The following is a 72089-nucleotide window of genomic DNA, read 5'->3' on the forward strand; positions in this document are numbered from 1 at the left end:
AATGAATGCATCTGCAAGCTGATGAATTCATCAGACACAATGATAACACTGTGTCCAGCATCATACCACATTGCTCACGGCAGCAACTTCCAAGGAATGTGCTTCTCTGACATCTGCATCAGTTCTATTTCTCTACAGGGCACAAGGCACTGAAAACTGCAAGCCACTAAGAACACCTTCTGAAAGGGGCTGTGTGAACAGTGAGTATGCTTGTGTTTCTTCCTTCATACCTTTTTTTAATAAGAGAAACCTACATTAGAAACAGCACTTAAAACTCAAGTTTGGAGATATTCCTGGACTACAATGAGTAGCCTTTCTTCCTAATCTTTTCTTCTTTATCAGAATGTGTTCGGGCTAAGAGAAAACTAAATTCTCACACTCATGTTCTCAGGGGAAAAGATTACATTAAGGGACTCAACAGACAACTTACTTGACTAGATTTTACAGCACATTTTATAAGTATGATGTACTAGCTCCATTACATCTTGACATATATTATCCAAAATACATGTTTTACTCCACAGAACTATTGTTGCCTTCATAATTTTCTTGATTATCAATTAGTTCTATTTGTACTTTAATAATTTTGTAGCTTATACACTATTTATGCTGTATATATGTATATAAATTGACAATCTTATGTCAAAACTAACACTAATGAAGCCAACTAAAATATCTCACCGAATTTCATTGTAATTAATTTTCACAGCTGAGCCAGGTGAGTCAGATTAGCAACATGATAGGAATGCACCATTATTTGCCATCATCCCTCTTTAATTTTGGAACAATTCACATTGGTTTTCCACAAATTCCTAAGCTTCAAATCCTGAATTTATATCCTGGGCCCCACAGGTAAACTTTTGAGGACATCTGTATTTTCTATAATAAGCTCAGTAGCATCTTCAACACATATCTTCCCCCATCTAAATGAATTTTCAAAAGAATAAATAACATATTGAAAATTAAACAAAGTACACAAGAATGAGTTGGCATTGCTTTGATAAAATTCCACCAGGAGTCTGCAAAATGGGCTTGACCAAGTTACCATGCTATTCTGATAAGGCCATGGAAATGTGTGATTTTTGTACAAATTTTAAACATTTCAAAGGGATTAGTGATTTCTAATCAGTGTACAATCATTTGTGCTATGTCTTCAGTCGTTCATTCCTCATTGACACTAGGAAAATGATCCCAGAGCATGCAAGCAAACTGAAAACTGTTTACAGTTCTCCCACTATTCAAAATGTCATGAAAACAGGCCATTGTAACAGCAGGTTGAACTATTGCCTGTTGTGCTGGCATAAGCTACAGGCACCTGTTGGAATTATGCTTGTCCCATTTCTGGTTCAGCTCCCTGAAAATGCATGTGGGAAGGCAGTGGAAGATGGCCCAGGTGTTTGGGCCCCAGAACCCATGTGGGAGCACCAACAGAATTACCTACTCCTCTTTTCAACATTGGCCATTGCATCCATTTGGGGGGATTAACCAGCACAGTCAGTGGAAGCTCATTCTCTCTTTCTATCCCATGTCCTATGACTCTTCCTTTCAAATGAACAATTTTTTTTTAAGAAGTGTTATTATCACTGATCTACCCAAGAAAGCCAAGAGAGGTTATCTTTCTGTGATATGGTATAAGGCAAAGGAAACTTGTAGCAAATATCCATGTAACAGAGTTTGGTCCCTTTTCTGGGAAGCATGTGTCTCCTTTCCTGTTGATGGGTATAGTTTTTATGATTTAGTAAATCGTTTTTGCAATCTTTAGTTGTCTGAATACAGATCACTTCTCAAAAGTTTTCCCAATTTTCTGGAGGTGAAATGGCTGACATAAGCAATAAAAAGAGCATAACAAATGTAGGTAAACAATAATCTTTTCTGAATTAATCTCAGTTAAGATTTTTTTTCTTTCAAGTTTAGTTCAAAATAGATCTCATTTGTGAATTTCACCAACTCCACGAGAGTGTATAATTCTAAGTATATGAAGGCAAAGCCACCTTACAAAAATGTGATTTATCTCTGCTAAATTACCAGTGTGACATGGAATTACTTTGTCTAAATTAAGAAATTATGACATAACAGTTTGGAGAATGTTATAATGAAAAAGTCATCACTCTTGCTATTTGGTAAATATAGGAACATTTTTTAAATGAGGGCAAAACATAACGTTCTAAATTCGTCAAGAATCACAATTAGAAAAACAATGAGTAATTTGAAAAGTAGTTTACGGAAGTAAATGTGATTGGACAGTTCAACTGAAAGAAATCACACATTCAGTATTTTTCTGATAAGTAATTTATCAATAGTTACCGAGGTGATTGCTGTTTGGCTTACTGGTTGCAATGCACACACCCCCTCTCTGGCTGGCTGTCCTCCGGAGTCTCTCTGCTAATATAGGAGACATTGAACAAGGCCCGGGTTCACCTTCCTGCCACCCACACAGGTCATCATTGAGCTCCTCAGTTCCTAGATTCCTCCAACCGGACCTTATGCAAGCATTCAGGCATCAAACTAGTGAATGACACCCACCCCAATCTACTGGTTCTTTAAAAAAAAATAAAATTGACTTTTATTTTGTACTGCATTTATGAAATTTCTATTAAAATAATCAGGTTTTCTGTATGTACTGGTTTGAGGAATTACGTAAGTTCTATTTGAGATACAGAACTTACTTTTTGTTTAAAGTATCATTTTAAACAATAACAACAAAAAATACTTAAAGATCAAGTGATGCGATGAGGGAAAAGCAGAGAAATTCCTCTGTAACATTTTTCTGATTCATGAACTGAATATGGAAGAAAGTACTATTACGTTTATATTATGAAATATTATATTCTGCTGAACACTTGAATTGTTTTAAATGAGTTAATGTACAATATTCAAGGTAAAATGTATATGTCTTGCTTTAATGATTAAACATTCATACTGTTATGAAAATAAAGTTAAATGTTTAAAAGTAAACCCTTGGGACCAGCGCGGTAGCTTAGTAGCTAAAACCCTCATCTTATACGTTCCAGGATCCCATATGGGTACCTTTGGCTAAATTCTGAAGGTGGGTGCAGTGCAGGTTGTGAGGAGGGGGTGATGGAGATTACAAAATACAGAATCCAACAGTCTCCTCTTTACGGAAGTTTCATTTCCCAAGGTTTCTTACCCAAGGACAACTGAGGTCTAAAATATTAAATGAAAAATTTTAGAAATAATTCATGCTGAAGTAATATTTATTGTAGTATATTTCTATAATTGTCCTAGTTTTAGTTATTGCTATTAGTCTTTTATCAAACCTGCCCTATAAATTAGATGTAGTTATGTATGCATGTGTTTGTGTATTGTAAGGGATGAGCACCAGGTGTACAGGGTTTGATACTATTTACAGCTTTAGGCATCCGCTGAAAGGGAGACTCAATATATCCAAGGCAGACTGGGCAGACTAACATTTTACCACTAAATACGCACTGTGTCACAAGGTAAGTTCAAACTACAGGTACACTGAAACAAGACAGCATGTGCAAGAATACTGGGACCATCCAATTATTTCCCCCCAAGGCAAGAAAGAAAACTTCATATGGAAAAGAACTAATCCTAGCAGGAAGTGACATTCCTATCATCAAGGTCAGGAAACTGAGCTCCAGAGACTTCCAGACAATCAGACCTTATAAACATTACTTGCTGATGCCTTCCATCTCCCCACATAACTCACTCTCTTTCAGTGACCTGCCTGTGTTCTGCCTGGGCTAACCGCATTTCTTTCTTGCCACTTTAGAATGATCCCATGTTACACAGCATTAATATTCAATACATTTGCACACTTTTCTACTGGTAATCCATCATAGGTCAGCTTAATTCTCAGCCCCAGTGAACCCCAGAAACAATAAAACTGTACTTCATCTAGATGTCTGCACTTCCCATATGCTCATTTTCCACAAATTGCTTTAAATTTTTCTTAAACTCTTTCATTGTGCTTTTAACATTCATTACTCTTTCTCACCTAATTGTAATTTTTTAAATTATGGTAAAGATAACACTTTATGATGTCTAGACCTTGTTTCAAATATTATTTAATTTTATCCTTTAATTTTATTTTATGTAGCCTTTTTTTTAAAGATTTATTTCCTATGGAAATTTAGATATATAGAGAGAAGGAGAGACAAAGAGGAAAATTTTCTGTCTGTTGGTGCATTCCCCAAATAGACGCAAAGGCCGATGCTGAGCCAATCCAAAGCCAGGCGCCAGGAGCTTCTTCCAGGTATCCCAAGCGGGTACAAAGTCCCAAGGCTTTGGGCCATCCTGGACTGCTTTCCCAGGCCACAAGCAGGGAGCTGGTTGGGAACCGGGGCCTGGATTAGAATCGGCACCCATATAGGATCCTGGCTTGTGCAATGCAAGAACTTGAGCCACTGGACTACTGCACTGGACCCTTTATGTGACAAAAGTCTTTGTGTGATAAGTAGAAAACAGAAGGACCTGGGATATGGCTGAAAGCGGTGAGTTTAACAGAGCTTCTCAGTGCCTGGATGACGAGGGACCAGGTGTTTCCATCAATCCAGATTCATATTTCCGTGAAATGCAAGAAATCTACATTTCTGATGAATCAAATGAAAAACAGGACTTACAAAATGCAAGCCTAAACTTTGTTATATTTGTCAGAACATTCCTCAACAGATAGAATGCGATTGTTCATATTGCTTTGTTTTTCAGTGCTTGATTTCGGTTTCCTTATATAGCTTGCCTCAGACTTGAGCTGACATATTGCAAACCAGCTCCAGGTCCTTAGTTCAGTCCATGATTACAGCACAGGAGCCCACTCTTTTGTTTCCAACAAGCCTTCTTTCGCTGCTAAATGTTATTTTATTAAATGTTTTCTATGAAATGTTCCTACGGCCCTCTGTTCTTCACACCAGAAAATCATTCCACTGTGAATATGGAACCTTTCTTTTGTGTCTATCTGAGGTAGAGGACACAAGGTAATTGATGTGCCTCATGCAGACACAGGCAAAGTCAGAAGCGAATCGGAGATCAGCTCCCAACCTCCTGTGCCTGTATTTGCCCCGGTGAGTGGAGACATTGCCAGGTGCCAGGGGAGGAGGGCTGCAAGTTGCAATCAGGAAGCATAACTGTACATACAGTTTTGGTAAATTTCTTAAGGCTACCTAAGAGGAAAAAGATACAGGACCCAGAGAATGTGATGTGATTGGGTTTTTGTTGTTGTTGTTGTTTAGAATCACGTTAGTCTCTTACTTAATGTTCCATTCCTATTTACTGAAAATGAATCTCTGAACTAGATCAAGTTCAAGCCCCATAAACTCTAGCTCTTCCTTGTACTGAAGGCTTTATCCTGAGCAACCAGCACAGTGTATGGAGCAGGCAATCTGTAAGAAAGTACTGAGCCACTAAAGCCCGGCGCGGTGGCGCAGTGGTTAAGGTCCTCGCCTTGCACTCCCAGGATCCCATATGAGCGCTGGTTCTAATCCCGGCAGCCCCCTCTTCCCATCCAGCTCCCTGCCTGTGGCCCGGGAAAGCAGTCAGGACAGCCCAAAGCTTTGGGACCCTGCACCCGCGTGGGAGACCCAGAAGAGGCTCCTGGCTTCGGATCAGCATAGCATGGGCCCGTTGCACTCACTTGGGGAGTGAATCATCGGATGGAAGATCTTCCTCTCTGTCTCTCCTCTCTGTATATCCGCCTTTCCAATAAAAATAAATCTTTACAAAAAAAAAAGTACTGAGCCACAAATCAGTTATCCACTCATCAGGAGAGGGCACATCTGTACGATTCCTGTGAGCATACTCCACAAGGTCCTTACCTGGTCACGTTCAAACTACTTCACACCAGTCTCCACTTGGCGAAAGTATCCCTAGCTGGTTTCACAATCTGCCCCATGTTTGGGGAGGATTTTTGATTGTGACCTCCTGATATTTGTAATGTCAGTGTAGTTGAGAAAGGACACTAGAGTTATTCCAACTTTCATAGTAGAAATCCACAAGAAGGGCCTTGAGGTATTGCAAGAACCTCTTGTACCCTGTTTACATCATCTCAAAACAACTAAACCAGTTTGCCATTGCGGCAAGTGAAAATACAGAATGTGTTAATTCTCTCCTTAAAAGTCTGTTGCCTGTGATGTCAACTTACAATACGTAAGCCCACCAAATCTGTACAGTGATGACTTCTGAACCTATGTCTCCTCCCTTGGCACTCTCCTGGTTTCCAAACCTACCACCCACATCTCTGGATGTTGACGTGACTACCAAGTCCTGTTTCTACTCTTCTTCTTGCCATATAGATCAATGGTTTTGCTAGGAACCCAACACCTAAAGCTAAAAGCATGGGAGCTATTCCAACACCCTCTATCACCTACAGTCAGTAACAAAGATTGCCTCTTAGAGCCCAATAATATTTCCCCACTTCCTCCCTTTCTCTCCACCCCCATAGTTGTTTCTGCTTGATTTCCCTAAATAATATCCCATACTGACTCTCATGCCTGCCCAGTCTGTTCCCATGACTCCACATTCAACTTTCTAAAATACAAAATTGATCAACTTACACCCCTGCCTGAAACCCTTCAAGCAATTGAGGGGATTGCTTCAAAAGGAACCAACTCCAGCAGTAGGTATGTAAAACTACAAGGAACTTATCTGGCCCACAACATTTAATAATCCAAAAATAAAGTAAAAAAAAAAAAACCCTGAACAAGTGCTTTTTCCATTATAGTGCAATGTGGTGCAAACATACAACATACAGGCTCAGTATAATCTGTCACCAAGAATAAATTCTCCCACGACCTAAGTTACCCTTAAATAGAGCTTCTTAATACAGGCAGGAACCATGGGAGTGAAAATAGTGGGAACATCAGAATTTCTAACTGGATATTTCAAGTGTCAGCAGTTTAACATTTTCCCTAAGTTTTGTTAGTTTCTATCAAATCTGGTGGGAATAAAGAAACACTAGCCAAGGATTGGTGAAATTCACTGAATGCCAATGATCCTATTTTTTCTGAAAAGTAAACTTAAAAACGTTTCAATAAAAATTTCACCAGTTTTTACTTTAAGTTTTGATCTTTTCTGAGCCAAGATGGGAAAAAATCATCTGTTCATTAAGGTTTGTTGGATGTCAATTATATACTCAGCATGGCACAAGTACTGGAAATTTTTAAATGAATGTAACAACCTCAGCCTTGAGGAAACTAAAATTACAGTGCTAAAAGTAAGTAAAACTATAATGAGCATAGAAAATACTTCCATAGCCCTTACTAGGCGCTGGGTACGGACCTAGGAGCTTAATAAATATTAGTTCATTTCTTCTTCATCACAGGCCTACGAAATACATCCCACATTATCTGTATTTTGCTGATACGGCAAACAAGACACAGGGAGATTATTACACAGAGTCACAGGGCAATGACATAGCGGAACTGAACTACAAACCCATTCACCTTCATGCCCCAACACATTGCTGCTTATAAATAAGTGGAAAAATACAAACATGCTCTTATTTGGTCAAACATGGCTTGTAACACATCCCAGAATGTAGATATATCTAATTTAGATTCATTAGAGAAAAGTATGCCAAATTCTTGTAACGGAAACAATAGTTAATATTTATTATCTACTATGTATTAATTATACCTTCTTATACTTTGTGTTTATGTGTCCGGGGCCCATAGAGAAAGTCAATTATTCCCAGCAAAGGATGTGTTGAAGCACATGGCCTGAGATGAAACAGACAGAACTGACCATCGAAGGACCATTCCACCAGAGCTATGTTTGACCTCTGAACAGTGCAAGATCTAATAAGGACCAGCAGGTAATAGACTGACAGGCCAGTCTTTAAGCATAGATTACATTCATATCTGGCCTGTTTACCTTTAGGTATCAACACCCATGATTGTGGATTGATTCAAGAGAACAAAGATGGGGACTATACAAGTTTTCTATGAAGTATATATGTAATATTTTATTTTTACTGGAAAATTAGATTTACAGAGAAAATGATAGATCTTCCATCCACAGATTCACTCCCCAAGTGACTGCAATGGCACTTGAGACCCTGAACCCAGCAGCTTCTTCCAGGTCTCCCACATGGGTGCAGGGTTCCAAGGCTTTGGGCCGTCCTTGACTGCTTTTCCAGGCCACAAGTAGAGAGCTGAATGGGAAGTGAACTGGCAACCATATGGGATCCCAGCACATGCAAGGTGAGAACTTTATCCTCTAGGCTACTACTCTGGGCCCAGAAGCTTAATTCTGTTTCTTGTTGGAAAGTAAGAAGTTGTAGAATGAGTTCTCGCTTTGCCCCCATATGAGGCAGGTGGTTTGGATTTTTGGGTAAACAACCTAATTCCATATCTTATGTACTAATTGTAGCCTAATAGTAGGAACATAATACATTATGTTCCTGCTAAGATGCTTTATGACAACTACTAGCTAAAATGCAACTTACAAATAATGTAAAGAAAAAATGGGATCATAACAGCTTTAACTTGGATTTCCAAATAGAGTCTGAGAGGTCAAGCAGAGTTGTGCTGTAGAATTAGGACCCTTACTTATTAAGCAATGGGTAATAAAGTGAGAGTAGATTTGCAAAGACCCCAAGGAGCATCCCCTGTGGCAATGTCAAGCAGAAGCATGCACCCAGAACAATGCCCAGTGGAGCTGCAGAAGTGAGTGTCCTATCTATGAAGATAGAATCATGGCCTGGGACCAATAAAACATGCCCAAGATAGAACAGATTTGGAACTCCATGATTCAATGTTTGTCCTGTAGGGGTTTGGTCTCAGACCAATCACTTTTTTCTGCTTCCTTGCCGTTCTCCCCGCTCCCCCTTTTTTTAATGGAAATGTCTACTTTGTACCCACTTTGACATTCTATTTTGGAAGTATATAATTGCTTTTGCAACTAAGAGATTGCTTTGATTCTCAGGTAGTGATTTGAACCATGGCTGAATGAATGCTGGGTCAGATTATGACTGTGGGACTTCCTAGAGAATGATTGTATGTTGTGTCTGGGAAGAATATGGATTTGAGGAAGCCAGAACAAGTTAAGAGGAGGTGTGTCAGGGTGGAGATGTGACGTAATGATGGCATCTGAGAGTCAGGTATATCTCATTAGACACTTCTCCTGAGGTGGTGATTTGGTTAAGCTGCATTAGGCCCAGATTCCTTCCTTCACAGTAATAGTTCCTCCACCATGGCTCCATCATGGCAGTACTGGTCCAGCATAATATTGCTCATGGATGAATGGGGTCACCTGTTCCTGAACTGTGAACCTCCAAACTGTACGCCAGTGTAAACCTTTCCTTTGCCTGAGAACTTCTCAGGTAATAGAAAAGAAGGAAACTGACTAGTACACTAGATTCTATTCAGGACCCTGCTTGGCACGCCTAAACCTGTCATGGCCACACGCTGGCTTGACCAACTTCAGATATTTCATGTGGATGCCTGGCAGCCTTGGCAAGGAGGGAGGGAAAGAGGGGAAGAGGGCACAGGGCCACCTTCATCTAGAAAAGTAAGAATTTCTCAGCAAAGTCACCCTGTATGTATTTGATTCCAAATCACTGCTGAAAATTGGTCTAAAAAGAGTCAAAAGTAGCTACATTAACGTGGAATATATGTTGGCTACAATAAATCCTGCATTCTATTGGTAAAGAAAAGAATGGACAATGAATATGCAATGAAGTGTTTTTCCAGGCCCTGCACGATGATTCAATGGCTACATCTTCACCTTGCATGCACCAGGATCCCACAAGGGCACCAGTCCATGTCCCGGTTGCTCTGCTTCATTTTCAGCTCCCTGCTTGTGGCCTGGGAAAGCAGCAGATGACTGCCCAAAGCCTTGGGACCTTGCACCTGCGTGGGAGACCTGGAAGAAGTTCCTGGCTCTTGGTTTCGGATCAGCTTAGCTCTGACTATTGTGGCCATTGACGGTGAACCAGCAGATGGAAAATATTTCTGTCCTTCTCTCTGTAAATCTGCCTTTCAATAAAATAGTCCTTTTTTTTTTAAAAAAGTGTGTTCTGCCAAGGGAAGCAATGGTATTGGAGAAGAATGGACAAGTAAGAATACAGGTAGCTGCATCATAAGAGCTTGTGAACAAACAAGACAGGAAAGTGTCAGACGCTTCAAAAGCAAACTCAAGTTCCAACAAGAAGTTGACAAGGACAGCTCTATTATATTTGCCAACATCATTGGTGGTCTCTGTATGTAAATGGAGCCATACTGCTACAGAGAGAATTACAATCACTCAGGGCACTCAGTACAATTGCTTTGACAGTAAAATAAATGCCATTCGTACACCTGGTACGAAGATGTACAGTTAGGGAGATCATTTATTTCCCTTAAGGGACTGGGTGAAAACAGCCATGTGATGCCTCCAAAGGCAGCCGGAAGTCACGCTTCCTGGTTTCCTCAGCTAGTTTCATGCAACTGGTCCCCACATGAAAAATACGACAAAGAAAAAAAAGGGGCCTTTTTTCCCTTCATAATGTTCGAACACTTAAGTAACATTCCCTCTTACTCCAGTGACAGAGGGCCACTCTCCTTCAATTACATATTCTGTCATGTTGTCCCTTCCTTTTTGCCTGTAGATTTAACAGATCATATTAATGGCCATAAATGTAAGGTAAGTGATCAACATTTTCAATAGGATGATTTTACGAAGTGCAGATTCGGTTTTTGCAAGCTCTCATCATTTTCATCCTAAATAATTATTTCTATATTTTATTACATTCTATAGCAAAAGGCACTGACATATCCTTTTTAATTCCTGAGAGCATATTTGAAGAACAACAACAACAAAAAAAACCTGTTTTGAGTATTTAAATGTCTCTTTTGGGAGAAGATGAGCAAACTTTGAACAAGGATGAAATCTGCACAAACATCTTACCGATTTTCTTAAAGTGCACAAAGTGTCCTAACCTGCTTGAATATCTGCTGTATTAACAATTATTCAAATTTGTCACCTATATTTTGAAGCTAGAAATAATTTGATATGCTAGACATAAAAATAAACAGGCTTTTGAAGGGTTTTCATTTGTTTGTATTCTTCTTAGTGTAGAAACTCAACTAGCTCTCCCCAGTTCAAGTCTTAAAATGTATTAAGTGTGCAGCACTGACATCTGTTAGTTAACCTTACTGGATCAATAAAAAGCATTCTTCACAAACTAGCTGCTTTCTGAGATGGCTACAATGTGTATAGCCTGTTTTTAAAAAGGTTCTTAAAGTACCCTGATATCTAGAGTGCATTTTTCCCCTTTTTTTAGAAATGGATAGTTTTATGTTTAGAAGTATTTTGAAATTAGTACAATTACCACTTGTCCCTCAAGTAAAATTAAAGGCAGGTATGAGAAGCAAAAATTCATTTAAAAAAAAACTGTCAGAGTAAAAATCTAAAGTAATTTCATACTGCATTCTAACCTTGTACCTGCTCAGCAACACAGGTTGCTCTGAAACAATCAAGATACCCCATTAAACAAGAAATACATGAAGACAAGATGAACATAGCTGATGTTATTCAGACCCTCAGAGGCAGCAGGGTCTTTAAATGCTTCAATAGACAAAGCCATGAAAACAACAAAATAGGAAACAGAGTTAAATTTCAGTACACTGTAGGAAGAATTTGCCTTCATCAGCAGTATCCAATTTTAACATTAATTAAATAACAAATTCCTTTTCATTCGATGGTTTCATACCTTTGAAAATTAACAAGAATTTCTATAATTCAAATGTTAGTAACAGAAGTTACTTATTGAACAATCCCAAAATCCAGCCATGGCATGTTACTGATTCAGCTTTATAAAATAGTTCAAGAGCTTACAACTTCATTGAACAAGAAAATGAGCTTTTCTTGATGAGGTCATGTGAACTACAGAAATGTAAAATATGGAGTAACAATGAAAGCCAATATTAAAAAGTTATGCTACTTGATGAATGACCAGACACAGTATAAAATAAGTTAGATGGACTGCTTCAATTTCACAATCATGTGATCACAGGTTTGGTGGGGCTCTAGCAGAGAGGCTATTTGGCCCAGAGAGCCAGGTTTGGTAGAGTCAAGAATAATTACCTAACAAATGACCACACAAAGCCATTAAAGGTTAGCTTTATCAACCTGATAAGACTACAATCTGACTGAAAATCCTGAATCGTTCACACACTTCCAACTGTAGTTCACATGAGTGCTGAGTTTTCAGATAATTCAAACATACTTACTGAATTGAATTCATAATGTTTTGCATCATGCACTGATTTCTGTCAACATGCATCTAGCCAGATTCTCATCGAGTAAATCGTACCGTTGGCATGACAAAGGCCCTGGAAACATGCATTAAATTTTGCCAGCCACTAGGATACTATTCAAAAAATTACAGCTTCCGGGGATGAAATGAGTTAATTTCTTGCCAAATAGAAATAAATGTGTTCTCTCCATGTTGCCAACAGATTAACTTAAATGCTTGTGGCAAAGACCACTGAGCCCATTCAAGCAGTATTATACTTGACCAGTGCTGCAATTTCATCAAAAGGTATTATAAACAAGAGCAAAAGATTCCTTTGAGACATTAGCGAAATGTTGAAAAATTAAACCTACAACAGAAAACATTACAGAATCTAAAACTTGAGCATAGTACTTCAAATTTTAACCATAAAATTATCTGCACAGTAAATGTTTATTAGACAAAATACTCAGATTTTCAAATTTGTGTTTTAATAGGGATCAAGAAGTATCTATGAGATCTCACGCAGTTATCTAGTTCATGAATTAATCTTTTAAATAATCAAAGCTCCACTTTAGAGAGGAAAAAGAATCCCATAAATATATAGATGTGTACATTTCCAAATTATGGAAGTATTAGGAAAAAATTACTTGCCCACTGTCAAATTGGTGAGGTCCAAAGGAGTCAATACACAATTTCTATCCTAGCCTGAGAGGATCCAAAAACAACATATAACCTTTTCACTTCAGTGTAATTTAGCACAAAACTTTGGGCTGAAATCTGAAGAGTAAAGCAGGAATAAACAGGCAAATTCAAATGCCCAGAATGAATGCAGTTAAAGAAGTGTCCAGGCTGGGCCTGGCAGTGTGGCCCAGCGGCTAAAGGTGGCCTAGCGGCTAAAGTTCTTGCCTTGAATGCCCCAGGATCCCTTATGGGTGCCGGTTCTAATCCTGGCAGCTCCACTTCCCTTCCAGCTCCTTGCTTGTGGCCTGGGAAAGCAGTCAAGGATGGCCCAAGGCTTTGGGACCCTGCACCTGTGTCACTTGGGGGGTGAATCAGATGAAAGATCTGTCTCTCCGCCTCTCTGTATATACCTACTGTATAATGTCCACTTGCCCAAATCATTTTTCAAAACATATACTATCCATAATCCTGTATAACAGGTCTGACTTACTGCTGGCATTATTTTCTGCCCTATAAGAATATAATACAAGATTGAAAAATATATATGATGCAAATTATTTTGAATCTTGGCTAGCAAGATGATGAGTTTGCAATTTCACAAAGTACAACCATGAGAAAATCCCCTGAAATGTTTGATCAGCAAGCATAAGGTACATGGCGAGTGTAAGTCGGTCAGACCATTAAACATTAACTCAATGTTCCATCATTCAAGAAATATTTATCAAGTGTTCCTACATACTAGACAAGATTTTAAAGGGCGAATCATGAGCCAAATGCCTGAAGTACTACTATTTTAAATCATGAAAGCTAAGCCAATATTCCACATTTTTTTTAACCAGAAAGAAACACTGTTGTTATTTCTTAGGTACATTGTATATGGATACAGAGGACAGCAGAAGAGAAATCAGCATGAAACACTCAAAGTATGCATTGGTGACAAGGAGCAAACAAGACTCAAGGACAATAAAAATATGTTTGGGAAGGAAAACCTCACTGAAAACACTTAGCGATTATGTGTGTTCAGTGTGTGTACACCCACACACATGTTTCTTGTGATCTAATGTAGAATTTTTCTCATGCATTTCCCTGCTGGTTAGCCAATGCCAAGTGCTAGATGTGCAATTAATAGTGTTTACCAGGAGTCATGGCTTCTGTAGCCTACATTCTAGCAGCTAACAGGTAAAGAACTGTTGTTGAAAAGACCCATAAAGTGGTACTATCAACTCCTAGAAAAGGATAAATCTTATATCCACCAGAGCAAAATGGTATAGAGCAATGATATATAATACTATAACCACCAAGTGCGTGATGCTTGGCCTCCCTGCCAGAGGCAATCCCAGAGTTTGGTCCATAAAGCCGGAGAGTCAAGGGAGAATTCGTCTCTCAGGTGTAAACAATCTCCTGAAATGTAACTGAGATAAAATGAGATGCAAAAGGGACTTAAAATAGTTACACTTAGAAATCTACAATATTTTTAAAGTGTATGGGATACAGAGGAAGAAATTTACTTGGGACCCTGAAAAGCTCACATATAAACTATTCTCCTGTGGGTGAGACATTCCGCTCCAAGTGTGAACACAGACACACACAGGACTGAGACTATCACCATTACGTGTCACAGTGAAAATGTTAATGGTTTCAAAGTATTCCATGAATATTTCTGAAGGATTGAACCGCTTGTCACAGTGTTGACATGAAGTCATTCAAATGTTCATCTGTAGTAATGAATACTGGCACGAGTTAAGTACAAAACAATGAACTGACAGCACAGATCCTTTTTTTCTGCACAATTTCTGCTCATCATCATTCGCCCGTTACACTTTCCTTTCTTGTTAAGTCACCCACCCTGCTCCAAATATTCAAGCATATCTGAAGACACTGACAGTGAGTGACATGCCCTGATACGTTTAAGGCACAGAAACAAATGATTAACCACTTCATTCCTCTCTTGCTGATCCTGAAAGCCACATGGGCGCGTAGGAATTTCCTGAATGCAAGCAAACACATGTATTATCATTTGGTTTCAGGCAAGATGTGGAGCTTCCAAGTCTATGGTCTTGATTATTGATGTGTTTTTTAAAATATCAGATGCAACAAGTGACCTCCAAGGATTTCAGGTACAGGGAGTGAACTCCAGGTAATCCCCAGAGAGAAAAGTAACTCCAGAACAGCCTGTGCAGAATGCCATGACCTCAGACTAGGATTCCTGTTAACAATTTAAGTAATGTAGGCATGACACCGTTGGATGTCAATCAACAAACCAAAGAGGAAAGGGAACTTACTGAAGATGCATCCAGGTCAAAAAAAGACCACAACGTTATCATAAACATAAAAATGTGCTAACAGTTCGATAGCATTCTATGAAATGTTTGATGTTTGCAATTTTCCACATCAAATATGCATCATTCTTTGAAATGATTCTTTATGTGATACTATTGTAAAAAAGTTCATGATAACGGAATTAAAGGATCAATAGATTTTGATGCCCAAAATTGAAATTCATGTATGTTTATCCTAAAACACATTTTCTACAGTATATTTGAAGACCGCTCATATCCATGGATAGACATCAACATAAATTTAGCTTTTTCAAGAAAAATTTTTAAATTATTTGAGAGGCAGATATGGGACGTAGGGATACACAAGAGAGTGAATACAAGACAGATAATCTGTCTACTTGGTCACTGCCCTAATGCCCACAGTGGTTACAACTGGGCCAGCAAAATGACCATAGTAATTGACGTGTCCGGACCAAAGGCAACAGTCAAGGACTCTACCCAGCTGCACTGCATAGATGGCAGGTGTACTTGGGTTATTCTCTACCACTTCTAGAGCAACATTAGTAGGTAGATAGATAACATTTGGAGTGGCCTAAAGAAAAATTTAAATTAAATAAAATATGTACTTTAATATGGAATGCCAATTGTTTCTCAACTCACTGAGCTAAAATGCTTAACATTAGTCTTGCCGTTTGGCTACTAAGTAGAAGCTGGAATTGGAGGAGCTGGACCTCAAATCCAGGCACTTTTATTTGGCACATGAGCATCCAAGTAGGGAATTGATTACTGAAATAAATGCCTGCACCTACAACTTAGTTGTTTGAAATTCTTTGCCAAAAAGGACACCAATCTTCAGGACTGAAGGACTGTACAGAATTGTATTCAAGATACTCCTGAATTTTGTGGAATGAAAAATGATTGCTTCACACAATGGACAGAGTTAAGAGGTATTAGGGATCATTTTATTTATGTCTTTTTTCTGTACATATTGCCTCCTGGGAGTGATGGCAGAAAGAAGGTATAATAGAAATATAATTTATTAATAATATTCTGTTTCAGAAAAGTTTACAGTGAAAAGGGAAAAGGAAGCCATCTGTGAAAAGCCATAAAAATTCGTGACAAGCTGGCTTGCTCATGGTGTTAAGTATTTACAACCAGGATAAAAGGACAGCTCTTGCAATTGTTTTTGTGACCAAAAAAAAAAAAAAAACCAGAAAAGCCCCACATTCTCACAGCCAGTGTTGACAGCGTCTTCAAAGCAGATTAAATAATTTTCCATGGTAGGAGCTCACTGGACAGAGTTTGTCTCACCTTAACCACAACAGCAGATTACACAGCCCTTCAACTCCAAAGCACCTCCCTTTACCCTTACTCATAGGGCTTCTTTTGAATTAAAGGCCATATGATACAAAGATGATTTAGAATTAGTCATTTGAACTTGAGCAACTCATTTATTTGCACAAGCCATACTAAGGCCAGAGAATATTTGTTTTGCATGCATTAGGAGTAACTCAGATCCTGGGAGGTGCTGAATGGCAAAAATGTGGAAAAGTATTTCCTGTGAGAAAATCTGACACTCTTGCGCATGCAGCTCAGAGAAGAAGGCATTAAGAATCTGCCGAGTCCAAGTACAGAAGGCATTTTGCATCTCAACGGGGATGGGGATTGCCGAGTAATTTCTCCCAACAATTCAGTATTCAACTAGAGGCCTGGTCCGCAACCCTGGCTGCATATCAGATTGCCTAATCTGATGCCTTTGAAAAGCATCAGCACCTAAAAATCAGTCTGGGGTATTGGTGGACATCCAGGCAACCATGCTTCAAATGTTCCCAGCTTATAACCAGGGTAAAGAAGATACGAATTAGAGGACATTCGCACATTTGAAAGAGCCTAAGAATTTTCCTTTTCACAAATCAAGGTGCTGACTCACAGCAGCAGTACCTGGACAGCTACTGTGAAACACACGAAACAGATCTATTCTCCTCACAACCCTCAAATCCAAACTCAACAACATTGACACAGACTCTACCTGACCAAATCTTCGTCAAGCTTCTCTTACTACTTGGTGTTCATCACAGGTGGGGCTACCACAGTCATAGCAAGAAACCTACAAAGCCAACTGGAAAGAAAGCTCACACCTTCTGATAATCTGATCATTAGCCCCATCCCCGATATTGTATCATGAAGTCAGCTCCTGGTAACATACTATTTGGTCAGCTTAGAAAGATTCCCCCTGTCTTTTTAAAAATAATGTATGTGTCTGGGCCTGGCGTGATAGCCTATCTGCTAACAAGCAGGGATCCCATATGTGCACCAGTTCGAATCCCGGCAGCCCTGCTTCCTTTCTAGCTCCCTGCTTGTGACCTAGAAAAGCAGTAGAGGATGAGCCAAAGCCCTGAGACCCTATACCCACATGGGAGACTCAGAGGAGGCTCCTGACTCTTGGCTTCAGATCAACTCAATTCAAGCTATTGAGACTGCTTAGGGAGTGAATCGACAGATAGAAGTTCTTCCTCTCTGTCACTTCTTTGTGTATCTGACTTTGCAATAAATAAATCTTAAATAATTGATATGTCATAAATGTATGTATATATGTGAAGGACAGAAGGACAAATAGGAATACACACAGTGAGACAGTGAGGGTTTCATTTGGTTCACTGCCCAAACACAGGTGAGGCTGTTCTAGCTAGGAGCCAGGAGCAAAGCCATCAATCCAGGTCTCTCATTGTGAGTGATAGGTAATACTGAAATATTCGTGGATAAAATCTTACTTATCTTCATTAAGTGTCAATAATTGTTTCTTTAGCAATGCCCTTCTAAAACTTGCTATTGGCAGTCTTCATTCTACTATACCCACACTGAGAACCAATGTATATGTCCTGTATATGATACAGTTTATAGTGCATTACCAGTCAATAAGAGGTTGGATGTCATTCGGGTCTCAAAGGAAGAACAATAGAACACTGTGAAACTGTTCTTTTTTTCCTTAAAATCTGTGTCCCAGTTTCAGAGAGTAGAGGAGTAAAACCCCTTTATCCCTTTAGGATAAAACAAATATATACAGGCTGTAAAAACACATAAATAATTTGGTGATTTTGTTAGTAAAAAGGTGTGTATTCAAAAGAAAAAGAAAAGCAGCAAAATAAGAAAAACATAAGCCAGCACTTTTAAGAGATGATAGCTTTGGAAAACGTAAAGAATGTTCAACTCCAGTTTCAGACCTGGAGTGGGTTCAAGGAGAGGTTAGGAAATGACAGATTCCTGAATCTGAACCGTCAAGTGCTAGCAACTCTAATGAAGGTGGACCACTTTAAACATGTTTTACCAACTGGCCCTGGATTTTAAGAAGCAAACATACAGCAGACAGTTACACGCACCTCATCCTTCCACATGACACACACTTACAATCCAGCAAAGTCACTTTGCAATGTTTTTCACATAGACTTCTACCATAGCGATTTCCAAGCACATTAAGCATTCAACATTATAAAACAAAAGAAGCAATTTTCTATTCTTAGACTATTAATGTGCCTGAAAGTAAAGGAGTTAACCAAGTAAACTTGCAAGCTTTCTTCCATTTCTGAACTTCACTTTCTTGAGTTCACCAGTGAGCTTATGGAGAATCTATTTTTGGACTTATTTTATAGATGAAAAAAATAGAGGAAGTAATAGTAAATGGACTTCCCAAGGTGTTAGAGAGGATGTCTATCGGAGTTAGAATTATAATTTATGGCCCCTTAATTGCCCAACTAATTACTCAGCCTGCTGCTAAAAGCATTAAGTTATACTTTATGAATAAGAAGTTTGATGCACATTTCCTCTGACATCAAGAGAATTACAGCAAATAAAAAGCATGCTTTACTTTTTATAGGTATTTAGAATTGCATGCCGCATCAATTATGTGTGATTTCGAGAGATGTGCTGCCCACAATATGGAAGATAACTTGCATGTATAGGATTAATGGACATAGCTGTGAATTACTTCAGTTTTGACCTTGCTGGTCCTTTCGGATTCTCTTCAGGATGCCTTAAATCTGCAAGAGATACCTATTTCACTGAAAATCAGTTGGGACAATCAGGCATGCTGATGACTTGCTTGACACAGAAAAAGTGGACAGAGCTGTGTTTTACAGACTACATTTTGCCCTTCAAGTGTCAAAGCACGCAAGCAGATGGACATTCTTCGAGATACAAGCGTTTCCCCTGCTGAAGTTACAGAATGGAAATGTCCAGGAAATCAGTGTGACCTGAGAAGTGACCCAATCTGATCTGTTTAGCAGGTAGCACCCTCCTAGCTGCCTTCTGAATAAACTGCAGGGGGTGTGATGGGTGTGGTACCGAAATTCCTAGTACTTCACAATATACCTTAGAGGTAGGGTCTTTGAAAAAGTCAATAAAGTGAGACTACTAGGGTGAGCCCTAATATAATGTGAGTGACTTCCTTATCAGAGCAGGAGGTTAGGGCAACGACACACGTGGAGGAAAGGGCGTGTAAGGAAACAGGGAGACAGAGACCATCTAAGTGCCAAGGAGAGAGTTCTCAGATGTCTTCAGAATTGCGTGAAATCTCAAGTGTTTAAGACATTCCAGACTATGACAGTCGGTATGTCAGCCCTAACAAATTGATAAAGGACCAAGCTTACAGAACCACAGGGAAAGTGCTACCGCCCTGGTATATTTTAATTGTTCTAAAACAGCCAGAGGGAAGGATGAACTCAGAAAAAGGGCTTTCTTTCCATTTTTTTCTTTAGTTAACATTCTCTAAATGAAACATGATCATCACCCTACGGATGCAGCATATGGCCATAACATTTAAAAGAATAGCTAAGGACTTTATGATTATTCGCTTCCTTTTGAAGCCCAGTTACACGTAGTATTAAAGTCTTGTCGAAAATAAATATTGCATATATCTTCTAAAAAATTTTTTCAACTAGAAGAAAACAATGACTGGAAACAAAAGTCCTAAGAGAATTACAGAGAATTTCATAGACAAAGTCTAGAAATAAGTGATTTCTGATCAAGTCTTCAGCTTGCATCCTAAAACACAATTGATACACTCATAGCTGGCAGAGTTAGATTTTCCTTCCTCTTATTTTACCACTTCTGATCTACCCTATTTCAGGGCCATGGAGATTTTCATTGAAGCGATCAACGGCACAGAGAATAACTGTCCTAGTAGTTGCTACAGCTCACCATTTTCTCTCTCTCCTCTTGATTTGGCTTTACTTTTACTCATGATCTTTTGAGTTAGGAACTTGAGAATTAGAGATATGAAGGGCAGGATTGGATCCCACACGGTTATTTCCTTGAAGCACCAAAAACCCAATTTTAGTGTCTCCCTTCTGAGTGTTCCCATCATACTCAAATCAACCAGCTAACTAGGAAAAGGGAGAGTAGGGGAAGACATCTCCCCCACAGCTGGTTAAATATTGATAAATAAATCAAAATTCTTTACATGCCAGTTTGTGACCACTGGGGATCATCTCAGACAAACATTAACCAGCTCTGTCTTTATTAAAACAAGACAATGAATAACAAGGGAGGACTTTGGCTTTAATCTGAAGCCATAAAACAAACTGGATGAGGCATGATAATTCAACAGGAAGGAGATGACTGACCCCTCACAGCCTGGCAGCTCTTTAAATGAAGAGGATTCCTAAGAGAAAAAGGTAAGGTTCTCAGAGGCCCAAGAGCAGGCTGCCTCGTTAATATGAAAGCTAAGTATTAGTCCACCAAGTTTCAGGACAATGAAGTAAATATAAACTAGGAAGAACAGAATTCTCAGAATGGTGCAGCAGAGCAGCACAGAACCAGACCTGTCTACAGCCCACTCTTAAACTATGTTGGACTATGGGGAATCCGCACTTTGAGGCCTCAGCTCTCCTTATATAAACGGAATAATAATATGCATCTCCCAAAGAAAATTGGTGAAGATAAAGCTACATGAACAGCACGTACTGGGTTGCCCATTACATAGAAGATGAATACTGTCTTCTTCCATCTTCCTTTCTGCCTTCAACGTGAGTTTATTTATAGCACTGCCTGAACCCTCAACTGATATTTATCAAAATGTGAGAGCCAGACACTCTTAGGTTTGCTGAAGTGCTCTCTAGACTTTGTTTCGAGGTCAGGGTGACCTAAGATTTTAATACACAGTTCACCTTCCCTGTCATTTCTACCCTTCCTGTGGACTCGACTATAGTTTTCTGGAGTAGCAGACTGGATCATCCAAATGGCTCCAGAAGAACACATTTTAAAAAATCAGAAGTAGTAATGGAAATACATTGGTATTAATTTTACAAGAAATAGGTTGTATCATCAACTAAACATCAAAATGAAAAATAAATGGGATGAAAATTATTTGTTCTTTTTTCTTAGCTCAGGCTGACACAAGAAAATGCCATTGCCTGAGCAGCCTAGGCAGCAGAAGTTCTTCACAATCCTAGAGACTGGGAAGCAGAAGATCCAGGTGAGTCGTTTCTGCTAGGTCTGTTCTTGGTTTGCAGACATCCACTTATCCCTGCACCTCCACCTGATCTCTTGGTGTGCACATGGATCAAAGTGGGGGAAGCCCAACAAGTACTTACTCCTCCTCACATTGGCTCTGATTCCGCCATGAGTTCCAACTACCCTCATTATCTAAACTAACCTGTAACTAAGGGGTACACATTAGGTTTTAGAGCTTTAATATAAAAAATTGGGGGAGGAGTGATGATACTATGCTCTGCAAACAGATACATTTTTTTTTAAACAAATGGAATCCACTTTGCTGAAACACTGAGAATTTCACATGTAATTAACATCCTTCAGTACGAGTCTATACAAAATAGATACTTCAAATGAAACCTGAATGAAAATCAACAGGTATAAACTACATTAAAAGGATGGAAGATATGCCAAATTCCATAGACAGCTCTGAACATAAAAAGCTCAAAGAACAAATAATGACATACTAAAAAAATGTCATTTCCAAAATAGAAAATGGCTTGGGAAAGAATAAATATGAGTAAGAGTGTAAAATTCCATCTAATTTTAGATCTTATAAGAGTGCCAAAAAAAGACAATGCAGATATGAAGAACAAACTAATGAAATTCAGAGAAAGAAGTACAAGCAAAGAGAACCAACAACCAGAAGGTAAAAATGCACGAAAATAAAAGTATCAAAAGAAATGAGTTAAATAGGAAAAACAAAACCCATGAGGTGAAACATGATTGAGAACAGAAAGGAGGAAATAAGCTCAGAAAATGGTTACCACTGTGCCAAAGTTACCAGCATGAAAATCAACAAGAATTTTTGCTACTCCATCATCAGTTGGCAGCCCTAATGATGAGTCAACAGAGGCAGCAGGATAGTGGCCAAGATGCCTTAGCTATTGTTTCCAGTGAAGCTGCCTCCTGGTGGATGGCTGTCTCATCTGCAGGGCCTAATGCTAACAGAAAATGGAGCTGTTTCTAGAAGTTGGAAAGTCCACCTTTTCTTCCCACAACCCTTTGACTCCACAACCAACCCAGCAGAAAGGTGGCCCAGAAGATTGTTACTACCCTTCCTGGGATGCATTTGATCCTGGATACATTGGACAGAATGCAACACGGCCCTACCAACCTGGAAACAGATGAGCCTGGATGAAGACATTTTCCACCAACATGGCCTGGAACACAGCAACCTTGTGATCTACCAGCACTCCTAGTTCCCAGCACATGCTGTGTTCCCCTGGCCTTCAATAAAAGGCTGACTCAGAGATTAAGTCATTAAGAACCTCAAGCTGCAAACATGTAACAGTGAATCCCTAACACAAGAATCTTCTCAACATGGACTCTGAGTAACAGCACTGGCCACAGACCCTGAAGCTATATTTACCTGTAATATTTCCCATTTACAAGAGCTGGATCCTCATCACAACCTATTTTGTCCATAAATCCTCTCATCACAGAGCAATTGTCTCAGTCTCCAGCTCTTTCGTGCCATCATCCATTCCCAGCCCCTGAAAAAGCCTCCTCCCAACCATTCACCTTGATCTCTTTCAACTGGTTAAGAAAAAAATCCTAAGCACATTTAAAACTTTACCAAGACAAAACTGTTAAAATTGCTCTTATGAGATTTTAGTCTCTACATCAGTAATATAGGTTTTTTTCCTTCTAAAACCAACTGTTCTATCATTTTTCTCATTATAAAGTGAGACAACACAGTGAAATAAATATGAAGCAATACGGTGGATAGAATAAAAGTTTCTCAAACTTCTATATGTAGTCACCTCCAAGAGGGACCACTAGCAGAATTAGTTCTAGGTACTAATTAGTTCTACTAGTAAGATTAGTGGTACCTGCAGAAGGTAGGTGATGTAGAGATAAATAGTTAGACCCTGATTTCCTACTTTTTAAGCAAGAACAAAGAAAATGAACACTTTCAAAATCCTCCATTACCTTCCTAATCTCACCTTTCTACTTTATCATATTTGTCATGTAACTTTTTCATATAAGCATTCTGTGTGATGCTCTCGATTAAATGTGTTCAAAACTTAAGTTTTCGAATCATACATGAGAGTTTGCAACACCATCAAGAATTACACATTGTCATTTCTGTTGGAATTTTGAAGTCACGTCCCCACTGCCTCTTAGCATCCTGTTACTAACAGTACTGCTGTTTCCTGTCATGAGCAAAGCATGCAGATGTCCTCAGAAACTTTCAAGAATTTTCTCTTTAGAATTTTGAAATTCAGACAGGCTGTTCCTAAACTTCCATTTTTTTCATGAATTCTTAGTATGCACTTTACCTTTAAGTACACCTGAGACCCATGCTTCCTACAATTGGGGAGGAAAGTTCCCCCAGACTTTTAGAAATACTCCTTCTTACAGAACTTAGACATTGGAAAATTTTACTTCTACAGTTTCCATCTGTAGATTTTACTCTGTTTTCTGGGAGATTTGTCAACTTTATCTTCCACATAACCAATTTTGTTTTCAGCCAAGCTCATTCTATCATTTCAGCCTAGCCATTCAATTTTGTGTAATTAAATGTTTGAATTATTGAGTGTTTTCCATTTTTTTTTGGTCCATTTTGTGGAAGTGTTATCTTCTGAAATCCCAGCTACTGAATTCAGCACTATCTGTGTCCCTTCTGTGATCATTTATTGCAGATTTTTATCTTAATACTTCCCTGCGTGCCATTTGTTTTCCTTAAAAAAACAAAAGTTACCTGATGCTCCCTATGTCTGTGAACTGATAAATGAGGCTATGGTTGATTAAGTTAAGTAACTGGCCTGGTTTCTCCTGTGATTGTGCAAGTATTCCCCTGCAAAAGACAACGTAGCTAAAATAAGGACTGACCATGTGTGTCTTCAAAGCAGAGAAAGGAGAGGCAAGCTGGCAGGTGCAGAATTTCCACAACTCCGGATGCACCAGCTTTAGTTCCAGCACTAGCTCCATTTTAGTATCCTGGTTTTATGTGTGTGTGTGTGTGTGTGTGTGTGTGTCTGTGGTGTGACCGCATGCTAGCTATGTTTTCATGGTGTCATTTAGGAAGGCTCCAAAGTTCCCTGAAGCTCCATCAAGCTTCTTTCTCTAGCCCCAGCTCCAAGAGTTCATCTCAAGCAGTTTGGAAGCTGCCACATCCTTGGGAAAGCAGCCTGCAGGGTTGTTGCAAAGCCAGGAGTCGGATGCCTCTGAACAAGCAGGAAGAAAGGTGCTTCTAAAGCAGTTGCAAATAAATCTCCCTGATAACTGCTTTTGGCCAGGATTATTTGTCAATGCTGTTTCTTCTTACTAGGGAGCTCTTAGGGTTTCTGATGCTTCTAGGAGAAATGATGTTTGCCCTTGGTCCCTTTGATTTTCTCACTTGACATTTCCACCACTCTAACTCCATATTCTTCCTATTTTTCATGGAATCATCCAAAAGGGAGTCTTGTTTTCCAATGCAATTTTCATTTCATTTTTTTAAAAATAATTTCTTTCGTTACAATGAGATCTTCCACAGAAAGAGCCACTTCTACTTCAGCTGCTTCATTAATTTTAATGTTAATTAACATAACACCTGACATAATTATTAGTACCCACTGGGGTAACTTGTACAAAATTTTTAGCAGAAATGTCTCCATTTGAGTCAGCAAGGAAATCTATTCATGTCTGTGATTTAAATATTTGCTTTAATTTATCATGCTGAAAGAAAAAGTTTGAAAATGAGAATAGACAGATTTAAAACACAATTGAGATGTCTCCAGTTTGGAAACAGGCAGAGATTAAATGTGGCCAAATAAAAGACAGTGACCTAAATTAAACTGACTTGGGGGAGAAGATAAGCTATGTCTCCCTAAGGGTAAAAGCATTAGAATGAAGTAGTTACTGCAAGAGGTGAAAGATAGCATGGCTTCCAAGTATAGAGCAAGGTAGACAGAGCAGATGAAAAGCAAGTCATAAAGAGACAGTGGTTAACTCTCTGTACATGGGAGCGATATTAATATCTGATTGCTCTTCAAAACACCAACATCGACTCAAAGAAGCTACAGTTAGACATAGCCTTATTAATTAACAGCTTACATTTTCAAGGTGCCTCATTACTATAATTACTCACAACAGATCAGGGGGAAAAAAATTCTCACACATGACTGTGAATCAGCATTAAAAACAGATTTTAATCTTTAAGGCTGTATTTAGTACCTTGAACTTTTATCCAAAAGGACATACGTCTTTAGATAGAAGACTCGATCCATTTTGAACACTGTCCACATAATTCAATTCACCAGTATGGTTTCTAATGAATACACTGATACGATATGTCATGTGAAATAACTAATTATTTGATAACAGGCTTACAAATCAACAGTTTTTAGAAGCCTATCAAGTGTTGAACCATAAGTTGAGGTATTTTAAATCAACGAAATGATAGATATCAAGCTATTAATGCAAGTTTCTGTTGCATTATCATGGAAACTGGATCAGTTAGTGTGTGGAGATTCAATTTGTTTTGCTCTTTATTTTTAAATTTAGAAAAGTTTGAAGTGCACCTAAAAAAAAATGTATAAAGAAATAAAGCAAATAAAGCACCAAAGCAGATGTCTCAAGAATTTGGGCCTGCCACCCATGTGGGACACCTGGACAGAGTTCTGCGCTCTTGACTTCCATCTGCCCATCCAGGCTATTCAGGGCATTTGGGGAGTGAACTAGCAGGTGGAAGACTTTCTTTCTGAATCTCTCCCTTTACCAAAGAAAATAAAAATTAAAGTTTCTAAAAATAGACATTTGTTGTTGAAAGCCATAGAATTCTGGTTTTAAAGGCAATTTTTAAGCGTGAATATTCCTTGGTAATGAATATGAACTATGGTCAATTTGATTTTTTTCTAACAAGAGATAACATGACAGACATGAAAAGTACTTCCAAGTATCTTCTACTAGGGAAAAGGGTTTGCTCTTATTCTTTTGTTTGAATTGCAAAGCCACACTTTCATCTTCCGTTGGTCATGTTCCCAGAAACTTCTGATGAATTTAAAGCAAATAAATAATTTGTATCTGTTATGTCAGAGCAGTGAAGACAATAAAAATGAGTCTTTTTCCTGGGTCAGCATGCACTCTGTGGAAATAGGATGAAATGCAGATGACCCAACAAAACTGGACACTAGCCTGAGTAAAGGGAAGCAGGTCTGCTCACTGATGTATCCGAGTACCCCTGAACAGCGGGAAGAAATGAAAAAGTAACTCAACCTGCTTTGTCAGTATCTTGCTTTATGAGGAAAATCATAATAAAAACCTGAAAAAGAGAAGTCTAAGAAATTCAAAACAGGCAGAAAACTAATCCTAACCTAGTACAGAAATGCTTGGTTTCTTACACATCAGCATAAGTTTTAATTATGCTCACCTCTAAGAAAAAAATTCCATTTTATAAAATTATATACTAAATATAAACTTGCACTGCTCTAAACTTCACATGATACTATAAATTTTTCGCCTGATTTTTTTCCAGTTTTTCCCATATCATGTGTATTGCTAACGTGGTTATTACCATGACAATGCCCATTTCCCTTAACATATTAAAACACAAATGATGCCGTCACAAATGGAAGTCAAATTATTTTCAAGAGTTCTGGTTCAATATTCAGAATTATCTTTGTTCTAACAAGGACTACAATTACTTTCATGTGCAGAAGAGGTGGTGAAAATTCAATGATAGCAGACAGTCCAAGTAATCTACTTAGGTCTGCCATTAAGAACGAGTATTTGTAATACTTCAGACGTTAACCTCTTTATTTTACAAAGAGGAAAACTGAAGATGTGGGGAATCAGAGTATACAGCTTACTGTCAAACAGATGTTGAGCAGAGACTAAAACTCAGACCTCTGACTTTTAGGGTGATGAGACTTTCCACAGTATTATACTGCAGCTTCTTAATTTATAAAGATTAAAGGAAAATATTAAGTGAGATGGGAAGAAATTCAAAGTAATGGAGTATTTCTAAGAAAGCCTTAGCTGCAGATTAGCCTTGAAAAGAGGGATTTTTTTAACCACTGCATTTCTTAGGAAGTCAAGGTTTAGATTTAAGTTGGATAATTATGTATGACAGTATTGTTACGTGTAGGACATACAGAATGATAAATCCTGAAACTCCCGTTTCTTTGTTTTTGTTCATTTAATAGCTGTTCACATTCTACTTTTTTTTTTTACTGTGTAACCTACTTTCCAAGCCAATGTTACTACCATAAATAGATCAATGAACCCATCGTAATAAATCATTACTAGGTTTTTAAAAACTAAATCTCAAAAAGGCTATAAATAGAATATAATTGTTAAAGAACTAGATGTATGAAACCAGCAGGTGAAAGACAATACCTTCCTCAGAAATATTGACATGGCATTACAAATGACATAGTTGATGTGGACAAAACATCTTTAAGGTAACTTTTATCAGGAGTTCTGATGGAATATATGATGTTAGCAGTTCAAATAAGCCATTTGATTAGTTAGAGAATCCACTAGGATTCTGAGCAAAGAAAGTTTCCTGGATAAACAGTTATGGAAAGAGGGTACCCAGTGCAAGGGGAATGACGATTGGATTGTTGCAAAGCTCACCTGGGACCTCTGCTCACCTCTCTGTAACCCATCTGAAATTTCACATTTGAGCAATCTCAGTTATTTACTCTCTGTCACAGGTTTTAGGAGAAAGAGCATCTAATAGGTAGATAAATAATGCATTGACGGTTGCAGAGACAAAGATCAGAGTGGAGAACAGGAAGCCATGGATTCAGTGAAGGAAACTCTAAGAGGGTCTGTGACCCTTTCCAATGTAGAAAATCTATTAGCTCCACTCCAAAAGCCAAGTGGAGAGTTTATGAAAGCTAGCAAAATGTAAGCCATGAAGGAAAGGGAATGAAGGCAAAACAGCACTTTATCTTGTTTCCCTTATTGAACAAGCCACAAGTAAAGGTGCTATAGAAATATGATGGATTTAACACAGTAAGGTTGTATATAAAATATGGCAAATATAATGGAGGATCAAGTCTCAAGTTGTTTTCATGTTCCAATGCTCCAATAAAGGAAATATAATTTTCAGTCACTAATTTTTTTTTGGTTTTTTTAAGCTACTGATGCATGATAGATAAGAAGCACTGAAGGAATTCGAGTAGTGTCTTTGGCCTCAGGTTTTATTTGAATGGAGAACTATGACTTTAATCTCACCAAATGTCTTTAAGATATGAGTCAATAAAACTAAAAATCTCAATTTCTCAATTTCTTTTAATAACTGAAGCAGGAGTCCCACACACAAGACTTAGCCAAAATGTAAATTAAGTCAACTTAAATCACCATTCTTTGAAATATCTCTTGTATGAGTCATAGTGAACACATGGAAAATAGAAGTTTAGAAGCACAAGGAAAACTGAAGTTTCAAAAGCATTCAGGGAAGGGGTGGGCATTTAGGCTCATGGTCTTAAGACACCGCTTAAGATTATGCTATCCCACATTTGAGTGCTGGGTGTAAGCCACGGCTCCAGCTCATGACACCAGTTTCCTAACTATCCAGGAGGAAGCAGGGATAATCAACTAATTAGATCTCTGTCACCCTTCTGACAGACTGCATGAGGTCCCCTGCTCCCAGTTTGGCACAACACAGTCTTGGTCATCATGGACGTTCGGATAGGGTACCAGCAGATAAGATTTCTGTGTGTCTTAAATGTTTTATAAATATACACAAGAATAAAGTAACTTTAAAAAGGTCACTTTTCCTGCAATAAGCTTATCTCACATTATCAAAGTAAAGCGTGTACATAGCTTAAATTAGATTAAAAATACTTTTTGGTTCAGGAATATAAAAATAAAAATAATCACAAAAAATATTTTGTACAAACAAAAATAAGAGTACAAAAGATATTAAGCCAACACTGAAAAAATAAAGCAAAAATTCAGGTGTAAACTAAATAAAAAGAATATTCCGGACACAGAGAGGAACAAAAAATAAGGATGCAATATAAAAAACAGCATGGTTCTTGGGAGAAGTTTAAAGAGGAAATACTTCAGTGGCAAGCATTACGGCACATGAGGTTAAGACATGGCTTGGGACACCCTCATCCTTTAACAGGGATGGCTCAAGCCCAGCCCTTCTGCTTCTTATCCAGCTTCCTGCTAATGTTCCTGGGAGACAGAACAATGGCCAATATACTTGGGTCCCTGTCACCTACTTGGAAAAGGCAGTTGGAGTTTCTGGTTCCTGACGTCAGGTTGGCCTAGACCTGATATTGCAGGGCCTCCAAGAATGAACCAGAACCAGTAGGCATTCTTTTTCTCTCCAGCCCTTTCCCTCTTGCCTTCTGTCATACTCTTTCATAAATAAGCACATCTTAGAAGAAAACAAACTTTTCAGACATGAGACAGAGCAATAATCCAAACTGGAAAGAATTAAAGAACCCAAAGTTTTGCCTAGGTAAACTTATAAACAAAAGTCAATAACAAGAAATCTCCATAAAATTTGAATTTGAAGGATAAATGAATAATTCAGAAAGCATCCTACAAGGAAAATTAAAATAATGATAACCTCAGTCTTCTCTGCAGAAAAAATTCTAAAATCTAATTATAGGTATGTAAGCTGCAATTTCAAAAAACAGTATTTCCCTAATTAATCTTATGCTTGCTAAACCATCTTTAATATTGAAAAGGCAACTGGAAGAGATTCTAAGATCTGAGAGATTGAAAATATTTGCCATTTTTTCTGTAGAAATCATAATTTTGGCATACACTTTTACTCAATTAAATTCGTTTTTGCCTGAAATTTAAATTTAACTAAGTGTCTTGTATTTAATCTGGCAAGCCCACGTATAAGTACATTGCATTGGGGAAGAGGACCCAGATAAATAATGTTGAAGGAGTTGAAAAAAAAAATCTATTTTTCCCATGCAGCACTACTGAAGAATTTTTAAAATGGATGAATTGATCTAATGCAATGAAACTACTATAGAAGCCACCACACTGTTATAAGGTAATAATTGTCATTCAAGTAACTTCAAGTCTAAATCCCTACCTAGGGTTCAACTCAAGTTTTCCTGCACCTCAAGCTACCGATTAAAACATAGTGAGGAGCCTTACTCTGCACCACAGTCAGCAATTCAGAATCTTGATTCTAATTTGTTCTTGTGACAACAAGAACCTACACCCTCTTCAAGTCAAAAATTCCTGAGATTGCAGCCCATGGTCTGCACTGCTTGGTTGAAACTTGCCCGCTTCCTTCTCAATATCATCTCAGGAAGTTAACTGAGGATCTTGGTATCTTTCTTTGATTTTTGATAGCTCTGCTTGAACTTTGGTTCCTAGCATGCACTGCTATACACTTTCCTGACCATGCCCAAGAAGAGAAAAAGAAAGCCAGCGACTATTAATGGCAGCAGAATTCCTGTAGTGGGAAAATAGCAACAATCATAATGGTATCTATGTTGTGCATGAAACCAACATAGAAAAACTAAATTCCTGAAATATCAATTAAATACTGTAAAAAAAAAAAAAAACAGCTTTGGAATGCATGCTTTATGGCATGAAAGAAGAAATAAATCTGATAATACTTAAGATTTGTACCTTTTGTTCTAATATTGAATTAAAGTCATGGCTTGCTGCTTTTTAACTCTCAAAGTATGACAAGATTAAAAACTCTCAAGAAATTCAAATGCTTTCCATGATATTGTAGACTGCTAATTGATTAGATGATGATGACTCAAAACCTCTTTAAAATGTTGAAGTGCTTTTTGAGTCTTAATTGACCCAGCATATACTGCTCACCTGCTTTGCTCACAAGACTTATGCTAAGATCTTCTGAGATATCAAATATGTGACTCTGCAATAAATTTTTGCTCAAATTATAATCCAATAAGGACAAAATAATGATATGCATAAAAATATCAAAACATAAAGTATCCTCTGTGACTGCAATGGTTTCTAAATATTTCAAGTAATTCCAGTTCTTAACATCTGAGAGGTGTGTTTAGAAGGGAAGGTGATGGATTGTATGATTAGATGCTATAATAGTTAAGATTGCAGCGATGCAGCTGCTTTTGGTCCAGTCTGATGAGACGGAGCCTCACGATCCTGCATGAGCATCTCTTCAGACCCCTTTGGCACAACCAGCTTTGCTCAAGTTGTAATTACTCCACCGTTTGCTACACAGCTGCGACATCTTTTTGTGCCATTTTTCACATCTCTCACCTTTTTATGGCTGATGAGTTTGTCTTCAAATATCCACATTCTCAATTCTGTTCTGTCAGGTTCCATTAACTGCTCCTGGTAACAATATTGGATCCCATGACCTACTTGTTTCCCCATCTCCTTAGTGACTGCCAAATGGAACAAATGCACACAGTCGGAAAGCAAAGACGGAAGAAACTTTCTGAACGGAAAGTTAAGCAACGATTCCTCTACTCCCAAACAGGACGAGGAAAGCATCCTTCTGGTATGAGTGCTCTCAACCTCTTCTGCCACCCATGTGTCCTCCACGTGCCAAAAAGGACCTCCAACAATTTAGTGCTTGGTAAGAACCATCTGATAAACTTGGCTATTCTTTTGCTTCCATCATATTGCCTTCTACCATCCTCTGCCCACTTAAACACCTATAGGAAAGGTTTGAATAGAATAACCTTCAAGAGAAAAGGAAGTGCATAATTTAATTCTTTGAGTTTTAGAGTTGCTCATTTTAAGGACAAACAGAAAAGTACATGTCAGCTTTCATAGTGTGATGAAGGACATTTGTCCACGACCTTCAAAAACAGATGCAAAGGCCAAAATGAACATTTTTGCTAAACAGGGCATTTTTATTATGTGATCTGTGATCCAGTCACACACTGACTGTCCTTGTGTAATTATTCAGTTAGAAATCAACAGGATCATATTAATGCCCGAGTCAATTAAATTATGAGTAAATCTAAGGCTAAACCTTAATATTGAGCATAAAAATATAATAATTTAATGCAATAAAACTTCACATTTAGCCGTAAAATTGCAAAATTTTAAAGTGCTGCTGTTTAACCAAAGTAAATAACCAGATATATTTCATTCAAAAGTATGATTTTATCTAAATTATAGTATAACTAACTGCTTCACAACAGACTGCTGCCAGCTGGGCTTAGAAAGCCAGTTTTACATAGAAATTTCTAAACTCCATTGGCCATATTTCAAAGCAAAGTAAACAAAGTCATCTTTGAAAAGAACAGTTTCTTTGATTTTTTCACTGAATTGTAAAAGAATCATTTGATTAATAGACATGACAGCATAAAGAGATTCACAAGTTTGATTTAAAATACAAACAGGTGGAAATAAGTAGTCTATATTTGAAAATTGTTGTGAAAGCACTTAGATTTGTAGACAGAGTCTAATATAAAGCACCTTTTTGTAAGGTTTTCTTTATAAAGCATGAATAAATGTTAAATTCCTGCAAGCCTCCTATATTCATTATAGCAATACTTAAGGGTTTTAAAAGGAGCAAATGCAGGATTCTCCATTAATTAGCTATTTCTGCTTTATAAACCTGACTCTCATCCTCTCACACGTTGGAGCATTGGATAGTTCATAGAAGTAAACAATCTGATGGCCTGAAACTCTCTGAATAGTCTCCCCAGGAACAAGGTGTACAGGCACCTGCCAATTCCAGTCAGAGCCACCATCCTACTGAGACACTAATACACGGGAGGAGACCAGCACAAAAAGCCACAGGAATCACAGGGAGAGGCCAATACCTATTTTATTCATGGACTGTCTCTCCAAGTGGCCTCCACCTGAGGCAGGAGTCTTTGTTGTACTCAATCCACAGGGAATTAAAACAAGTCTTTAGAATTTTGCTCTTCTCTAAGAGGTCAGACAAGAACCAGGACAGGAGCAAATCCTCCTCCATTCACTGAGTTATTAGAAGATGACCGAGTTCCAAGTCTTCCGATGCTTTTGCTCTGCCTTTCAACTAAGTTGCTTTGCCACTAGGTTTTCAAATATCTACCAGAAGTATTGATGCAACTGTTTTCCAGAAACAGCAGGTAGATTAAAGGTATAATAGACTAACTGGACTGTCAAGGCACCGGAAGGGTCAATAAGCCACAGGGTAGCAGGAGGTGGCTATGAAACTGCTGTAACATTCACTTGGCTTTTCGTTTCTCCTGTAGGAGTAAGCATGTCAGAGAAGACATCACTGGCAATTAGCCAAGTGTGAAATTCTGCATGCAATTATCCTAAGTGGTCACAAAGTTTTCTGATTATTGAGTGTACTGTATGGCTCTCAGAATACAGAGCAGAAAAACAAGAGACAGGATCTGCAATCGCTGAATCCAGGAATGTATGGAGTTGTAAAAGTTCTTGTAGAAAAGCTTGGCATGTGTGCCACTTCCCCAAATGAATCAAGTGAGAAGCATGGGAAGTGTCAGGAGGTAGGAACCTTTTACAAATGACCCAAGCCTATTATTTAGATCTCGTTGGTTTACTTAATTGGTGTGGAATACACGAAATGAGTGCCCATAATGCAGAACAGTTCAAAGCCTGACAATGTGGGATCATGCAGGTTATGATCTGATGCTACCTAATAGTAGCTCAGTCTTAGCTGGAGGTTCTAGAAAGATGTTAGATAAAATAGGCATGTGTCCCTGACCTTCATACCACTAATTTCTAGGACACTCTTTCAGTCTCTGCTTATGATTTGCTTAAAAATTTTCCTATATCCCAGTGTGTAACAAAATACAGATTTTTTTTTCTTTAATGATAGAGAAAGGTTGAGCCAGTGAGATGTAATCTTCTGCAGATAATAAGCGGAAAGAAGTGCTAAATATGCCATAACCCTCTGCCACAATTCTACTTTGACTGGACTCGGGGATTTATAATTGGTTCAAATCACTAGCCTCTAAAGTAGAAGTTGGGGGAGGGGAGAGAGTTAGTGAAAAGATGCCACAAAAGTGACATTCCCTTGCAAAGTTTCTTACTGCACAACAGTTGCAAGGAAAGCGCACCCAGGCAAGACAGACATGGAGCACATTTGAGAACAGAAATATCTTGAAAAACCATATCACCTAACCCAATTCTCATAAGCAGAAAAGGATCCTAAAACATCCTGATTTTATAGCACTCAAGGATTGGGTAGAGAAAAGCCCTTTTCACTTTGAGTCCAAATCATCCCTGGACAACTGTGACTCTGAGTAAAGGCTTCCTTCCAACCAGTATCTGCCTCCTTGGAGCTTGCGTTGTGGAGCAGTGAATCAAGATGCCACCTGTGATGCCATCATCCCATATGGGCACTAGTTCAAGTCTCCACTGCTCTACTTCCAACCCAGCTCCCTGCAAATAGGTGTAAGAAAGCAGCAGAGGACAGCCAAATTATTTGGGGTCCCTGAAAACCCACATAGTGGACCCTGATGAAGCGCCTGCATAGTGGCTTTGGTCTAGCCAGTGCTACATATTGCAGTCATTTGGGGAGTGAACCACAGTTATAAGATCTCTCCCCCAAACCCTCTGCATCTCCCACCCTCCCTCCCTCTATCCTCCCTGTTCCTTACCTCCCTCTTTCCCTCTGTCACTGTGCCTTTCAAATCATTAAATAAATACTTTCTTTAAAAATCTGTCTTTCATGGCTTCTCTCCATTGGTTTATTCCTTAGAATTTCATCCATATTGTAGATGTGACAAAACAGGGTCAGAGAACTCACCAAGGCAGGCATCAATGACCTCATTGACACACATTGCTTCATCACCTACAGTTCCCTGTGAGAAAGGGGTTTCCTGGAAGCTGTGGATGGTATCTGTACTGCAGGGCTACCACCAAGCAACATACCAAGCTCAGGAGGAGGATTTGGCAAGACTGAGGCAATTTCACTTTGGCTGTGAGTTATTAGCACTTTCTCTTTTAAGTACCAGCAGACCATCTTTCCTACAATTTGGCTGCAGAGAACGGAAGGCTGCCAAAACTTATTTCATACATTTCTCAATATAGTTCACAGCTAATCCAAGGCCTACTAAGAAAATAAAGCGTAAGAAGATCAAATCTCAGCATTCTTACGTTGTAATTATGCCATGAATCCAACATTTGAGAGGACAAATTGATCTTGCCACGCAGCATGCCCACAGGGTGAGTCTCTTATGAAGACATTTTACACTTTCAGCAATGTCTTAGCACAACTTAAGACATGAACAGTAACAACAAAATCCTTCAGTGTATAGGAAGATCAGTATTCGAATTCAGATTATTCCTACCAATCATTGTTTTTATCTTAAATTCCTCTACCACTTTCAGCATCTTTACTCTCCCTTACCTCCAAACTTTCCTGATTTCTCTTCATTAGTCCCTTTAATTATGTTCTCTTCCTCCAACTATCTGCTATAACTGGTGTTACCCTTATTTTCTCGCAACCTTTTTGACTCAAGAACATGTTCCCAAGGTGAACATTGTGGTGTAGCCAATTAAGCTGCTGCTTGCATGCCCACATTTCATAGTGCAGCGCTGATTCATGCACCAGATCCTGCAGTTCTGACCCACTGTTCTGCTAATACTTCCCAGGAGGCAACAGATGACGGTTCAAGTACTTGTGTTTTAGTACCCATGTGGGAGTCCCAGGTGGAGCTCTGGCTTCTGGCTTCAGCCTAGCTCAGTCCCAGATGTTCTGAGCAGTGAAACAATGGATGGAAGATTCTCACTCTCACTTTCTCTTACTGTGTGTGTGTGTGTGTGTGTGTGTGTGTGTGTGTGTGTGTGTGTGTGTTTCTCTAACTCTGCATTTAGCATGGATGAACATAACATAATGTAAAGAGAGAACCAATGCTCCACGACTTCAGCCACTACAAAAAAAAAGTCAATGACTGCCCAAGTCCTTTCTCCAGCACTGACCACTCCCATGAGACCAGGATTCATAACCTTGAAAATCCACTCAGTCACTCCCATCTCCAGTCACAGAGGTCTCTTTACAAGAAGTCTTTTCTCACTTTCCCTACAAGTAAAATTTAACTCATTCTTCATGGTAAAACAAATTCTTAGCCACATTTTCAACTGGCTAGTGGGTAGGTAGTTCACAAGTCCATGGAAAATGAAACAAGACAGCATTTTGAAGAGGTCAAAAACATCTTGGTAATTGAGGCTATGAGTGATCTTTAAAATGTTCATAAAATACACTTATTATGGAAAAGTTTGCATGGATTTCAAAAATTTTTGCATCAAAATAAACTCATCTTAATTATATTTCCCCTGAACCTTGTGAAATAGCCTCATACATCTCATGGGGGCAATCACTGTTTTGGGGTACTTATACAAATCCGTAAGCTTCTTGAAGGCAAGAATTGAGGCATATTAATTTTTATATTTCTAGAACTTAGAGCAATACATGAATTATTTTAGGGTGTAAGTAAAATGTCAGTTGAATAAGATGCAATAGAAATGAGAAATTCCATTTCTGATGAAATTGTCCAAGTGCTGGTGCTTGCAACTCAACCGCTGAATATATAAAACAAGTGCTTTTCAAATGCATGTCTGGTGGGCACACTTACAAAGCATGCATGGTTTATTCCATCAATGGCCTGTTCTTCATGCTTCCTAGCTACCCTGAGGCTGGATCATCTTTGAAAGCACTGCACCAAAGTTAAAAGCCTAACAAGTGTACACAGAGAATCGCACGAAAAGCTAGACCTCTATCTTCCTCTTAGAATAACCCTTCTGTCATATTCTCACAGAAAAACAAAATATTTGTCAAAGTTCACATGATTTTAATATGGAATACTTTGAAGCTATGAAAAGTAGTCATATCTGAATAAACTGCTGCTTAGAAATAAAACTAAGATTGGTTATCTTTTCAGCACAAATTACCATAAGAAATACTGTGCCCTGAAGTATTTGTCCAAGTCCAAAGGATTAGATGCCTCACATGTTAACTTAGAATGATCCAAATGTTGGTTGTAATGTTGCAGAGATGGTTTTATAAGATGACATAGCAAGCTGTGATAGGTTCCTGGGATGTGATTTAACATATTGAAATGATGAATGCAGTATATTTTTCCATGAAAAACAATGAAAGAGATTTGTGGCAAGAAGGAGCCTGAAAACCAAACCACACAAAGAACACAAAGAGGCTATTGCACTGGGCGTATCATATGTGGTAACAGAGAACACAACATTGAAATAGCGTGGATGGATTAGGAATCAAAAACTAAGCTTCAGTCATTTCATTGGCCTGGCTTAGGTGCTGCGTGCCTGGTCCATGCTCTGTGTTCGAAGGCAGTTGATCTAATAGCTTTGTAGACTTGTGAAAGTATCATTTTAAGATGAGCAGCTTCCTCACTAGTGAATGTTGTGGACACTCCTCTATGAATAGTTTCGTACTATAAATGAGTAAAAAACCAGTTTTTTTGTATTCTCCCCCATCTCCAAAGATTGTTGGAAATGTGACCTGAATCACTTCATTAGTTGTCTTTTCTTTGAATGATGCATATTTGGGTAATGGGGCAAGTCAATGTGCACAACATATGCTGTAATGTTGGAAGTACTAACATCAAAGATGCATGTAACTCAAAGCAATGTACAAATTCAGCGCAATCCAACAAAATACCAAAGACAATCTTCTCAGATCCAGAAAAAAATCCAGAAATCCATATGAAAACATAGGACGCCCCTAACAGCAAAAGCAATCCTAAACATCAAAATGAGAGCCAGAGGCATAACAATATTGCTTCAAGACATATTACAGGACAGTGAAAATCTATACAACCTAGTACTGACACAAAAAGAGACATGCAGACCAATGAAAGAAACAAAACCCCAAAATTAATACAGGCATATCCAACCAACTAATCTTTAACAAATGAGCTGGGTCCTGCACGGTAACCAAGCAGCTATGGTCCTCGCCTTGCATGTACCAGGATCCCATATGGGTGCCAGTTCTAATCCCAGCAGACCCTCTTCCCATCCAACTCCCTGCTTGTCACATGGGAAAGCAGTTGAGGGTGGTCCAAAGGCTTGGGATCCTGTACCTGCCTGGGAGACCCGCAAGAGGCTCCAGGCTCCTGGCTTCGGATCAGTGCAGCTTCAGCCATTGAGGCCACTTGGGGAATGAATAAATAGATGGAAGATCTTCGTGTCTCTCTTTCCTCCTCTCTGTGTATCAGACTTTCAAATAAAACAAGTCTTTTTAAACAACAAATGAACTAAAATTGGTGTCTAGAAAAAAAATCTCTTCAACAAATAGTACTTGGGAAACTGGGTCTGCACATGCTGGTAAGCATGTGGGAAAACAGATTGTAATAAACCACTGGTAGGAATATAAGCTAGTGCAACCATTATGAATAATGACAGTATAGAGGTCCTTCAGAAACCTGAAAACAGATCTGCCATATAGTCCAGCTCCCACTCCTGAGAATTTACCCAAAAGAAAAATCAGCATTATGAAAGAGTTAGCCTAGGAACTGCATCATGAAAAATAGATTTAAAACAGAGTTATCTGTGCCTCCATGTTTTTAGCAGCTCAAGAAACCATAGTTAATCCATGGAATCAACCAAATGTCCATCAACAGATGACTATAAGTAGAAATGTGAAATACATACACAATCAAATATCACCTGGCCATAAAAACATAGAAGCCTGTCTTTTGCAAAAAAGGATGCAACTGGACATCATTAAACTTAGTGAAATAAGCCAGTTCCCAAAAGATAATATATATGTTCCCTGATATGCAGTAGTTAATACAGAAAACAAAATACATTTAACAGTGAAACTCAAATCTTCCTATTTGATTGTTTATAACCCACATCTATATTTCTGTGAAACAGTAGTCTGTTTTTCACTTGTTAAACATTATGGTTAGTGGTATATTGAGCCTGTGATCATAAAGCAAATAAAAAACATGTTATTAAAAACTTAAGGGCAGAATGGAGGGAGACTGATAGAGTGACAGCAGCAAAGGACTATGGTTGTTTTCTTTGAATTGTATCTATGAAACACATGAAATCAAATCTAAATTAGTAAACGTATATTAAAAGAAAAAACACTAATAACAGCCACATTTTCCTTCCCATACATATGAAATAAACAGCATCAAACAAAGAAACACAGCATTTAAAAGTTCCACATTATCATCAATAGGAAGATAGTTTTTTTAGATAGATCTCAGGGGCTATCATATGCAGAAATAAGGTATGCATTATGCAACTACATATAACACAACTTCATATTTAAGAATGCCCTTAGGTGGTGAGAATGAGAACTATCACCCTGCAACATTAACAACATTCTGAAATGTGAAGGCACTGAATTTTTTTTTTAACTTTATCTTACTAGTCTTTAGTGACAAGAATGGAGACCTCAGGAGACAGCAGTGATGGCTTAGGGGGCTGGGCTCCTGCCATGCACATAGGGAACCTACCCTGAATCACCTTAGGGAGCAAACCAACCAACAAATTGAAGATCTTTCTCTGTCTTTCCTCTCTGCAGAAGAAGCTGCTGATCACCACAGAGCTAACGTTCCTCATAATTTTTGCTTGTTGGAAGAACTTGAAGGACAAAAAGGAGGAGGCAGTGGTGTGGGTAGCTGGGGCCTCGAAGCTGATAAAGATATGACACAAGATAGACAGGCATGATTATTGGGCCACCCAGGACAAATGATGAGAACAGGATATATAACCTGAAAGTAGAATGGACCTAAATACCCTAAAGCTTCTCCATCAGTTAGATTTGTAACAAAAACATGAATGTGATAAATAATTCCAGCAGAATGGTGGATACATAGAACATACCTGTTTTAGCAAAATGGTAAAATTCCTATAACATTAAAGTTGCACTTCAGGAGCTAAGATGCCGAATGATTTTTAAAGAAAATATGAAGCTTCCACAGCCACCAGAAGGACAAACATGACAATTAACTTTAGTGGATCTCAAATTTATCAAATCAACAATCTTCTACTCATATTAATGTCTTGATTAAATATTACAATGCCAAATACCCACACATTCAGTGAAGAATTCCAGCTGAGATACATGACCTAGATATTTTTAGAACTATTTAATGTTTGTACACCCATTATGTTTTGATACAAAGAGGAATAAATGCAGTAAATTTTCTCTTTCCCTTGTTGAGACATTGTCATTTAAACATAAACCTGGAGTGTGTCAAGCAGGATTCTGGTTTACAAAATACAAGTGTGGCAAGACATGTCAAATGGCAATGGAAACGTGTTTCTGAAAAAGCAAAATTCCAGAAGAACAAGCATAAATGGCCTGATTTATCCACCTTGCTTAGTGAAGGAGCTGCAGTCAAAATTGTTTGAAGTAGGCACAATGAGTATTGTCACAAATTGTGTTAAATCTTGAAGGTAAGGGTGCTGACTACCAGTAGTATAAAAGTATTGTTTTGATAGCTGTACTTATAATTTAAAAATATTGGGGAGGGACCAATGATTTTATTAAAAGCTGAATGTTCTGGTGTGTTACATGTAACAGACATGGTAAATATTTGTTTACAATCATGTTTAAGAAACCATGCATTTAAGTTTAACTGAAATCAATAAAAGAAAATCAATACATGGATATGTGATTCTGAGATGAATACTAGCCCTAAAATTAGTACTAAAATGAGAGATGTATCCTCAGGGGAAAAAAAAAAGTAAAGAAATCCACTATGGGTCACTCTTACATAAACCACAGCCCCCTGAACTCCTCGCTCAGCCCCAAGCCTAGGATGAGTCTGATGGTGTTTTCTAACATTCAATGTACCTTTTTCACTTCTGAAGACAGGAGAGACAAATATCCAAGGCCAGTGTGAGCATCACCAGCTGTTTCTTATCAGATGTTTCAGTACTTTCTGAAGCACATACTGACCCCAGCTCTTTCCCCGAAGGGACACCTTTCCTGCTATGTGTATGGCTTCTAAAGGCACCACCACCCTCCACTCCACTCACACTCGTCTTCCCGACTGAGCTTTATGCACTGGTTGACGTCATGTCATGAACAGTATGGAGACACATTCTTTACAGATATGCAGTGAGCATTAGAAAACACTATTACCAAGACTGCATACAGGAAGACAAAGCACAGACGTTCTATCTGCAGTTCAGTCAGCGCCATTTCCCTTCATAAGCATTTAGACTTGTGCAAATTAGTGTAACTCATGAATGCCTTGCAAGAACTAGACAGGAGCTTAGTGGGAGCTGTGGCTCATTGGCTGGAACTAAGATCAAATGACTCAAAGACTCTGAGCTTATAAGGTGATGAGTTAGCTTAGGCTAAAGCAAACCTTGGAACATGATTTGATTGGTTTTTCCTCCATCAGTGGTGGATGCTTGATAATCACTTTCTGCTTAATATGTCAATAAATCAACTGTAATTCAATTTTAATCTGTAAATAAAGTTAAATCGGGGATATGAGAAGATTACATGTGTGCATTAGCTACTGAGAAGTGTCATTACTGTCTGTGGTTATTGAGCTGAATGCAGTCATTTGAGTTTAAGTTTTAAAGAAGTGGAGACAAATTTGCCCAATGTTCTTACAAGAAAGCTACGCATGGGCCCGGCGCGGTGGCACAAGTGGTTAAGGTCCTCGCCTTGCACGCCCGGGATCCCATATGGGCGCCAGTTCTATCCCGGCAGCCCCGCTTCCCTTCCAACTCCCTGCCTGTGGCCCGGGAGGGCGGTCCAGGACGGCCCAAAGCTTTGGGACCCTGCACCCGCGTGCGAGACCCGGAAGAGGCTCCTGGCTTCAGATCGGCATAGCATCAGCCGTTGCGCTCACTTGGGGAGTGAATCATCGGACGGAAGATCTTCCTCTCTGTCTCTCCTCTCTGTATATCTGCCTTTCCAATAAATAAATAATAAAAATAAATCTTTAAAAAAAAAAAAAAGAAAGCTACGCACTTCAAGAAATTTCCACCTGTTCGAAATTACAAACACAAATTATCTGCTATCAGAACAAAAAGATTTCTAGCTTAAAGCACCAAGTGATAGTATTTCCCGATTGTCAGAATGTATGTAGAGAATACAATATAAGATCAAGCTAAACACTTCTCGCAGAGGAGGAGAAAAACGGGCCAACATTCCCAGCTCAGCCTGCGAAATTAGAGTAAAAAAAAGTGCAGCTTGTCAACCTGCCACGCTTTGCTGTGCTCACAGCTGGCCCCCATCTTAGAGGGGCTGTTAGAGCACCTAGCATGTTATGGGTGCTCAGTGCATATCATCGAACACAACCAGTCCATGCACATGGCCAAGCACAGCAGGCTCTAAATCCCTGACATAATGCTATACGTCTATGTGAATGTGACGCACAGCAGGCCAGATCAAAGCCACTGTCAGCCCCGGAGATGGAAAGAGGGGCTAGCCCAAAGCTGCATGGGACCGGTGAGTAATGACACAGGCCAGAGCCACGAGGGAAACCACCATGTTCAACTCTGTCAACAGATTGGTGGCTCACCCTTCTGTGACCAAAATCAACTAACATACCAGTATCATGTTTGACTCACCACACGATTGTGTCAAGCTATTGAAAGGTAAACATTCCAAAACGGTGAATATTTTTCGTCTCGGCTGGGCTATAGAAAGTCATACACACACATTCCGAATAGGGATATATGAAAAGAGCTATCTAATAACCTGTACCACCTGTTAAAAGCCTAACCGTAGCACAAACTTTAATCAGATATTATACAGACTTCAGAATAAAAATTTGATTTTTTAACGAGTTTTTAAAGACACGTGATTTCCTTATATTTTGGCTAACTTTTGTGTCGTCAAAACCATTTTCATCTTTGAACTAATTATTTAAAACATCAAGCCTTGGACTTTTTTCCTTAAGCTTCCTCGGTTATGTTATGTGGAGAAGCTGAGCAAAATGGAGCTTGCCACCAGTATACTAGAGGCACCAATGTCGACACATTGATGATCTAATTCCACTGTTAAAGCACAGGAAACAAGCATGGATTCTCTTGCAGTCTGCAGCCCAGGAGCAGAGGAGATAACAGGAGCGGGAATGGACTCAAAAGGGATTCACAAATTGTCTAAATCAGCTTTCTGGATTACGTGTTGATAAGGAATCAGAGTAAATCCTGAGCATATTTATTCTGCAGTACGTGCTTTGCATCTCAGGGTACAAAGAGGTGAAAAGAAAGGATAGGAGATATATATCTAGACACACATGTATATATGTACTCGCATATGTATACACTAAACACAAGCACGAATGGAGAAAATGCAAACACCTACATCTCATAGTTAAGATCCAACAATTCACCTGGTGTGAGGGGCTCACTCTGCAACATTCAGGATAGTATACGACAAATAGTTCCATCCAGCTTGCCCACAGAAATGCAAGGATTTGATGCCACTAAATTCAAGTTTAAACAGTTACCAACATAACCATCTGTCAAAATGCAACAGAGGCATTTTCAAGACTAAATTTAAAACTTTCTAAGCGATGCCCTGAGCTGGGTCTCCTGAATTATTGGGGGCAGGTCACAAGATTAGGCATACTCAATTTTATATCTTGGAAAAATTGTTAGAATCCCAAACTTTCCTCAACCAAAAGCAAGGCACACCTCACCCCTTAGTTCTCTCTTGGTCAGGGGAAGACGCCCTCAGGCAGTAGAACTGCTCTGTTCCCCCCAGCTCCTCCAACCCCATTTAACACTGGTGTGTCTTGGGCCCAGCGCAGTGGCCTAGCGGCTAAAGTCCTCACCTTGAATATGCCAGGACCCCATATGGATGCTGGTTCTAATCCCGGAAGCTCCATTTCCCATTTAGCTCCCTGCTTGTGGGCTAGGAAAGGAGTTGAAGAGGGCCCAAAGCCTAGGGACCCTGTACCCGTGTGGGAGACGTGGAAGAAGTTCCTGGTTCCTAGCTTTGGATCGGCACAGCACCGGCGTTGTGGTCACTAGGGAGTGACTCATCGGACGGAAGATCTTCGTCTGTCTCTACTCCTCTATGTATATCTGACTTTGCAATAAATCTTTTAAAAAAACACATGTGCATCTCCCCTCCATTCAGCTGCAGGTATCATCAGCGATGACACCCATCACTTACATCCTTAGGTCTAAGGGAAATGGATCATTTCACAGAATAAGGTGGGCCTTCTTTTCACATATGGTAGTTTTCAGTTAAATAGAATATTAATCTTGCCAGACAACTCTACAGCTTTCTACTGCTATTTAGCAAATTCATCCTTATTTTGCTTATCTGGCATTCCTTTACTTCCACGAGCAACTGCAGTTTATATCCAAAAATCTTCCATTCTCCTTCCTGGGAAAAGTGCCATATGAAGAGGATCAATATATAATCTCCTTTCAGAGAAGAGAATATGATAATGCCCTCTGTTTCATGACACTAGCCACCCATCTTTGTCAAGTGTGAATATTAACCAAAGTGGAAATTTAACATCCTGTCTGTACATTAGAACAAACTGGGAAAGGGTTCTAACTTCTTTTTACCATTAGATAAGTGGACTTAACCCTTATACAGTAAAGTTAATCAGTAAAGGACCCTGAAATCTTTCCACTAGAGAGCTCTACATTGCCCATGCACTTTCCATACTACTAGAAATATTGATTGCTTACTGTTGGTTACTATATCACACCTGTGTTCTTCTTACTAGCTACTATAAAAAAAAATTCGGGTTCCCTAGGCTTAAGAGCAACACATCTGTATCACTTGACCTACTTTGTTTTGCCCCATGGCAAGTGGGGCTTGTGCAGCAGACATTGTAAAACATGTAATTCCAGAGATGACAACTGTTGTCCCTTCACTCTGACCCAGGAAACCTCCACCTTTTGCCAAGGGTCCATGAAACTGCAGACTATTCAATCAGCCTGTATGGAGGGCAACATCTCAGAATTTCCCCTGGTTGTTCTATAGCTATATTACCACGATGAGGTGGAAAACGTTTTTTTTCTCCAAGAGAACAATTTACAGTGTACCAAACTTAACATTTTTGAAATACATGTATTTGGAAAATCCTAACACTCTATTTGAACACTTTAAAAATACAGGAAAAGGAAGAAAGTTTTCTTGACCAAAATGATTATTCAGCAGAGTTATAAATTAAGGAAAGATGGAGCATGCTACAATCATGAAAAATGTGTTTTTCTTTCAGCTTCCTATGATAAGCTTAAGGAGCTTCAATGATGGCAATGACATTTTATTTCTATAAATTATAGTCCAAAGGCTGCTAAGCATCTTCACTTGGATGCTTGTTCATAGCTTATTGATGCATCAGATCATATTATATTCCTTACCTGCTGAGTTCCCCAGCTCTTCCAAGGCTGGCTTATCCAGTTGCCTCCTGAAGCCATCTCTGACTCGGAATAGGGAGGTACAAACATGGCCACAGCTTTTTCCAATAATGTGGAAGGCTCAAATTTCAATCACACTTTTTACCACTGCTGAGTCATTTGCCGTCTTCAGTCCGCACTTGGGGAGCTTAAATTTTTCAAACTAATTGAGCACTTAATACACAGCTATAAATTAATCACATTGAAATAGTGCTAATTATTTCATTAGCTCTATCCAAATCAACACTTACTAAAGCTCAACTGCTGAATTTCTTATTTAAAATATTGATTTAAAATCTATTGTAAATTACACATATTAAAACACAATGACTGTCCCTGATTTCTTTAAGTTCTAGTGAATTACTGAGGGAGTGTCTCTGTGTGTGTGTGTCCTGACTGATACTGTATTTCCTGTGGCATATATAGCAGTAACCGTAATTCGTAGCCACAAGAATGAAGTGCAGTGAGAACAACTTTCCATCCCGCTGGTTGCAGGGTAGACTGATGAGCACCAGAGCTCTGGGCTCCCCAGTTGTTTTTTTTCTCCTTTCCTCTGAACATCTTGACAGGCTGGTAGATAATCCTGTTCAGAGGGAATGTGGAGTAGCAGGATTGAGGAAACCTGACTTAAGAGGCTTGCATCTGGGTCAGGACATATCGATGCCATATTTAAAGATGTTCTCTAAGCTCACCTCTGTGAAGATAAATGTCTGAACAATGAGCTTAAAAGCAGAAAAAGAGAGCGAGAGGAAGAAACAGACTCAGGGATGGGTGATGAATTGTCAAACTGTGGAAAAGAGCTTTCACCAAAGAGGCATGTTTGCTTTGAACAGAGTAAAAAAGAAATGGAGAAAATAATTAAAATATTTTCCCTTGTCTGGGCTGTGCTGGCTGGAAACCAGATTGTTAAGAGGGAGCTTTGTTATTTTAACTCATGAAGAGGAGCTCTCTTGAGCTGCTGGGACGACAGAATTCATTCTCCTGTGCCCAATAAAGTGGACCAAAGGCCAGGATGTGTAATTCACTAAGCAATTCATCACCCATGATCCTGTAAAAAGTATCTATAATCATAAAATGCTGTTGCCATCCTTTGCCAGCATCTAACCTGAAAAATCACTCTTAAGAACTGGATTGTAAGAATTTAAAGAATAAGTGACCATTTATAGCATCTCTGAGGTTTTTAGTTGTGTTTCATTTTTGCTCTGTACAGGACTTGATTTAAAGTCTTTTCATTAGGACAGAATTGTCTAGTATATGTTCAACTGCTTTGTTTTATTTTTAAGATGTATTTATTTTACTTGCAAGCCAGAGTTAGAGATCAACATTTCATTGCTGGAATGGCCACTACAGACAGAGCTGGGTTGCTCCAAAGCTAGGACACAGGAGAAAGTTCTGCTGGATCTCCTACGTGGCTAGAGTGTCCCAAACACTTGGGCCTTCCTCTGCCCCTTTCTCATGCCACGAACAGAAAGCTGGATGAGAAGCAAAGCCATGGGAGCCCGAACCAGTGCCTATCTGGGATGCTAACACCTTGGGTGGAAAATTAGCCTGTTGTTCCACCATGCCAGTCCCTGTTGAGGTGATTTGTAGTGTTATTTGAGAGTTTGGGTTGGCCGACTAATGGTGGAATTTTAGCATGAGAACGTACAATTGAGGTACAGGCTTTCCTTAAAAGCCACCAATTATTAATTTAGTTAACCCAAGCTCAATTTTGGAGCCAGAGGAGGCAAACAACAACAGTCTAACATGGAGACTGTATAAGAAAAATGCCAAAACTTCAATATCAAATGTCCTGATTTTGGTGAATTCTGTGCTATTTGTTGTTCTGACATTATATTGCTCTACTTTATTGAGTCAGTAAAAAGATACATGAATAGTCATCTTAGATTTTCCTCCAAGTAATAATGTGACATACTGCATTATTAGTACATAAACTTTCTGGTGGCCAGCTTTAGCTTATGGTGTTGGCATTCCATTTGGGTGCCAGTTCCTGTCCTAGCTGCTCCACTTTCAATACAGTTCCCTGTTTGTGGACTGGAAAAATAGTGTAGAATTGGGCCATCCTACAGTTTTGTGGGAAACCTGGAAGAAGTGCCTGATTTCTTGGCTTTGGGTTAACCCAAGGACTTGAAGAGTGAATCAACAAATGGAAGATCTCTGTTTCTCCTCTCTGCCTTTCAAATAAAAATAAATCATTTTAAAAGATCTGGAGTTCTCTATGCATAAATTTACATAATATACTTATAGTTCTGAGAATCAATATCTGCCCCCTTTTTTTCCCTATTTGCTGTTAACTCGAGTGACTTCGCTTCAGAGATGCCACACTGCATTTCAAGAACTGCCTTTCAGATTTCTAATAAGCACTAAAGCATAACATGTTAATGTGCTGTCAAAGATACTATCTTTTTCCAAAGAATGTAAGTTAATTATGTAAGATTTATGAAAGCAAGCACTGTATGTCTTTTCCCCTTTTGAGAATGAAGCACCTAGAAAGTTCCTAACTCACACATGCAGTGTAAATATGCCTATGAGTACATTCTATTCTGTTTGTAATTTTATAAAGTCCCCAATTAGTCTATTTTACTGGATAGACTTGAGCTACACCTAAATCATTCCACGAGTTTTTTATAAGGCATTTCTTTTCTGGAATTCCTCCAAAACATGAGCTCTCTGAATCTGACAACTTCAAATATCTTTAATGATTTCTTTAAAGAGCAATAAAACGGTAGGCTACTAAAAAGGAGATAACTGCACAGAGCGTGCCTGATCGTGAATGGACTTAGCAAGCATTGAAGGAGCCTTAGCATCAATCTTCCACAGCTAGATTTATAGCACATCCATTTTCTGAATATCTTTAACTTGTATCCTAAAGCCCCTAGGCACAATTTTGCAGGGAGTGCCTATGACACACATACATTAAACTAAGAACTGGGAAAGAGGATTCTCCTAGAGGCTGGTGTTAGCCGACTTTGATTATTCTTCACAGCAAATCAGGATAGGTTAGCAGGTCATTACCTGATGGATGCTCCCAACCAGAGGGGTATAAATATGGGGCAAGAGGCTCTCACACTGAAGAATGAGGATGCCAAAGCCATGTGCAGTGGTTTTTAAACTAGCAACTAAGGTCAATGACTTTGGCTTTCACTCCTGCTTGTACATGGAATATTCATTTGTGCCTTTTTAGAACATTTAATGAATCTATACTTTATGCATAAAATGATATGGTGAGAAGACACATTTAACTCAATTTTATCTTTGAGCTTGGCAGATTAATTTGTTGAGGCTCTTAGATCTCTGTGAATAGATAATTTTTCAATGATGAAGGTATAGTAGCCAAATGTGGCCTTAAATGAGTTACCTGTCAGTGTTCAACCCAGAATAGTATACAAATCAAATACCTTTAACACATCTGTACTTTTTGAAGGCTTCTGATATATATTCCTTGATATACATATTAACAAGTTCATCAGCAATCCGTCCAAATTACAATTCAATGTGATTGCCAATGAAATCCAAGGGTTATAGAAATTTCCATTTGGCAGACACCATGTAATCAGCTTGCCATCCTTTAGTATCCCTCTCAAATTCTACTTTATTTTCCCAAACAGGGAGCTCAGCAGCTACTAAGTTAGTCTTCATTACCAAACAGCAGTAGATATAAAATAATTATTTCTTGTGTAAAACAACTTCTACTTAGATGGCACTTTAAATAGTATGCAGTGCAGTTTACATATGTCCACCCATTCTATCCTCACAACACTAAGGCTGACTAGGAAAAAAATTCAGCAGAAAAGAAAGCTCAAGCATTTAAAAATGTGTGCTTTCTAACACTGAGCTCTATGACAAGAGATGACCAATCTGATAAATACATGCCTTTGGTATCTGCTTTCATTTTCTCCAAGATACATCCCTGGCTTGAGGAAAACATTGCCTATTTAAATCTGAAGGAAGTTTGGGAATAACCACCTCATTCTGCTGGGAAAGATCAAGGGAATAATGACTCTTTAGAACATGCACCACACAAGAACTGCTGCTCCTACCGCAACGTGGGTCTGACATGTGCAAATTCACATCTAAAAAGAGATACCGGCATTGTGGTGCCGAGGATTAAGCCCCTGCCTATAATACTGGCAGTGTCCTGTGAGCACTGCTTCAAGTTCTGGTTGTGTCCACTTCCAATCCAGCTCGCTGCTTATGTGCCTGGGAAAGCAATAGAAGATGGCAGTATCGCTTGGGCCCTGCCTCCCTCATGGGAGACACAGATGGACTTCCAAGCTCCTGGTTTCTGACCAGCCCAGTGCCGACTGTGGTGGCTACTTAGAAAGTGAACTGACAGATGGAATCTAACTCTCCTCCTCTCTCTGGAACTATGAATTTCAAATAAGTCTTCAAAGGAACTCCATAAAGAAGGCATTACTGGCATCGCGTCATCACAAGATAGGACAAGGCATGCAAAACGGCAAGCTGAGTAATGGAAAAATAACTTTTTGGGAGGATCTTCCAATAATTCACAAGCCAACAGATGAAAAATGATATCCCAAATGCTATCATCTTAAAGCAAACTTCAAACAATGGGTTCCATATTTTATGGTATTTTTCATCACCATAGGTATTCTTGAATGTGTAAGTACAGTCGACTAAGCAGCTAGAAGCCCCACATACAAAGCCCAGTCACAAGCTTACTGATTTTCTATCTCAAGATACAAAGGAAGTCACTTCTCCAATTAGAGTACAATGACACTAATGAATGCACTCTAGTTGTTCCCTTTCTTACATGACTTTCTGATCTGGCAGCTCCAGTGATGTGATGAGAAGGCGATTTGCAAGTCTGATTTGGAAGTTTTTGATCACAGGAGACTAGGGAGTATGAAGTTTCTGCTTACAGTCTTAGGGACATTACAGAAAATTAGCCATGGTAACGCATTGAAATTATTCAAATAGAAATAGACTCTTCACTTTGTGATTGGCCCTCTTTAGCTTTCAAAAAGGACCATGGTGTAAATGAAAACGTTTATGGCTATTCTCTAGAGACCAATAGTTAGTAACTGGATCTTGGCAAATTTGGCATTATTCAGATCTTCGGTTAATGAGCAGTAACTAAAAATAGAGATGTTTTAAGAGTTTCAAATCCTGTACTCATTTTCTTGATGAATTTGAAATAATTCTAAACAAATCCTAATAATCAACTGGCAAGGTTTTACGCAGAAAAATAAGCCAACTGCTTTGCTTCATCATTTTATGTGTCTGTACAACTCAAACCATCAGATTACTCTATTACTTTGGTTTTAAGACAAGGAACATCTAAGGCCAGCATGATGGCTCAACTGGCTAATCTACCACCTCCAAGTGCCAGCATCCCATATGAGTGCTTGTTTGTGTCCCAACAGCTCCCCAGTCCCCATCCAGCTGCCTGCTTGTGGCCTGGGAAAACAGTGGGAGGATTATCTGAAACCTTGGGGTCCTACACTAGTGTGGGATCCCTGGAAGAAATTCCCAGCTCCTGGCTTCAGATTGGCTCAGTTCCTGCTGTTGCAGCCACTTGAACACTGAACCAACGGATAGATGATCTTTCTCTGTCTCCCCTTCTCTGTAAGTCTGCCTTTCCAAGAAAAATAGATAAATCTTTAAAAAGAAGACAATGAGCATCTCATAAGTAAAATGAGCATATCATGAAGTGTTACTTCTGGGTTACAGATATAAGACAGAAAATCCACACAAATGTTTTCTTTATTAAGCTAGCTATGGATGACATTGGAGGTATTAATTATAAAACTAGACATAATGATAAAAGCAATCCCCTGATGACATTATGGGTGAACAATGCAAAAATAGTCAGAAATATTTTAGTATTTCTCACGATACGATTTCATAGACACAGGGGTTTTCCCTCCACCCTTATGCCTTCAGCAGCAGTCAAAAGTCCATCATTCTGCTGCTTAATGTCATCATGGCATTGCAGGCATAGACAACAGCAGGTAGTCTAGTCGGGGTATATTTAACAGTTTCATTAAGAGTCCTCCTTTTTATCAGGAGTAGAGATGCACACTGTAATAATGTATCTTCCCTTCCTGGTATGCTAATTTCCATTATATGATACATTTTGGGGTGGAGGGTTAGGTTACTTCACTAAGAAAAACCTGCATATGAAAAAGTGAGCTGCAACCCTATGTTTATAGCACCACAATCCACAATAACAAAGACATGGAGACAACCAAGATATCCATTGAAAGAGGAATGGATAAATAGCGCTACATCTACTCCATAGATTAATACCCAGCCCCCAGAACAAATGAAATTCTATCATTTGCAACAAAATGGACCCAACCAGAAATCCTTCTCCTCAGAAAATCTTTCTTTGCTTTACAATGCAGCCTATTGGGCCCTAAAAGATAGATGCATACAATGTGGGCTCTTCTGCCAATGTGGTACATTCTCTTAGAACACTGCTGATGCCATACTGGATCAGTTTGTGGAGTTACCATCCACACTCCATTTCCATCTGAGCGATTGAGAACACTGCCAGGTGTAGACTGACCAGGTGCACTGAAGGAAAATAAGATGTCACAAAGACAAAAAGTAATTTGTTTCTTCCTCTGGGATGACCTGGATACATTCTTTTTCTCCAAACTGTTGAGTTTGAGAAAAAATGCCTACATCAAGTTTTAAATTATTAACAAGCTTAACATTCATGTGCCATCTGATGTGACTACATTTAGAGGTGGGTGAAGATCCATTTTCTATACCTAATTTTTAATTGAGTCTAATGACCAGAAATGACCTAGCAGGTCTTCAGCCTCAGGAGAAAAAGCACTAAGCAGATCTGGGGAATGAGATACTTCCACTTGCATGAATATTTTTTATTTCAGACAGCATCCCTGAATCTGCCAACATGACAATGCTCTTCAATAATAAAAAGACATGTTCCACACTTTTGCAAAGATGACACCTGCTTGAGTGACAGCCTATTCCTGCACGCCAGTTCCTCAGCTCTAGTTACGCAGCAATCTGTCAGCGATTTAGATGGCAAGCACGTTTTAAGCCATTAAGGAGTTAATATACATTGTTTTTTTTAAATCTAGTAAAACAAATGCTTCTCCATAATTTAAAGGTGGAGAAATTGCTCTACAAAATAAACAACATTATTTAAAGGTTAATTACCTGATTAATGTGTATCTTCCCCAAACACTTGCTCCTTATTTACAGATGGAAGAACCTTCCTCTATGTCTTGTATTAAATCTCCATGGTTATTTCCTTTGTTTGGCACAAAAGATAATTTCAGATAGATCTCAACTTCTGATATCGAAACACTACCCTACTTTTTGTTTTAGTTGCCCTTATTTTAAAGTCATTTGCTTGCTCTGTTGACACAGAAAATGTGATGACTCAAAGTGGATGAGCCATTTCTCACTCCTCTCCAGGTGAGATCTGGAAATTATTTCTCATCATTAAGCAAAAAACATTTTATTCTGAGTTGACATGACAATGACATAGGAATTTCTGACTTTCTGAGGCACTTGAAAAATAAAAATATTTCAGTGCAAGACACTGAGTTAATCTTTTATGCGCTCATTAATGTTAGGAGTAGCCATGCAGACAATTCCACATACATACAAATGTGTTCCACTGTGAGTCAAGGCGATTAATAGCCTTTCTGTAGAGACAGAGGGCCAACTCACACACAGATAAGAGCCACCAAGGAGAAATTTGAAGCTGTAGATAGTATTCTTACAAGAAAAGACCTCTTATGTCAGAAAAGATCTCTTCAGACACTAGGATCAAAATATGATGAAAAAGAAAATGAACAGGAAAAGAAAAGAGAAATGGCAAAAAAAGGTAAAGAACGGAGAGTTGAACGAGTTGGAAATACATCAGTGCTTTCCTAAGAAAAAGTAAAGTGTGACCATCCTGCTTTCTAAATTAAATGTAAAAATGTGTCTATCAAAGTAGTATAGTGAAAATACAGATATTTTATTTCCCTACAAATAATTTCCTTTTATTCTCAAAAGTAATAAAGAAATGAGTATCTCTGAATCAATGCTAACAAAGGAGGGGTAAAGTCTTCCAGAAAACTAGAAATAGCCAGAAACAGATTTTATAGATAATTGTAGAGGAAATTTGGACATACAATTATCAGTATTTTGCAATATGCATTCAAATTCAAACAAGCAACAGAAATTACAATGATTTATCTTGAAGCACTTTAGAAAGAGAAAGAAAACCAAAAGTAGGCCCACCGATTCTGTTTGTGTTGTCTTCATTTCTGTGTAACAAATTACCAAATTCAGTGCCATTAAATAACACATCCGTATTATCCCACAGTCTCTATACTTCTGGAATCTTGAGACAGTTCCACTATTACCTCTGCTTAGACTCACACCTCTCGGCTCAGTCAGAATGTGTTCTCATTGAGGACTGCGTTTCCTCTCCCGACTGCACAGCGCTCTCCTTTCAACTACAGCATGGAGTCTCAACAATTAGTGACCTGCCTTGTGATGCTTAGGACAGACAGTTCATATCACAGCAAATGGTGTCTCTGAAGTTACAGCAAAAATCTCACTAGTGTCTACTAAAAAGACAGACCCAATAGAAGATAAAGACAGATGAACAGATAGATGAATGGATGGATGACTGACAGACATCATCATGGCAATAGCATCCCATTAACTTTGCCATATTCTGTAGGTGAGAAGCATGTCATATGCCTTACCTACACTTAACAGGAGATTATTTGGATGTGACCACAAAGAGAAGCTAACAGCCACCTGCCATACCTAGCCATTGTCCATGCCTACAAGGTCAGGATACACTTAAATAGCAGAATGGTGGATTTATGACAGCTTAGGAAGGACTATACTGCTGCAGTAATATAGGAGAAATCAGTGTGGGAAATGGAGTTTGAGGAGGGGGAGAAGGGAAATCCTAGACCCTGCAGAACTGTGCCATAAATAAATATATATATATTTTAAATATATCACCACAAGCTCAAAATAGGGAGCTTTCATTCCATGACCAGTGTGCCTTTTCCTGACAAGTAACCACCCACTTGAGTACCAACTCAGCCCTGCAAAAATACTTATTTTGGTGAAATATTCCAGTGTTCAATGGAAACACAATTGTTTAACCAATGCCTGACACTATCAAAGATATGAACCAGGCTGATGGCTTCATTCCTAAATTACTGCCTGCTTGATAATTTGGGATACATTCACATGTTTCCCTAATATTTCCTTTCTCTGACGAAAATGGTTTATTATGTGAAGAGAGCAGAAAACATGCAAGGAAGTGACCTTTGAGAAAGTGAATGCCTCTATTCATAGCCAGGATGAAAAAGGCTGAAGCCTTAGTGGAGTTCCTGAGCAGGTTGTTACATGGACAGGAATGCCCAGGTATCTGATTCAGCACTGGCACAAAATTCTTTATTAATATGTGTTACCCTAAAAAATTAACAGGGATGACCTTTACTTCAACTCACTGGAACCAGTAGTTGACAGATTGTGCAAAGCTAAAATTACCTAAAATGAGAATCTTTTTAAAAAAATTTGTTTATTTGAAAAAGCATAGAGATAGAAAAAGGAAGGAGACATTTTCTATTCACTGACTTACTCCTCCAAGGCACACAGAAGCTGGATGTACACCAAGCCAAAGCTAGCCAACAGCCTAGAACTCAAGCAAAGTTGCCCATGGAGGTGCCAGGAACTCAGTCACCTGCTGCTTCCCACAGAGTGTACTGGTAGGAATCTGGAGTTGGAAGCAGATCAGAGACCAAAGTCCAGGTCCTCTCATAAGGAATACAATCTGCTCACGAGCATTTTAACCATTGCACCAAGCACTTGCCCCTATTTTTAAGTGAAGCATATTTTCATAAATATTTTATTCAATCTAAAAACAAATAAAGTCACATATTTTCTATTTTTTCAACATAAGCCTAAAGCAATTCCAAATTTTATATACTGTTGCTGTCTAGATTTCTTTCCCTATGGCCTTTCATCACTACCTGGATCCTTAGTACATCTGTCATTACTAATTAAGCTACTTTAAAGGGAAGAAAGAACTAAACCACTAGTACTTTTTCTAAGTACATCCTGAAGATTTTAATATTTGTTTAACATGTATTTTATTTACATCTGGTTGGACAATTTTTAGCCACTTACATCTACCGAGTTTTTCAAAAGAATTTGGTATAGTTTTCAAAATGTTCAACTTCCTTCCATTTCACATTCACACTATATGAATAAAAACACTGCTGGTTGGCATGGCATGGCATAGCATAATATAGCAGGTAAAGCCACTGCTTGCAACAACAGCATCCCATACTGGAATGCTGGCAAGTCCTAGATGCTCTGCTTTCCATCCAGCTCTAGGCTAACACACCAGGAGAGGCAAAGATGCTCCAACTGTTTGGGCCTCTGCCAACCAGGTGGGAGCATAAAGCTCCAGGTTTCTGGTTTCTGCCCAGTCCAGCCCTGGCCATGGTGGCCATTTGGGGAGTGAACCAATCTATAGAAGAGCTCTTTCTCTGCATCTTCTATTATTCTACCTCTCAAATAAATGGGACAGGGATTCCTGCTTTAAGAAAAAGGGCAGTTGATTCACTAAGCCATGATACTCGCTGCAAATATGCACAAGTCCAAGACAAAGCCCCACTTCAGTACAGGTCCAATGTGAGAAAAGCAAAGATCACTATCCCTAATCCTAAACTGCACTCAAACCTGGGCTGCAGCATGCTCTACAAAGCAACAAAGAATCTTAGTGTCCTTGAAGATTCCAGTACAATTACTTTTGTAAGATACCATCGCATTTATGTAATGTTCATTCCGTATCAGGGGTTGCTATTGTCTTTAACCCTAAAAAGCTTTTGATGTTAGCCTGGAGTCTGACAGGTGCTAAAGCATGGTGAGAAATGCGCTGAGGTCCTAAGGTGATTGCCCGATGATTTATAACTCATCAGTCCTTAGTTAAAAGTGCCCTGTCAAATTCATTTTTAACACCAACAAATATGAGGTGGAATTGTAAAAGAGGTTCCATTTAATCCAATTTATTTTATGTAGCTGTGCTCAAGGATGCATGAAGGGGCCTCTGCTATATAAGAAAGTCTTTCAAAGAGTAGCAGAGATGAAAATTTGCCCTGGAAAAACTGTAGAGGCATATTCAACTCACCTCCCTTGCACCGTGTAAATAATCTGTCACCAAGTCCTGTCACTCAAAACTGTCCATTCCCCAAACACAAAATGTTGCCATGCTACCGCTTTTAGTTTTCTGAATGTACTGAAAATGCTTTCCTTCTCACTGATGCTAATACCTGGTGCTTCCAGACTTCACAACGCAGCTCTGACACTCTTTAATGTGTTGTTTTAATTTATTATTTTTCATGATGCAGTTTTTCAGGTGTAGGGATTCCTCCCTTCCCCATCTCCATTCTCCTTCCCTTTTGGCCATTCTGGCCAATTTTCCCCATATTAATCTTAAAGTTTCCTGTGGTCCTCTACACCCTGAAGAGTAGTTCCCTCGCAGCTCTAAGTGGGACAGAAGTTTACTGCATTCAAAAGCATCATCTGATGTTTCCACCTCCACTTCAAATATGCCAACTTTTATTAGATTCTGTTTTACTCTTGAAATTGCTTCTATTTTCTGAAGCATCTTTGTTTCTGAAATTCCTGGCAAACTGCCTCCCATCTATCAAAACCAACTGCTCCCTTTTGTGTAGGGATTTCCCACAGTATTTTGAGCAGTTCTCCTTTGTAGCACCAACTTCATGGCAAAATCATTTACTGCTTCCTAAATGCTAGGCTGAGTGCTAAGGACTCAATGATAAGCAATGCAATTACATGCTATTTTTGCTCATTTACTTATTGCCCTTATTTAGTTTGGGGCTCTGTCAGTGAAAGCATCATATATTACTTATTTTTATATTGCTTCCAAATATCTAATGCAGTGCATATGTATCAAGTACTATATCTGGATTTGTTGAATAAGTGACTAAACATAACTGCCATATTAAATAGAATAAAGTAGCTTTCAATTCTTATTAAACTGTTTTTATGCACCATCTTCAGAGCTTAATGACATAATTTGAGGCAAAACTCCAAGTTTTATCCTTCTTATCATTTCATGTTTTATTGTAAAAACAATTTTTCTATTCTTACAGAATTAAAATGTGTTCATTAGTTTAAAAACAAAAATGAATGAATACATCTTCATTCTATTCCCACAATGTGCTGAAGCATGAAAATTATAACTAATTCTACTATTGGGTATTTATTTCAGAAAAATCTAATATATAACAAACAGGCACTAAAGACAGAAAAAAAATAAAGAGGAAAAATCTAAGAAGAGAAAGAACAAATGCAACAAGATTACATAAAATGTAATTAATGGTACACCTACAGGCAGAGAAATGGTCTCAGGTACCTATGAGTCAATAGTAAGGGGTTTATATATTCAGATATACACAGATGGTCCATGCTAAGTTAAGTGACCCTGAACTTTTCCAAGAAACATTAGCATTCCATTCCAGGCATTACATAAGGAACATTTAGGTCTGGCTCAATCAGACAAGGTGAGACTCACAGAAAGGCACATTACCCACCCTGTGGCTCACTCTCCAAATACCCACATCATTTATGGGTGGGCCAAGCTGATGCCAAGAGCTCAGAAATCAAGTGTGGTCTGAGTAGGTGACAGGCATTCAATTCCCTTAGCCATCTGAATCACTGTTTCTCAGAGTCACAGTGAAAATGCTGGCATCAGGAGCCTGTAGAGGGAATCCAACCAGAGTTCCGCAATGTGCGACACCAAACTCTAAACTGCCCGGAGAAATGCCTTCTTCCCACCGATTAGTTTAATGGCTTCTTTTATTCCATTAGATTGGGAACAACTCCCAAGAACTGACTAAATGGCAAAATGGCAGTTATGACCAAAGTGGCTGTGATCAAACTGAATTTGCACAAGATGACAAACATAGCAAATTACTAGATCAAACTGGATTCTCAATCAGATGGCTGCTTCTTTAAGCTGCTTCTTACATCATCCAGTTTTAGTATTTTTTTATTTCATTTTCCCTAATTTTTCTATAAGCTAGGATAAAAATGAAATTCCATATCTTAATGCAAATATAAAGTTTTTAATTTTACATTTTTAATTTAGATTCCACAATGTTCTATACTTCCTTATTTGTTGCATACCTTCTATCATTCACCGTTAAGATATGTGCTCTCATGATGGTATAATTAATGGTAGCATATAATGATAGAACATGTCTGCTCATTTTCCCTCTTAGTCAACTGAGATTTACATCAAAGCTTTAAAGATAATTGAGGATCATAACTTTCTGTTTACTCAATTTCTTAAAATCTCATTTCTCTCTGATTGCTATCTGGCAAACCTTTAATTATAGGTGTTAACTTAATTGTATATATTAATACTTGGCCATGGGTGTAGCCAGCCATTTTAAAACTGTCCTTAATCTTGAAAAATAGATATGAAAAGTAAAGAACCAATATCCCTAAATTAATTTATTATAAAAATGAATTTTATATTATTTCTGGACATTTTGCCAAAACAAAAACTTTGTTAAAACACTATTTGTTAACACTAAGATGTTTTATTAACTTGGAAACATACAGTTCCTCCAGAGGATCTTGCCAAAAAGTATATAATTCTTCTGAATGCATTGCTTAAATAACCATTTGTTATGTATTTTATGTATTCACTAAATTCCCTGAAGATGCTGGAACATTTTAATCATAGAACTCACTATAGCTATTGCTTTTCCAGCTCTATTTTAAAACATTGGAGTCAGTGTTGCATGGAAATTGTAAAAGCAGAATCTAGGACTTTGTTGAAGACAACATAAAGGATGTAGCTACTTGGTAAGAGGGACTGGGGACCTTTCCAAAATTAACAAATTCCTGTCAATAATATTTTGTGGGTGTGAAATATGTTATCTAGAAATTAAAATATATAGAATTATACATATTGAAAAGTAACAACTGATGACTGGTACCTATTGGAACAAAAACATTCATGGAAATGCAAAGCTGGGATTTTCCACATAGTGGTTGAGAAGCACACTGAAGGAACTTGGAGGAAAGATCTAGAGTCAGATTCCCGTATCAGCCTTCTTCAGCTGCACCTAAGTTCTTTCCTTACATGCTTATTGGTAGACAAAGCCCTGTACATCATCCAGTTTTGTAAATGACTAAATGGAGGATGGCATGAGTACACACACACACACACACACGAGGAGAAAGCTACCTTGAGCAGAATATTGACATAGCAAAAAGGAAAAACTGCTTCCAAATATGGGCAGTCAGTCCTGGCATACAATTCTTCAATCTCCGATCACACATTTCCTTTGTATATGCACTGTGAGTCACCTCAATTGGGTCACATCTCAGAATTTGTGTCTAATCAGACCCATCCATCCATGATTCCCCAGTCTCTACCACTTCCTGCTGTAGACAAAGTTAAAGGATAAGCACTAAAAAACACGGAGGTTGAGCTGCTGCTCTGCAGAATGAACAGAGAAGAGAGCAGAGGTAAATAAAAATCCCACCCAAGTTCAATGGCTTGAATAATAAAGACAACATTTTCAATTGTGTTCATGTTTATTCTTCAACAACCTGAACCTGTAGATATCATGGTTAAACAGGCATGGACATTTTATTACTAACAGTACTACCCTCTGCATCAGATTATCACATAGGCACCAACTGCATTGTTTATGGGTTGGTCCATGCTCCTAAAACACATTAAGATGCATTTATTTTGTTCATGTAGGATCCCAGGGACTTCAGATTTTTTAAAATCAAAAATCAGCTAGGCTATATTAGTTGAAACAGAAGTGATGGAGGCCACCAAGACAGACCCCTGAACAAAAGAAAAAGATCGCCAATAGGAAGGACTTCTCAACTAAAGAAACTCCAAACAACAGCAGCACAGACTATGAAAATCCTTTTCCATGACCAAGGATGAGCCATTAAAATTGCTTGGCTTACCAGTGAAAATGCACTTGGGTTAGACACTCACAGCCCTTTATGCGGGGACTGGCTTTGAGTTCTGCCTAACATCCAATTTCAGCTTCATGCCAATGTGTGCCCACAGATGATGGCTCTAGTACTTGGGTCCCTGCCACCCATGAGGACGACCCTCAATGGAGTTACAGACACCCGACCGCAGCCTAAATTTGTATGCATTTGGAAACAAAACACAAGGAATTTCTCCCTCTCTCCCTCCCTCCCGATTCTCACATTAAAAAAAAAAAAAAAACCCACTATTATTTAAAAAGCTCCCTGCATTGTGCTCTCAGAGCTAGTAATAAGGTAAAGCTCATGCTAAGTAGAAATAACACAATTCATGAGTCCCAATTGCACTTGCATTGGATATTTTAGTAGGCATATTTTTACAAATTAAAAAAAAAAATGAGCGAATTTTTTGCACTTATTTGAAAGACAGAGTAACAGAACTTATTAAGAGACAATCTTCCATCTACTGGTTCATGCCCCAAAGGGCCTCAGTGACTGGCAGTGGACTGTAAATCTCAAAGGGGTGGGAGACTTGTTTTTCTTCATCCTTTCTGTTCTACCTTGGAAGACAGAAAATTTGGAGATGTGACAGGCGTAAGACAGAGTAAATGAGACATCTCACTGGCACTACCAGAAGATGGCTCTCCAAAAAGTGTTAGCTCAGGTGTGCTGGAAGCTTGTAATTACAGATCTGCTGCCAGAGGGAAAGGCCGCAGCTAGCATTAAGACTTCTGAACACACGGGATTTTCCCGGAGATGAACTGAGTCTAAAATTTAAAGTTGTTTGAGGCTAGCTCCTTGCAACATTGCACGAGTCCTCTTTGAACCTCTAGACTCAGGAATCAAAGGGTTTATGGCTACAGAATCATCACATTTACTAGAGGTTAAGTATGAAAAGTACAAAAAGCAAATATATTCTTGGGACAAAAGGCTCATTGGTGTCTCAGCTTTTATTCTCATTTTAAATTGCTGGCTTCCATAACATTTTCCTAGACAACATTAATAATGCTTACACTATACAATATAGTCAAATTTTTTATTATGGAGAGAAAAAGAGAAAAATAGCCTTAACCAGAGGGTTTTGATTCTGTTATTGGAAATTCTTGACACAAATCAGCAAAGGGCATCCCTAGGTGTGCACTGTGGCACCTGCAGCTGCTGACTTGTCTCTGATTCTGTACAGGAGTTTGAGCAAAGTCTTAACAAGTTCAGCCCATTTCACTTCCAGATAACATCACTGAATTTCTCTAATAAATGCCCTTATAATTTTGGTTAAAGGGTTTCATTTGCTTTGTTCACAAAACGCCAGCCTTTACTCAATTCCATGGAGGGGGAAATCCAGCCATTGGATTATACATTCACAAACAGTTTGATTAAAGAACATGTCTTTTAAAGCAGCAGTAAGATTCTTATCTGTCTTTTTTTCTTTTAGCATGCATCATTTAGTGATTGGGAAACAAATGGGACCTGGAATAGCATCATTATCTGCAATTTAAAATTTCACTCCAGCAAAATGTTAGCCTTCACTACCAAAAAGATGCAAAAAGGACTGAATCTCGTAAAGTCTCTGCTATCCTTGTTCTCACCATGCCTACTAGTGAGGATAATTGGCAAGTGTGTGTACCTCACAGGGAAATGAAATCTCAGCCTTCACTTCTCACCCAGTGCTCCGACCAGCAGAGCTAGTAACTTGGACAGGGAAGGGTCTGGGGATGAAACACCGACAGGAGACCAGTGATGGTAGATGTCTCTCTGAAATATCTCTATATTGTGCCTTCACCTGTCCTTATATACTCTCCCCATCCCCCAAGTCCAAGTCCTAATTTAGCCAGCAAATTGGATACAGATGAGTCCAATTAGTCCAGGTGTTTTTAGCCACAAGCCCATGGTGCCATGGTAGCTATTTTTTTTTCTGTAGAAAGGGACCATTGGTCAATCCAATCTATGAGAACTTTTCCATGTAATCTTTTGTGGGGTAACCTCAGCTTCTATCACAATGGCCCCTAGGGAAAATGTCCTAGCCCCTTCCTATCCTTCTTAGGTTCCACAGAGATTGGTTGTGTAATTCCTTGCAGCTTTCTCCCTATAACTTTTCCAAGAATGTAGCTGTACCTTTCCATCTGCTGCATAGCTAATTCCTGACCAGATATTAATACCGCCCCCATCTGTGGCAAAACATCCCTCCCCCATAGATTAACTGGCAGCCCTGGTACTACATAGGGAGTAACATGACCATGATTTCCTTCCTTAGCCCTCCAGGCCAGGGGGCTGGAGCTCACTAGTGGGTTTTGGGTCACTCCCAATCCTTGCAGGGTGGTCATGGTGGGTGTAACAGGCCAATCTGGAGGGCCAACATTTCTGTGAAATAAGAGTGGTGTCGGCACCAATGTCTAGTAGCCCAGTAAATTTCTTTCCTTCTATACTCAACTCCAAGGTAGGGCAGCCTGCCATATCAGCGACCCAATAAACAGAGGCATCACCAGTGGAACCAAGCCCTCCTTTCCTCTGTCCAACTCTGCAAGCATTATCTGTCTTCAGCATGGGGAACAGCACTAACTGTGCTATTTGTGCCCACTGGAGTAAAACTGCAACTCCAGCATGAACACTGGCTAAAACTTTAGTTTCCCCTGTATAGTCTGCATCAACCACTCCAGGGATAATGTGAACTCCTTTCAAGGCCGTGCTGCTTCATCCCAGCAGAAGCCCTACAGTATCAGGGGGTAGCAACCCATAAATTCCTGTGGGAATAGCCTGTACCCCCATTTGGGGTGTCAATACAACATAGGCGGTAGTGTAGAGGTCCAATCCCCTGCTGCCCAGGCTCCCTTGGACAAGGTCATGAATGGCCTTTGTCCCTGAGGGACAAACTGAATCGCCACCCCATACATTCCTGCTCACAGGGCCCGGGCTGGCCCCTGCTTCCGTTTCCCAGCACAAACAGCCAACCAGAGATGTCTGTCTTGGACCTGCATTCATTTGCCCAGTATTTCCCACACTGGCTTCAGGGGCACATTCCTGGGGGCTGCCTGTCCATTTAAGTACAGGGGCCTGTACTTGACCCTGGAGCAGGCAGTTCCAGCGGGTATGCCCTAGCCGGACGCATTTGAAACATCCCTGTTTCAGGTGGGCCCCTGAGCCTACACTGGTGCCACCACACAACACCTCTGCAATGACTGCACCATTATCTACCCTTCCCCGATGTCCTTACAAAGTTTAAGGTACGAGTTAAGGGGCCTATGCTTCCAAGGTCTAATTGCCTCCTGGCACCATTTGTTGGCATTTTCACACGCTATTTGCTTTACAAAAGGCATGGCCTGATCTAAATCACCGATTACCCTACCTGCAGCTACCAGCAAGCTATCTACAAATGCCTGGTAGGGCTCATTCGGGCCTTGGACGATTTAAGAGATGCACATGTATGGAGCCCTTTGGTGATAAAGACTCCCAGGCCCTTACCACAGCAGCGGCGGTCTGAGTATAAACCCCTGGGTCATAATTAAGCTGATTCAGCAAAATTCCCCTCACCTGTAAACATATGATTTCTCTTAGAAGGTCTGCCTGGGCATTTCACTGAGCCATGTCAAGGCAGAGCTCGTAGAACTAGTACTTCCACGTTTAAAAAAAATTGCCCCCATCTGTAGGGTGGCCCTACAGAGCTGTTTCCAATCGGCAGTGGTCAAATTGGTAGGCAACGCTTCAAGCATGGAAACAGTGAAGGAGGCTGATGGGCCACACATGGCAACAGCGTCCCTCAGACTATGTCGTTGAAGGACAGTGCCAGGTGTTGCCTGGTTTCTCTGCCCTTGCTGATCTTCTACCTCAACCACCTGGAAGACAAAGCGCCTAGCAAGGGCAGCTGCCTCAGGGTCTCCCTGCTCCTGTGCTTGCTGTACCACATGTACCCTAGCTGAAAGGGAAGTAGAAGGCAGGAGTCCAACGCAAGCCCCAGGATTGCATCTGCCCTGTTCCTGCCTCAATTGAAGGGAGAGACGCTGAAGTTGCTCATGTAAATCTTTCACAGCTGTGCCCAGATTTAATGGTGCCAATGGTACAGGGGGGCACAAAAGGCTCCATGCCTGTCCAAGAGATTTTTGTATGGCACATGCTCTACAGGTGGAGGATCCTCAACAAACTTCTATCCTCTTCCCCTTCCTCCTCCTCAGAAGAGGACCGCGAATCTTCTTCGCACAGCTTCTCCAGACTTTGGTTTGGAGCTCCCTCCCCTTCTAACATAATTTTTCAAGGAAGGGTTGAACCACTGCTTGAAGGGATGACAAAGCACTCTTTACCAAGCATCAGAGAAAAAAGGTGGCCACAAGGAGAGCAAACCACAGGAATATTTCACAGTTTCAACAAACTTCTGTGCAGTCTTAGGCTTAGTGTCGGCGCCTTGTAACTGGAGCAGGTCTCTGATTCCCTTAATCACCTGCACTTTAGCAAGCTCTTGTCCCATGATAACTTTTTACTTATGGTCCTGCAAAGTATTGAATTTTAAGCTGCCTCCGGAGTCCTAGGGGTCCCTCGTGCCTCAAGACAAGAGAGGGTCTAGGGATGAAGTTACTTATGCCCCTGCAAAATTTTTAATTTTAAGCTTACCTTCAAAGTTCCAGGAGTCCCCCAGATTGTCCATCGTGCCGTGTCCCACGTTGGGTGTCATTTGCTCCGACCAGCAGAGCCAGTAACTTGGACAAGGAGAGGGTTTGGGGATGAAGCACCGACAGGAGACCAGCGATGGTAGAAGTCTCTCCGAAGTCTCTCTTTACGGCTTCTTCACCTCGCCTTATATACGCTTCCCCCTCCCTCAAGTCCTAATTTAGCCAGCAAATTGGATACAGATGAGTCCAATTAATCAGGTGTTTTTAACAACAAGCCCAGGTCCTGTTCCTGCCCAACCAAATGAGCACTAATCAACTCCTTAGTCCACAACAACCCAGCACAAACTGCTGCTCATCCTTTCTTTTTTTTAAGATTTATTTATTTTTATTGCAAAGTCAGATATACATAGAGGAGGAGAGACAGAGAAGAAAATCTTCCATTTGCTGATTCACTCCCCAAGTGAATGCAATGGCCAGTGCTGTACCGATCCAAAGCCAGGAGCCAGGAACTTCTTCCACGTCTCCAATGGCAGGGTCCCAAGGCTTTGGGCCATCCTCGACTGCTTTCCCAGGCCACAAGCAGGGAGCTAGATGGGAAGTGCAGCTGCCAGGATTAGAACCCGCACCCATATGGGATCCTGGCGCATTCAAGGTGAGGACTTTAGCCGCTAGGCTAGCACACCAGACCTGCTGCTCGTTCTTAAATAGCTATTTACAAACATGATTTACTAGCTTATGCACCAAGATCCTTGCTGTATATTATAGTGACATTCTTTATAAAATGCCTTTTGAACCTGGTGATATGGAAACAGTCCTCATAATAAGAACCCTCCTGAGGAAGAAGGCTAATTTTTTAAAAGAGAAGTGTTCAGAAAAAGATGTCTGATTTTTGTTCCAGAAGGTACGGATGCATCCAGGATGCAAGGTACGAAGGAATATGGAATACAGGAACATATGTGTTTAAAACGGATCAAAGACAGGAAAGGGAAAGAGAAGTAAGAAATTCACTGGGAAGGCCTCATGTCACTGCTTTATGCTATTATTTATGATATTTGTCCTAAAATTTGGCCATCATAAGTGGTCCTATCACTGCACATTAAACAGGACCTAAGGATGCAATTTTGTAGGCAGAGAGCTTCTCAATGCTAACAGGGATGCTTTGAAGACAAGAAAGGTGCCACAGGAGGTGTGCCAGCTTGTGGGTGGCTTTCAGGAGGCCCAGTGATGTCTGGAAATCAGTAACAGATGGAGAAATGACTGCTGATGTTTAGGCCTTTGGAATAATTAATAGGTCCAGTATGCTAGCACCAAATATTGGATGCAAAAGAAATAACAGGGAGGAAAATTTCCAAGAGACCTGCAAAAAATAAACCTCTTAGGTAGAAAAAAAATCTTGAATTCTTTTTCAGGTTTAAACCACAGGTTATGACTATCACAGAAATTTCTCAGCTCTCTTCCAGTATTTTATCTATCCATATTTCCTCTCCCATAAGCATTATCTTTGATTTGTCCAATGGTTGTACCTGCCCTTACGCAGGATGATGGATGGGGTTGGCAGGTTAAAACTACGTCCAGGCTTTACATTCAAATCACCTGCAGTTCCACTCCACTTTTTCTGCTGACATGTTCTCTCAAGACGTGCAGCATTAATACTATCCTATAAACACAGGGACACACACAACTATTCACAGGAACTGAGGACAGTAAATGAGATAATGCTGATGAACTGCCTCACCACCGGTAAAGCATCTGAGGACATTCTCTTCTCTAGTTTATTTCTTTGGTGCGCCCAACCTTACTCTGAGTCCTAGTTCTCAACCCTCTTGACACCCTTCCACTCTTTACTCTGTCATTTTCAATATAAACCCACCAATGGGCACTTTTCCCCTTCTGTAAGGCTTTGCTCAACTAAGAAAATCAGCTCTTAGAGCCACAAACATCCCCACTCTGCGCAACCAGCAGGACTCGGGGAAACTAAAGCTCCTGATTTAAATGACCTAGAATAGCAGCTGTTTCCTTCTGACTCTTCCGAGCCCTTTCAAAAGAGAAAATCCAGAAAGACTGGGGCTAAAGGCAGCAGAGAGAGACTGCAGAATAACCAAGTTATTTTATTATCCCTCCCTCCATCTGCTCCCAGTTGTTGCCAGGAGTCACTGCTGGGGGGAAGGGAAGATTCTAGGTCTGAAGCAGAAAAACAGCTTCCCTCTAATAGAGTTGAATTTTTTACTGGGAAGTAGAAAATTTAGCATTGCAACCCTATTAGACAAAAAAAAAAAAAAATCTCCAGTGTAACACTTTTTGTCCAGAATGAAAGATTCCTTAATGAAATGTACTATGTATTAATTTGCTGAGTTTTAGAAAATGCTTGTATAGATTTTAAGAGTTACAATTTTCCCATTCAAATGTTGTACTACTTTTAACCTGTCAGGTTATAAATATCCAAGTAGGCTCTTCTCTATTTTTAAATGAATTTTTTTTCAATCAGTTGCCCTAAAAATACAGATAGGATACAAAATCAGCGAAGCCTAGTAAATTTTCCCAGTGGCAACTTTTCCAGATAAATCATCTCTCCATAGCTTATGTATTCACTGGCAATCTGAAATAATAGTAAATCCATGTAATTGCTACAACCATAGGAGAATAATTAAATTCATTCACTTATTCATTCAGTACCCCACAAAACACCTTTGTAACACATACTGATTACTTTTGGAATGCATGCTAAAGACAATTGGCAGCTGTATAGGTAAAAGTCACCAACACATAGAACCTAATATTTTGCTATAAAGCTGTGCCTCTCAAAATGTATCAATATCATTTGGGAAACTGAAACACAAATCCCCAGGTCCCAGCGCAGATCCTCTGAATCAGACACCAATGAGGAGTGAGGTTCAGCAATTGTTCACCAAGACCTCATATCTGAAAGCCACTTTACAATGACTAATTTCTTGGGGCCAGGACAGTGGCTCAAAAGACCAATCCTCTTCTTGCAAGCACTGGGATCCCAAATAAGCATGGGTTTGTGTCCTCACTGCTCCACTTCTGATTTTGCTCTCTGCTTATGGCCTAGGAAAGCAGTGGAAAATGGCCCAAAATTCTTGGGACCTTGTACCCGAGCAGGAGACTCAAAAGAAGCTGCTGGCTCCTGGCTTAGAATCAACTCAGCTCTGGCTGTGGCAGACATTTGGGGAGTGAACCAGCAGCTGGAAGACCTGTCTGTCCCTCTCTGTAAAATCTGCCTTCCAAATTAAAAAAAAAAAAAAAACTAACAAAAGATTAATTTATTTAGAAAAAAAAATTTCTTTTTACAAGATCCATTTACATGAAAGAGTGACAGAGTGAAGGGAAAAATGAGAGACACAAAATCCATTTGCTGGTCCACTCCCATAAGAGGCTGTAATGGATGTGCTGTGTCTGAACGAGGTTGAAGCTGGTGGCCCAGAATTGCATTCAGGTCTCCCACACATGTGGCAGATGCCCAAGCACCTGGCATCTTCCATTTCCTTCCAGATGCATTAGCAAGGAGCTGGCACAAGCAGCTGGACTCAAACCAGCACTCCAATGTGGGATGCCAGTGTCAGAAGCAGTGGCTTAGTCCTCTGTGCCACGACGCTGGCCCCAGGCTTACTGTCCATAAAAGCACTGTATCTAAATATCTATGCCTTGCACACTTATCAAAATTGAACTACATCACAAAGGAAGGATCAGAATGAACCAACACTATTTCCTCTTTCGAAGCCTTGCCTCGCAGGCAGCTTCCTGGCAAGGCAAGACTTCCTTAAACCTCATCACTCTGAGATGTGTGTCCTACTTCTTCCCCTCCCCACACCTGCATCTCTCTCCACTTTGGTAATTAGTGCACATTCCAGTGACCTTTCTGTGATAATACAATGTATACGTTATTCTCCATTAGCTTTACAGCGTCCACAGTGGTGTTTAATATAATACAGGTAATCAATATATTTAGTGCAAAAATGAATAAATTATATCATATGTGAGTAAGTAGAGATTTACAATCCAGGTGTAGTATCATGTATATTAACTATCTCAGGAAGTCTAGAAGAAGAGGAAATAAAAATAATGTGAAGAATTTTAATGATATGTTCCTCTATCAATGAGCTATGTTATTGCAAGTTTTTTATATGAGCAAAACTCAGACACATTTATTTTGCATGTAATATTTGATCCTGAAGAACTAAGTTTTTCTTCTGAATCATCAATAACAATTTCATCCAGGACACATTTTGATTTAAGCAAAATGAGAAAGGTAAATGAAACAGCAAGTATATGACATCGAAAACAACAACCCACTAGACTTGCAGTACAGATTTCAACCCTATTTCTGTTACAATCTTTCATCATCCTTTGGGGGAATCAATTTCCCTTGATTACTTGATCTGTAAGATGGGATTTATTAATAGCTGCCAATCCACAAGAATTTAGTGAAACACATCAAATTAAATGGTACATATGAAGTGTCTTTTTGAATTTGAAAGCACAACTTCCCTGGCTAATATGTCTAGTCTTCACAAAATATCTTATTTTAAAGAATTTAGTGATTATTTTTACTTGAAAGGCAGAGTTACAGAGATCTTCCATCCTGTGGTTCACTCTCAAGGTGGCCACGATGGCCAGAGCTGTGCTGACCCGAAACTTCCAGGTCCCTCACAGAGGTGCAGGGGCCCAAGCACTTGCACCTTCTTCTGAAGCTATCCCAGTCACATTATTAGGGAGCTGGATTGGAAGTGGAGCAGCCGGGACACTAACAGGCAACCATATGGGATGCTGGCATGTTAGGCAGAGGATTTGCTTGCTATGCTATGTCACTGGCTCCACACAATGTTTTATTTCCAAAAAATCTTCTAGGTGTTAATGTTGTAAAATCGTTTTAACAGTCTTTGATTAGAAGCTATAATACCCTACTGAGTTTTTAATGAGAATTCGAAATGAAACTAAGTAAAGGTTCTAGTTACACTCTAAATTATTTTGAAAAATTAAATAGAATAAAATTATGCATATGAATATTATGTAGGTACTCGAAAATAACCTGAAAATGAAGTTCATTCCTATTAGGTCAGGAAATGACTGGACTCTCCTTCTCATCATGAAGTTTATGTCAAGTTTAGTTTAAGCCCCATTTCTCCCACAGAGCTTATCCCAGCTTTGCAATCCTATCACAATGTTTGGCTTCCACTAAATTCTTTACTGGTTTGTGGCAGAAATTGCCAATGCTTATTAAACATCAACTTCTAAACCTATGTACCCACAGCTTCTTCAGAAGGCTCATCAGCTGGTCAGTGAACTCGAGAGCAGGTGATATATGGCAGTAGAGAACTAATACTTATCTCCTCAATTGTTAATCCACCTTGGGAGCCACAGATTTCTCTAAATATGTATAAGGAGGAACAAGTGTTTGGCACAGTGGTTAAAATGCCACTTGTCCCAATTCCAGTTCACTGCTAATGCACACTGTGACAGGCAACAGATGTTGGTCAAGTGGTTGAGTCCCTGCTGGCTACTGTGCAGATCTGGGAATTTGGGGAGTGATCCAGTGAATTGCATTGATCTCTCTCTCTCTCCTCCCTCTGTGTGTTTATGTGTGTGTGTGTGTGTGTCTAATAAAATCAATAATCATTTTAAATGCAGAAGCAGTCTGAATCCTGGAAATCTGAACAGAACAGAGATAAGATTAAAAACTAGCCCAACATGCTCCAACTTACGCATGAATGAGAAGTATATTTTCAACTTTTAGCCACTAAATTTAAGGAAGTATGCATATTATCACACTAGGCCCTTTATCGATCTATCCTCAATAATATAAGCATGTAATAGATGCTATGGAACTCTGCAGTTAATTTGGTTACTTGTAACAGAAATGAGTATTTCAATGTTTCTCCTCAGGAATCTATAATCTAATAACAAACACAGATGTGAATAAATGCATTGTTTCCACAAACATGCCCATGATCAGGAAAAATGTACAAGCTTACATTTAACTCTTTCTATACAGGGACAAATCTAGAACAACTTACTGAAAGAGGTAACATGTCCATTCCAATAATGAAATGTCTTGCACACGTGATTTGTGCCAAGCACTGAGACAGTTGTTAAATTTTAAATAATAAAAATTTAGGAGCAGAGAGAAATAAAGGTATTCTGAGTACAGGAATCAATATGCTCTAAATCAAAAAGAATAGAAATAAGCAACTTTATTCAGAATATACACATTATTGAAAAACATGAGTATGGAGGACTGGCCAATTCCACAATAGTCTTATAACTACTATGTCAGATTTCAAGCTTTTGACAATGGAAAGAGGGTAGGAGACATATCTAATCTATGCAGTAAAAAGATCACAGTCTTGTTGTTTTCATGCAGGAGGTGACTAAATATCTCAGAGATCTTAATTAAGAAGTTATTCTGCAAGAACTGCTGAGAGATACAGTCATATTCTAGTAAATATTCAACAGCATGATCTCCAGAGAGGGGGAAACCCTGGCTTGTGCCCATTGTTGAGCTCCAAATTGATGTCACTGTACACAAAGCAGAGGAGATAGGGTCACAGCTGTACAAGCCAGCTTCACCACACAAGTGCCATGGAAGGC

The 72089-nt window shown here is 39.2% G+C and overlaps 1 pseudogene; it reads left to right on the forward strand.

Annotated features, from left to right (window-relative positions):
• Nucleotides 1–31956: 31956 nt before the first annotated feature.
• On the forward strand, nt 31957–40469 carry LOC121154375 (annotated as a pseudogene).
• Nucleotides 40470–72089: the final 31620 nt, after the last annotated feature.

The sequence above is a fragment of the Ochotona curzoniae genome, unplaced genomic scaffold (genome assembly GCF_017591425.1).
Source record: "Ochotona curzoniae isolate NIBS_2020 unplaced genomic scaffold, NIBS_Ocur_1.0 contig_2754, whole genome shotgun sequence".
Taxonomy (NCBI): Eukaryota; Metazoa; Chordata; class Mammalia; order Lagomorpha; family Ochotonidae; genus Ochotona; species Ochotona curzoniae.